At 38.8% G+C, this 70,673-nt stretch overlaps 8 protein-coding genes across 8 annotated transcripts; 4 read left to right on the top strand and 4 right to left on the bottom strand.

Annotated features, from left to right (window-relative positions):
• The first annotated feature begins 25,342 nt into the window (after positions 1–25,342).
• Positions 25,343–25,838, top strand: LOC108004626 (uncharacterized). Its single transcript, XM_017067565.4, has 2 exons — positions 25,343–25,486; positions 25,557–25,838. The coding sequence occupies exons 1-2, from the start codon at positions 25,439–25,441 to the stop codon at positions 25,689–25,691; spliced, it is 183 nt and encodes a 60-aa protein (XP_016923054.1). The 5' UTR covers positions 25,343–25,438; the 3' UTR covers positions 25,692–25,838.
• A 1,085-nt stretch (positions 25,839–26,923) lies between these two features.
• On the top strand, positions 26,924–27,303 carry LOC108004617 (uncharacterized). The gene has a single exon (XM_017067557.4). It carries the CDS (start codon positions 26,969–26,971, stop codon positions 27,176–27,178), a length of 210 nt encoding a protein of 69 aa, XP_016923046.1. The 5' UTR covers positions 26,924–26,968; the 3' UTR covers positions 27,179–27,303.
• Positions 27,304–30,763: 3,460 nt separating this feature from the next.
• Positions 30,764–34,878, bottom strand: rumpel. The gene is made up of 5 exons (XM_017090622.4): positions 34,332–34,878; positions 32,925–33,084; positions 32,796–32,861; positions 31,523–32,613; positions 30,764–31,124 (listed from the first exon to the last, which is right to left on the bottom strand). The coding sequence occupies exons 1-5, from the start codon at positions 34,568–34,570 to the stop codon at positions 30,875–30,877; spliced, it is 1,806 nt and encodes a 601-aa protein (XP_016946111.2). The 5' UTR covers positions 34,571–34,878; the 3' UTR covers positions 30,764–30,874.
• A 790-nt stretch (positions 34,879–35,668) lies between these two features.
• Positions 35,669–36,279, bottom strand: LOC108021802 (uncharacterized). Its single transcript, XM_017090604.4, has 2 exons — positions 36,105–36,279; positions 35,669–36,047 (listed from the first exon to the last, which is right to left on the bottom strand). Exons 1-2 carry the CDS (start codon positions 36,268–36,270, stop codon positions 35,989–35,991), a joined length of 225 nt encoding a protein of 74 aa, XP_016946093.2. The 5' UTR covers positions 36,271–36,279; the 3' UTR covers positions 35,669–35,988.
• A 4,006-nt stretch (positions 36,280–40,285) lies between these two features.
• Positions 40,286–40,859, bottom strand: LOC108004620 (collagen, type I, alpha 1b). Its single transcript, XM_017067560.4, has 2 exons — positions 40,739–40,859; positions 40,286–40,672 (listed from the first exon to the last, which is right to left on the bottom strand). The coding sequence occupies exons 1-2, from the start codon at positions 40,808–40,810 to the stop codon at positions 40,400–40,402; spliced, it is 345 nt and encodes a 114-aa protein (XP_016923049.2). The 5' UTR covers positions 40,811–40,859; the 3' UTR covers positions 40,286–40,399.
• Positions 40,860–42,695: 1,836 nt separating this feature from the next.
• LOC108004616 (uncharacterized) lies at positions 42,696–43,440 on the top strand. The gene is made up of 2 exons (XM_017067555.4): positions 42,696–42,863; positions 43,064–43,440. Exons 1-2 carry the CDS (start codon positions 42,804–42,806, stop codon positions 43,265–43,267), a joined length of 264 nt encoding a protein of 87 aa, XP_016923044.1. The 5' UTR covers positions 42,696–42,803; the 3' UTR covers positions 43,268–43,440.
• A 3,786-nt stretch (positions 43,441–47,226) lies between these two features.
• LOC108004625 (uncharacterized) lies at positions 47,227–48,207 on the bottom strand. The gene is made up of 2 exons (XM_017067564.4): positions 47,917–48,207; positions 47,227–47,589 (listed from the first exon to the last, which is right to left on the bottom strand). Exons 1-2 carry the CDS (start codon positions 48,106–48,108, stop codon positions 47,398–47,400), a joined length of 384 nt encoding a protein of 127 aa, XP_016923053.2. The 5' UTR covers positions 48,109–48,207; the 3' UTR covers positions 47,227–47,397.
• Positions 48,208–51,740: 3,533 nt separating this feature from the next.
• LOC108004600 (protein phosphatase PTC7 homolog) lies at positions 51,741–53,331 on the top strand. Its single transcript, XM_017067540.4, has one exon. It carries the CDS (start codon positions 51,846–51,848, stop codon positions 52,983–52,985), a length of 1,140 nt encoding a protein of 379 aa, XP_016923029.2. The 5' UTR covers positions 51,741–51,845; the 3' UTR covers positions 52,986–53,331.
• Positions 53,332–70,673: the final 17,342 nt, after the last annotated feature.

Here is a 70,673-nt window from a genome sequence, read left to right as displayed (position 1 = left end):
TTTTCAGTTTGCCATGTTGTCGAGCTGCTGGGGGTGGGTGGGCGCCCTTTTTTGGGTGGCTTTTGACTGCCCGTTGCGCATATTGAATTTATTTAATTAAGGGTTCCTTGCAGCACACACTCACACACACTCGTTCAGTACCCACATCCTCTTTTTACCAACCTCACTCTCGTGTGGCAAAAACATCTCCTGCTCGATGACTTCATTTTTTGGTAAAGTATGCTATGGCTTCTACTATTTTTCTCGTTCCACTGCGCTTCTTGTGTATTTCACAATAATTTGCACGAGTGGACAGTCAAACCCTCACTTGGTATTACTAACCCCCTCTATCTCACTTAACCCATTGAGTGTGTTTTTACTTTCTTAAAAAATTGTATATATTTTAATTAAAGATTTTAAATGGTTATTCAAAAATATCTTAAATTTTTGGATTGCTTTATTATTTTTAGCATATAATATTACCATGGGTTAAACCCATTTTCCGGGGAATACGTGTTCATAACTGTGCATTTTGGTCGGCTGTGTTGTTTTTGCCAGCTGGGAGATGAAATAACTCCAACCAAACTATACCAAAACTGAACTCGACTGTTTTTAGTCTCTAGTTTTTTGTGTGTTGGGGTGTTTTGGAGTGGGGTTTTTTTGGGGCAGTCAAGGGATATTTGTTGGCCCCTTTGAAGTGTCACAATTTCGCCAATTCATTTCCGGCTTGCTTATTTTAATTTGTTCTGATAACTATGAAATTAAACGCAAGTGGTTGATGCGGCTGCTTCAAGGAGTCGAAAAATGTCAAGTGACTGTGACTCAGGCACACTGCATCAAGTCACATAATTAATTTGGCATTCGAAAATGCAAGTGCAAACAAAAAGTCAAGAGGAATTTAAGCAACGAATTTTGAATTCTCTTCTCTTGAATTCATAGGTTCTAAAATAGATTATTGGCTAAGAATGCTTTAAATACAAAGCTGCTTGGAAGGGTTCGTATGTTTTTTAAAATGTTGCGGTTTTTAATCCATAGGGAGAGATACATATAAAATAAAATAAATTTCAAATATAAATTTTAGACTAAGTTGAAAAACTAGCTTGGAAAATGATAACCTAAAATGAGATCCAATCAATCTCATTGGTTTTTCCTGTATTAAATTATTCAATAAATTCAAAATGAAGACACATTTCGCTAATTACTTACAACACTATTGATTTTGGTGATTTTCTAGTGCTTTAAAAATTTTGAAATGTATTTATAATTCTGATGTATCTATAAATAACCCACCTTAAGTAAGGGTATTGCAAAGCTAGCCAAAACTGAATATTCAACTGAGGATGTGCCTATGATTTTGGTTCGCGAGAGGCGATAATTATGATAAACATCGGTCCGGTCAGTGGTGGACAATCGAGTGGCTGTTGTTGTTTGCCACACGCACACAAGTGGGTGAAAGTGTGTGAAAGTGGGTGGGGAAACGGGCAGTGGGTGGTGGGCCGAAGGCCACGCACTTTCGCTGCGATGCGCGGGCATGTCAAAAAGTTTGTTTTGACAAATGATGTCGCCATCGTTTGGTTTGGCCGCGTCCTTTTGGACCACTTTCCCCCAACCCCCCAACTTTTCCTCTCCTTTCTCATCCAGCAGTTGTATCCCTAGTCCATCCATTCCCGAACACAAAAGGAGTGCAATTTGGCCCTTGTCCAGTGTCCATATGTCCTTGTCCATATGTGTGCCAATCTCCCGCTGACGGGTTTCTAATGAACTTGGAGACGGGAAATTATGGGCCAATGGGAAAGGAGATCTATCTATTGGATATCTTCTTTTGGGTTCTATTAAAAGAAGTTAAGATTCGATAAGGTTTGTGCACAAAAGTTGGCACTGAAAAGGATTCAAAACACATTTAACTAACAGTTACAATTTTAGAACCACAAATCTGAATTTTCTTATAATATATATTAACTAATCTTTTTCATACAAACATGATATTTAAGATAGAAATAATAAAGGCTATACGTAATTTACAACTGCTTTTTAACCAAAGAACAAATAAATTAATACAAAAATAGGAAGTAAAAGCTTTGTAAAATAATAAAGAATGTTTACTTACTTTAATAATACTGCTTTATTTTCAAGCAGCTCAGCTAGACATAAACACATTTTGCATTCCAGCCTTCCCATAATAATGATTTATTCAAAAGTTAACAAAACAAAGATCCCCGAGTTCAAGAGTTATTTTGTTGTTTGGGGGCTTTCCTCTGGGATTGTTTCCCTTTTTCAGCGAGTCAACCACCGACATATGACGACACTGAGTGACCACCGAACCACTCGGGGATTTCCCCTTTCTCAGTTCTCTCGCGCTTTCTCCATTTCACTCGCTTTGAGTGGAAAGCTTTTTCGAACAAGGGGAAATTCGAAAACGCTCTCTGACTTCGGTGTTTTTTTCACTCAAAGAGGGGAAATCGCCAGAGAGAAAACAATACAAGTGTGAGTGAGTGGAAAAGAGTGGGGAAAATTGTGAGCTACAAATTGAGTGGCTTAATAAAATAAAAAAAGATATGTTGTTTATCTAAGCACTTTGGGAATTTATAAAACAGTATTTATAAATTATAGCCAAAATTCTATATTACTTTACTATTTCCAAAGATTTTTAAATTTTAAATGGAAGTATCATAGCTTTTATGTAGGATCAAATAAATAATTGTTTGGGTTTTATTTCTTAATAATAATGCTAAAATATATTTATAAAACCCAAATAAATAGATTAAATATATTAAACTATTTTTTTGGATTTTATAAATTCTTGGCTATATCCAAAAACCTGTTCTAAACAACTTATTTGGTAGATATGTACGCAATAAATAAATATTTTTGCCATTTTCAATTCATCTTAATTTTTTGTTATGATATAAAAACCCATTGATCTACCCATTGATTAATTGATTATATATTTTGGGTACATTTTCCTGTTATGGCTTTTTGTGCAATTCTTCTTATCCCCCAGCGAACTTTAACCCTCGACAAGTGGCGCTTATCGATGTGGCCAAAAGTGCGTATAAACCTGACAACCTGACCAAAGACTCGTGGCTTTGCCATTGTATGCAAATTAGGTGCAGATCCAAAAGACAAAGACAGCATCTGCGGTGGAGAAAGAGACGGGTAGAGGGGGCACGAGGAAGAGCAGCACTTGGTGCGTGCCCCAAACAAAAGTTGTAAACGATTATCAATTTGTCATAAATGGCAAATTATGTTTGTGGCCGCTGATAGATGTTGCCTGTACAGTGGAGACCCCTTGGAAGTGCACTAAGAGAATTATTGAAAAAGATATAGAATTCTTTAAAGGAAATTTTAGATATTAAGCAAGAGAACAAGCAAATATCATATCATAAAATATAAATAAAAAAAATATCATTACCCAAGATAATAAAAAAATATGATATTGTAAATGTTGTAAAATCATTTGGCTAATTACTTCTTTTTTGATGTAATGGCTTTATTATTAATAATTTATTTACCCATTTAATAATTAATTTTTACAATGTTTTTTCCAAACAAATCTTCTGCCATTTTGAGAATCTTTAAAAATATCGATTTTTCTTGCTACCAGTACAAAAGATCTATCTATACCTTTAAATAATATAATTTCTCTCTGTGCATGCGAGATCCCAAGACACCAGACCAAAAATGCCGCATCGCACATTTGCGATAGGCAAAATGAAAAGCCGAACGAAACAAAAGAAAAACAAAGGTTGAGAGTGGAGTACAGCTTGGCGAAAAGCCCAAAAATGGGTCATCTTGGGGGAAAACTAGTAGGAAATTCATGGTGGGGAGGGGGGCAGAAAGGGGTTAGCCACTGAAAACGGGGAAGGGTAATCATCGCTTGTAGATGATAATCGCATTTGATTTAAATACAACTTTGGTTAATTTATGTTGTCCACTGTCAACGCTCCGTTTTACTTCCTGTCGCCCTGCAATCTCCTCTAAATTCCTTATATGGATCGAAGGCCTCCACTTATTCAGGGGTTATTCAGAGGTTAGTTTAGAAGAAGGAAATGCAGCTTGCATCGCCGAATCGGTGGACAGGTGGATGCATCGATGCATCAAATTAGATATACAAATGGTCAACCCTAATAGCCAATTATCGGCAGGGAAATGCTATAATAAATATAATAATCACATTATATTGGCTGAAAAATTATAGTTTTTGGGATCATGTTAAGATGATTTCTCCTTACTTATTTTACCCCAAGAAATGTCAGTTTCTTAGGAAAATCAGATGATATAGGAAAGAGTTCTTCCGATGCATATCGAATTCTGGCAACTCATCGCAAGTACAAAACTCCTTGCGTGGCCCGGGGCTAAAAACCGAATCGAAATCCCGGCCCAGACACTCCCACGCCAATTGAAAAGAAACCAGATGCAATCGTGTTCACGTTAATTAAGCAATGCCATCGCTAAGAGCCAAGAACCGAAAGGCCTAGACAGCTACAAATTTGTGTTAGTTTGGGATTTCCTATAGAGGGGGGAGGGTATTTATTATAGGGTGTGGGCGAGGTCTGGAGAAACTGAGCGCCAAATCAACAGCCGCAAATATGTCGAAAACAATAAATTGCAAAGGAACTTAGAGACAAACAAACATTCAAGCACATCCAGACTCCAAATCCCTGCATACTTTCGGGCGCACTCAGATGAAAGGGTCGCCTGTCTGATTTTGAAGCGGATGTGGCTGCGGATAAGGATATGGATGGGGATGCGGATGCGGATCTTTTGGGACAGCCAAATATTTGCCGCGACGCGCACTTTATTATTATCCTTTTATTATCAATGAAAACACACAGGCACATGTGTAGACGAAATGAAAGGAAGACAGCCACATGTGCGGGATACTAAAATAAACAAAAAACTAGCCGTCCTCTGCAAAAGTCGCTGATGATAATTATCCTTTGTGCGGCTCTCTGAAAATTATCCATTTATTATAAATATAATAACATCAAGTTGCTAATACTCTTTTAAAATAAATGAGTTTTAGAGAAAACTTTTCGGGAACTGATGATCTAGGAATAATATTTAAATGAAACAGCTTCTAATTTAAGATTTATAAGAGAAATATCTTAGCAACTTTACAGGTATAATGTATAAAACATTGTAATATGCTTGAATTTTATAATATAATAATATATGGTCGCGAAAGAACTTTAAAAATGATTATCAAAAAGCGTATAAAATTATTTTGACCAAGGTTTCCCCTACTTAAGATTTTAAACAGAAATAGTTTTCATTTATAATCTTTAACAAATTGTAATATGCCTCTATTTTATAATATAATCATCTATGGATCCCGAAAATACTTAAAAAATGATTATTAGAGAGGGTATAGAATTAGTCGTCCCGAGTTTTCCCCTCCTCATCAGTTAGCTCTTCAATTAATCGCACCTTTTCCGCACACAGACGCTGGAAAATTCCCCACCAAAATCAAAACTGAGGCAAACTACTCTAAAAAACCCCCAAACTCAGCTCAAACACACATATACAAACAGTTGATTTCATAGGCAAATTTATTTATTGAAGCATAATTTTCTATTTGTTGTTTTGCGGGCAGAGAGACCCCCAAAAAAGGGTTAAGGGGTGCGGATGGGGCACACTGCCCGGATAGGGTTAAAAACTATCAAATGCATTTGACAGCTGCTTTTAATTTTTGCCAGCAAAATTACGCGTCTTCGTCTTCAGTTATTTGTTTTGTGGATTTCAATGGGTTGCCCTGATAATTGCCAAACGGATTGGATTGAATGGAAGAGGAGGGGTACTTGTTTTGGGTGTGGGATTGATTGCTTTAAAGTTTTGCGATTTTCATTTCGATTTCGGAGCTGCGATTGCGGTGTAATCATTTAAATGAATAAATGGGGGGCTTTTGGAGTAATACGTTGCAAAGTGAACAAATAAAAGTATTTAAGGTGTTGTGTTGGTCGTAATTTAAAAAGGGTCTACCAAAATAGGTGTAGCATAATAAATAAAATAAATCATAATTCAAAATTACAAATTGTTAATAAATTTAAAACTAAGAGAAGAGAATAAGAAGATCCTTTTACAATTTAAGATAACAATTTCATATAAACTTTTGTGATAATATAATTTGATTAAAGTATTATAAATTGTCAGCATATTTACCTTTTTATGTTTAGATAAACTTAATTCATTTTTTTAAAAACCAAGAAGTATATTTTTTATAATGTAGGGTTCATTTGTAATATAATATTTTGTTTAAAGCATTATAGAATGGCAGTCTATAAATCTTGTGTTGTTTATTTTTTCTGAAAACTTGCTCGATGAATGAAGGCCCTTTTTGCGTTTAAGTGGTATTTACTGTACGTGGGAAAAAAAGGCATCCAGCGGAATGCACTTGGGCGTTTGTCAAGTGCCACTCACTTATAGACAGTCACCATTTCCAGCAGCTGCTCTAAGGCCGTGTAATCCCATTCGGCATTACATTTGTGGTTGGGGAAAGCTGTGCTGCGGAGGAAAAGCCCTGGAAAATGGGTTGCTGGAGGTGCAGGTGCACAGTGAGCCTAAAAGTATGCAGTCCACGTTTGACAGACAGACGTTCCTCACAGAGGAGATACAAAAATTCAGCGTTTGACAAAAAAGCGCAGCGAAATGGCGAAATGGCACCGCAAGGCTGCACACGTAGAACGCAGCTCATTGTCGGCCAGGTTTTGCCTCGTTCCTGACCGGAAAACAAAAAGAAGTAACGTTAAATAAAATAAAATAAAATAAAAAGAGGGATGGGTATAAAATACCTGCGAGTGGCAAAAAGGTGTCCTGCACAAGGACATGGGGCTAATGTTATTTTTATATTACCCAGCCGGGCTCCGGCTACTTAACCCAACCAAAGTGAGCCGGCCCTTTGTTTTTGGCCATGCATGTGTTTAATTTTAATGAAATTAACGCGTGTAATGGCAGCCACGCCCCCCGTCACTTTTCGGGCCCGCCCGCCCACTACAACTGTCCTAATCTGTCTGTCTCTCCTCGCTTTTGATGTATGTCATTTTTTCGCTCCAGAGTCTGGGGGCACAAACGTGTTAAATGTTAATTAAAAAGCACCAGCAGAACATACAAAAAAAAAGGGACCACCAAATTTAAGGGTTGGGGGGCTTGGAAAAAAGAAGGGGCCCAAGAACGAAGGGCTTAGAAGATTTTGGCCAAGACACGCGGCTTAGTGCAAGTTGTGCATCCCTTTATTTTAGCTCTTTTTTGAAATTTTTTTGTTTGTTCCCCTGGCCAAATCCTTTGGCAAATAAACATAAACACTCCTAATTAAGAGATGGCTTGTAAACTGGGCAAGTCTTGGGCTAATTGGCCGCTGTTCTTTTTGCCAGACGGCCGGCAAACAAAGAAACAGGTTAACAAGGCTCACACGCAGCAGGAACCGCAGCTGAATCGCTTTCACCCTCTGCTCTCCTTTCGAAAAAATAAAAAAGCAAATATAAATGTCATCTTAAATATAATTTTCGCGTATTTTTCTAACCCCTCCTTGTCTCTGCCTGCTCTTTTTTTGTGCTTTTCGGCCTGGCCAAAAAGAAAAGATTTGCGAAGCGGTCGCACATGTGAATGCGAGTCCTTTTCGTCCTTTTGGCTCCTGGCTCCTCGGTTGGCAGCCTGCAGTTGCATAATTTTTGGGCGCACTGCATCTGTCGGAAGTTGTCACTTAGCCTCCGCGATTCGGGGACTTTTGGGTTCGGCTAGAACGACTTTCATTGCAGGGTAATCAGAATCACTAAGGCAAAGAAAAGCATAGGAAATGTTTTTAAAATAAGTTCGGTTAAAAAATTACCCAAGGAGATATTAAACATTATGTAGTGTAAAAAAAAACTTCGGCTATCAGAGCGAATTCTTCGGATTTCCGTGCCTTACACATATTATTGCATACTTTTAGGTGTCTATTTTATTATTTGAAAACCGTAGTGATTTCTGAAATAAAACCAGCTTTAAAATGTATAATTAGTAAAAATAGATCTTACTTTTTCCATTTAAAGTATATGATTTGCATTAGTTACACAGAGTTTAACAGAAATTTTTAGGTTAATTAATAGAAAAAATATTTTTTTCATAGAAAATAACGAAAAGAATAATTAATAAAAGTATCTTTATATATACAGACATTAAATATTTATTTAAATTTAACAATAGTTACTTTTGAAAATTAAAAATATTTAAATGTAAGGCCATAAAAGTATCTAACTATATAATTTAAACAAAGAAATCTTTGAGATCGCAAGGACACCACTTGCACCCTATGCACACACTCTCGGCCGCTTTACCAACCCCACCATTTTCCCCTCCCTCCATTTTCCCGAGGAAAAGCGAGCGGTGAAGTGGCAAAGGGAACTTGCCACATTGCGCGTTTGTTGGCGGCCGCAGATAAACGCATAAATGACGAGCTGAAATCTTCTTTATGTTCTGGAGTGTGTGTGTGTTTCTTTTTTCGCCCAACCAAAGCATTTCTTTAACCTGCTCCCCCATCTTCGTCTTAAATGTTAAAAAGCATTTTTTGTTAAGCCTTTACCCCCGAAAAAAAGCAAAAAAACCGTCGCCTGACCTGAGTTACTTTGTGTAAATGTGTGCGGGCGTTGGAAAAATTATAAGAATTTTCACTCAAGTTGGTTACTTCATCTCTTCCATTTGTGTGGCGGATTTTTTCCACATTTGCCACAAGATCTGCATGTTTCTCTTTGCCTCTTTTAGCCTTTTTTTTAGCTTTGTGCTGCGTATTTATTTTGCTAAGAATGTGTAAATTTCTACTTTATGCAGGAGCTGCGGCCGCGACTTCTTAGCATATTTGTAGATACCCAAAAAGAAAAAACAGATTGCACAAAAAACTGGGAGAAAAATTCCTTTGATAAAGTGTTAATGCTAACCAACCAGTTTAAGACACTTTAATGACAAATGAGGATTAAACAAATAAATCATACAAACAAGAAAATGCAAAAAAGTAAAGACTTTATTTTTAATTTTAATTTTTAAAAAATAGAAAATCCTCAGAGGAAATTATAGGGGAAAAAATATATTTATAAAGAGTGGGTATAATTAAAAAGTATAACCAAATGTTGTTAAGAAAGCTTAATGAAATGGCTAAAGTTCAATATTGAATCACCTTATGTACTATTAATTAATTCGTATTACATGAAAATACCTTAGTAAAAACTAAAGTTATTCGACAAGTTAAAGCCACGTGACAGACTTGTGTATTCCCTATTTTTCCTTGTTTTTTTTCCTTCATGTGGAGGGGAAATCCCCATTAATCGCATTGGTGTTTATTTAGCTTGTAATTACATTCATTTATTTACTTATTGACTGTGTCTGCGGCTCCGCTCCTGGCCGCCCCCCTCGAATAACTAACAATATTCCAGGGAAATGGGGAAATGGGCCCCCGCCTCTGACCTTCGGTAAGCCACAAGGCGAACTGCCGGCCAACCCCCATTAAAAGCCAATATCTTTGAGCCCGGCCAGCCTTGGCCAAATAAGAAAAAATGTCTTTGAATGACTGACAATCAATTTCGCTTGGCTGCAGAATCCTCAGCGGAGGCAAAGGACGCAGGACGAAGGACGATGGCTCGTGTCGCCTTAACGAACGTTGAAAATTACTTTGACATAAGTTAATTAATCTTTGGCGCGCAAAGTTCGTGTTTGAAATATTGCACAGTCTTCGCTCTGCGGAGGCAACCGAACACACACAAAACAAAAGGACTCGACCGATGATAACCAGAAGAACAGGACCTTCATGCCCATTCCAATTCTGAAATTCGGAAGCAACTGGCAGATGGCAGGTCGACTGTCTGAATGAAATATTTGTCAATGAGTATTGCTAATTTACAAGTTTGATTTGTTCGGCGTGCATGAACAGCCAGCCAGCCACTTCCTTTTTCCGCAGGACTTCTCCTTGACATTCGCTCACCGCCTCGCTTTTTGGGCCCTGAGAAATGGCCCGGGCATTCTTCTGGCCAGCCGTACATAAATAAAATCCATTCGACGTCCTGGAGATCCAGCAGGAAAACGCTTTCCGGACAATCCGACTTAGGTGTTTTCCTTTTGGCTCCGGAAAATTCCGCCGTTCGACTGGCCGGGCAAATGAGGAAATTCCGAATGGATTCCGCCTGTGATTGAGTGATTTAGACCGATGTTAGTTTGTGTTTTAGTTGGCTTACATTCGAGGGGAAGTTTGGTGATACCAAGGCAATTTCAATGAAAATATTATTAGCTCATTAAAAACATTAGGCATTGAAGATAGATATACTTTTTAGATTTAGTTATTGGTTATTTCGATATCCCCAAGACAGCTTAAAAAAAGAGTTGTAAATTGTAGTTTGTATTATATTTATATTTGTAATATAGTTGAATCATTTACTTAAATAGAAAAATATATATTCTTTTATTTTATTTTTAGACTATTTCGATATCCCCAAGACAGCTTAAATATGTTTATATTTTTAATATGGTTGTTAAACTAACTTAAATAGAAATATGTTTTTATTTTTATATCTATATTATTTCGAAACCTTCAAGGCAGCTTAAAAAAGAGTTCTATACTTATAATTTGCATCATATTTATATCTATATTTGTAATAATGCTGTGTCTTAAATTATTTAAAAGGAATATTAACACTAAAATAAATGGTGAATATAAAATACGTATGTTTTTGAGTTACTTTGTGCCAAATATTTTATATATCTTTGCATTTGCCTACACTAAACCTACTAAATATAATCCCTGCCCCTTCCTTTCTATTCCTTTTCCATTCGTAGTCGGTCGAGTCAATGAGCCTTGCCACATGTGTAATTCTTGGAAAATCCTTGCCACATCCTCAGTCGCCTCTCTCAATGGATCACCAATGTCCTTTTCCCTTCCCGTGCCCCCAGTTTCCCCGCCGGCAATCCCATTTGTGCCATCTCCGATGTCCAAGAGTCCTCGGCAGTCATTTCTCATACAATTGCCACTGTCATTTCGTAGCAACTTGTAATGGACTTTAATCAATTAATTTGAAAACGCTTTTCATTTGGCAATCGGGCGGCCAAGTCGGGGGGTACAAATCGTAGAGACAATGGCAAAAGTAAAGTGTCTGCCTGCTGGCTGGCCACTTTCTTCTGCAGAAAGGACGGAAATACATGGCAAGCCGATGCCAAAAATGTGGATGGGCAAGAAAAAGAATAAATAAACAACCGAACCCGGTGGTTCAGGGCCAAAAAGAAGGGGGGCAGGAGTTTTTGGGGGCGACTCAAAAGGACTCCAAAGGCAGGACAACAAACGCACTTAAAACACAATGATGCTCATTGTGTCTGACAGGCAGACGAACGGACCCATGCTGCAGCTCCCTCTTCACTCCCCGAAAACCCCGAGACCCCGAAACCCCCAAGCCCCCAAACCCCCGATCCAGATGCTATAGCTATTGCTATATAGGCGATGCTGATCCACCTAAGAAGACGACAACGACGATGTGGCGTCGTCTGGTTTGCGGCTCCTGCTTCGGCCAGGCACTCGGAAAAACAAAAGTAATAAAAATAACAATAATAAAAAATACAGCCAGTTAAAATAACAATGATTTTAATTTAGTTACATTTTTTATTATAATTAATATAATTTCTTTCAGTTAGCAAAATAGGAAAACAGCAAAAGGTGTGATATAAGAGTCAGAAACATGTATATTTATTTTTTCCCAATCGTTTTTGATAGCGAAAATATTTTTCACATATTATAAAATATTTAAACAAAGTGTATATCATATTATTTTTGGAAAATGTTTTATGTGTCTGGGAATAAGGTCTATCAATATATTTTGACTTTTCTTAAACTAATTTACGGAGGTTTTCAGGTTTGTAATGTATGAACCTTTGAAGCCCAAAAACTTTAGTTATATAAATACAATTTTTAAAACCATATAAGATATTAAGAACAATTAATATAATTGAAGATAGGATAAGCTATGATTGGTTTAGGGAAAGTTCCTTTTTTTTCGAAATTTTATAATATATACTTACATATTCAAGTCGAGATTTTTTAATAATTCGCATGGTTACAGATTAGATAAGGTTAGATAGCTTTAAGGGAAGTGCATATTGTTTAGGTTCTTTAGTATTCATTTCTTCAAGTGTGATATGGATGGACTTTGGGGTCTGAGAAGGTGACACTTGCTCCTCCCAGCCGCCATTCGAGCACTTTGATTACGCATTGGCTTTGTCCCGGCTCAGACTTTCCCGGAGACTCTTTCCTTTTGGATTTTCCGCTTTTTCCGCCCTTTCCATACCATTTCCCTGGCATTCCGTTCCTATTCCGTTGTCATTTTGGCACTTCAGTTTGATTTCGTTGCGTTTCGTATTTCTTTGGGTTTTTCTTCACTGGAGTCTGAGTTGGAGTTTGGGGATTTCAGGTTTGCCTTTTTGTGTCGCCGGCTGTTTTGTCGCCTGGCCATTGTCCTGGCCTTTGTTGTCCTGTTTTTGGTCACGCACTTTTCCAAAGTCAAGTGGAGGCGGGAAAATGGCCAACAGGGGAGTTGGAAAATGCTGGGAAAGAGGCCACTTGAGCGGCTCATTTTGTACTTCATTGAAGACAAATTAGTGTCGATGAAGATGAAGCCTGGTTTGGATGGAGTTCAAGGTTTTTTGAGATGGATGGGTGTGGTGGTTATTGCATATAAAATTAATGTATTCAAATTAATTAAGATGAAGATGGGAGTACGAGTTCTTGTGGAAAATACTAATATAAGATATTTTTAGAGATTTGGTTAGTATTATTCTACATTATACCTTTTTTTTATTCCTAATCAACTTTCTTTTTGTATGATCTTTTCCAACTTCTTTATCGGTTAACGCATAGAAATTTATGTTTAAATCTCCATCTCTTTCTGGCTTATTTCCGCTTCCGTTTCGCTTTGACTTTTACTCCTTCTTCGGGGGAGTCCCCCCACCCATTTCGCCCGTGTCAACCAATTTCCAGTCACAATGACACTGAAAAGCGACATCGGCAGTGGACTCTGCAAATGGCAAGAAATCAACGTCAGTGGATGGGTGGAAAAATAGGTGGGCGGAGGAGAATCATCTGGTAGAGAGTGCCCGGGAAGAATTGCACGGGGGAGAAGAAACCAAACGAAAGGCAGCTGAAAAAGAATTAAATCAAGAACTCATTAAGGCGCCGGATGCAATCACACTTTGCGCCATTCAGCGCGCCACTCTATCTCCCACTATACCCGTCTCTTTCGCCCGCCGCCCGCCACTATATGGCCCTCTCTTTCGCCGCCCGGCATACCGGCATACACCCATCTCTTTCACACATCGAGCTGCAGAGTTGTCGCCGTTTGCCGTCTCCGTTTGCCGCAAAAGTGCGCACAATTATTCATTAACTTTGCACCGGAAAAGCAGAGAAATTAAAAACTGCCAACGCCAGGATAAATAGGGACAAAGTGCAGAAATTAAAAATATGAGAAATACTACGGCAGACAGGGACGGCAACAGCGGGTGCCAGTGCGAGTGCGAGGGAGAGGGAGGCACACACTGAGTTGGGCTTAAAAAAAATGAGTTGGTTAAGTAAGAAGTCCGTCGAAAAGGGGCTGGTGGGCAGCGGTGGGGGCGGAGGGGGCGGGGCAGCCGAGCAGGTCACAACTAATAAAACAAAAGTCAAAAGTCCTTAAGCGCAATGAAGAAGCTAAAAATGCAACGCGGCAGCGTCAGCTTAAACTACAAAAAAATATATGAAAAAGGAGAAGAGAGCGGAGGAGGCTAAGGGATGCAGTACACTGGAAAAAAAAAAGCAAAGGGCTTAGGTATTATGATGAAATGGAAGAAAACCCTCACGACACATCGACTGCATGCAACAACGCCTAGTGAAATAACGCCCATGTCTAGTATAATTCCCCTTCTTTCTACCTTTGCTAACGATCCTGATTACTTTTTGGAAAATTTATTTTTTGACCAAATTTTCATGTTTTATAAGGGGGTACCTCAAGTTTTTTTGGGATTCAGATTTTGGTCAAAAATACACATTTCTTAGTGGTTTTTCAGGCGTAGTTTAGCCAAATCAAAACGTACAGCTAAAAGACCGACTGTTTTGGGCAGCCTGCTTTAAATGCTAACGATCCACATTATTTTAAGGAAAATTTATTTTTTGAACAATTTTCGGTTTTTTTTATGAGGTTGATCCTGTTTTTTAGCGAAAAATGGCAAAAATTAAAACATACCAGGTTTGAATGCCAATGGATTGCAAGTTAATCTACAAGTCCAACGAGGGCTGAAAAGAGGATTTCGTTTATGGTTATTTATCCATTTTTTATTCAATCAAAAGACAATCTACTGTGTGTTTTTGTTCGGTGCATTTGTGGGGTGGCGTTTCTAGCCGGATGGCGGAAAAGGGTTAAGGCTGATGAGCCTGACTTGCACTCGCCCTCCCCCCCTTCCAAATCCCCCCTCCCCCCTTCCTCCCACGGTTCTCCAGTAGCCAGTAATGAGGCGCCCAACGCTGCGGGCAACCATAAAAATCTCAGGACCCGAAACCACCCAGCCCCCATATTTTTTCTGCAGAAAAACCCCCCGCACTTTTGGTGGCCATTTGGCTGCCGTGAAGCATTTGGCGCAGTGGCGCCTGAAAGCATGCAGCACTTATTGTTTTATTCGCTGCAAGGGGGTGGTAGGGGGTTAAGGGTTGCGGGTTGGTGGTTGGGGGTTGGGGGTTTTGGGGTGTAGGGTCTTCTAGAGACTGCTGGCCCAGCATATCCGCTCCACGTCACTTGTGATAATTGCGTGCAACCGGTCGCGCCTTGTGATTGTGACATCGCCTACCTCCCCCCCTCCCCTCACTCAGCCCCCCCCCTCCCTCTTCTAAGAAACTCAAAAAATCTGGCCACGCCCCCCGCCGCCTTTCAGCCCACACATTTGAAGCCCCTTTGTGCATATCAGGCAACCGGATCAGGCAGTAGAAAAAGCCAACGTCACACAGAGAACAAAAAAAATATAAGTAAAAAAGAAAATAAATAATAAAAATAGGAAAACCAAAAAAAAAAGAAATGTAGAAAAAGAAGCTGGAAAAAATAAGAAAAATGAGGCTGGCTGGGCAAAAAAAAGAGATGGAAAGCAAATGCGAAATAAAAATTCATAATTACGTTTACGCCGGTAATTAAAAATTATTGTAATACACACGCAATGCCCAGCAGTTGGTGGACACTTTGGTCTGGCCACGCCCACTGCCCCAACGCCCCAACGACCCCCTTCCAAAAACCACCGCCGCCGCCTGTCATGTGAACGGAATGGTTCGCTGAGCAAATCAGGGCCACATTCGCAGTTGGAGAAAATCCAAGCAGGAAGCTGGAAAACGGCGGAGTGAAAAAAACTACTAGTGGAAATTGTGGGCGGTGGGGGAAAAACTACTGGGGAAAATATTGCAAAAGTAGTGGGAGAGTGCGTCTGCCCGATGACGATGGCGGTAATTACAAGATAAAAACTATTTAAGTGGTTGGCCAACGGAATTCGGAGGAAGTTAAAAGGCCCAACTAATGTCTTATGTCAAGGGGTAAAAATAACAAGGCTAGCAAACAGCAATTTAAAATAAAATAAAAAAAAGATGGAAAAGTCGTACTGAAATATACAAAATACCTAACTATAATATTTGGTATTTTCATTTGATTAGTATTTTTTTAATTGGAACGTTTTAAAAAACAAAGATCAACAAATAAAGGTTTTTAGACCCTTCAAAAATCATGTAGGAATTTTATTTAATATCATTAAAGACTTTTCTTCCAATCCCTCTTTAATTCCCTTTGATTTCTCTCAATAAAGCCATTAAAAATTTTTGGTTAAACAAATTAATTAAATCATATTTGTAATTGATGGCGCACAAGCGATTGCACAATATGTCGAATGTCGAATGCCCATTTGAGCAGCATCAAAGTGAAACCTCAAAAGGCGCCTCTCACCTCCAAAATAAAGCAGAATCCCCCCACCAATACGCCTCTTTTGATACCCTGCAGCGGCACTTAAATTACGCACACATCGTTAAACGCGCGTTTGCAAATTGAACAATATTTGAAAAATTACACCAAAAAAAATCAGGGGCGGGGGGGTTAGGTGGAAAAATGCCAGGGCCATGAAGTGCAAAGGAAAAATTTCAAAATGCTGTATTCCCGCTTCCTTTTATTTTTATTAATGTTGCGCCAGCCGCCGATGGCAAAAGCCGCGCACAGCTCGTTAGCAACTTAAGTCGAGCTGTTTGACGACGCCGATATGGAGCTGAATATGAAGCTATATGGCCAAAATTGGGGGCGGGGCAGGGGGCGGTTAGACGTCAAACAAAAGGCAAACGTCAATGCGCCGCCGAATTGGCAACATATTTGCGAACAGCCGCGAGTCGAAAGCGCGAAGCTCCCCTCTCCTCATCAGAAACCCCTCCTGATTTTCCTTTTTTTTCAGAAAACCCCGCGGCATATGCGAAAAAAATAAGAAGAGCTCAGCGAGCTGAGCAGAGTGTGCTGATTTTCGAAAAATAGTGGACTTTCTGATACCCTTTTTTAATAAATTGGATAACTATAATAGAAAATGTACTTTAAAAATTTGACAACCAATACTATATATAAAGCTTTTTATAAAACAATATATTTATAACAATCTTTAAATATTAAGTCTTAAAAACAGAAATAATATAACAAAAAAATTAAATTGTTATGAACATAATTTAAAATAGTGTATGGTTTTGCAACTTATGTTGATCATTTCCTTTTTATTTTTTTTAAGAATAAATAATAATAATAGGAAAAAAACATTGACATAACTATTAAAATTTGAATCTAAAAATTTAAACGAACTGCAATTTATTTTTGCACAATTTGTAATGAATCCCGTACTGAAAAATATATACATTTTGGTTTTTAATATTAAAGTTATTTGTACTCTACTCATAATATTTCAAATTATTTTTCTTAAATTTATAAGGAGAGGAAACGTAAGCATAATACCCCGAAACCTCCTTGCAGGGTATATTTTTGCCAGCTTAAAAAAAAGAAGGAAAATAAGGCGAGCGAAAGCCGCGACATTGACGACGGCACGCCAAAGCCAAGGCTAAAGCAGAAGCTACGGTTCACCCGCAGCACCGCCCAGCCACCCAGCCACCCACCACCCACTTGCCGCCCCCTGGCCAACCACCCGCTTTTTGGCCAACAAAATGCGGATCGCGGGCCGCTCTGCGTGTTTGATTACCACGCGCGGTTACACGCAAAACAACGCAATTTTCGGCATGCATGCCGCCGCAGCACCACCCAAGCAACCACCCACTCAGCCACCCAGCCACCCACCCACTCCCAAGACAAGGTCGAAGGTCGGGGGTGGTGGATTGGGCACCGTTCGATCCGGGGGTCGCGCTCGCTTACAAGAAAAATCGCACAAAATCCCACTTGACAGGCGTAGTTAGCGGGCATCATGCAAATATCAGTCATGTTGCCAACAACTGCCGAGGGTTGCTACCAAAGTTGCTGCTGGGAGATAAAATCCACAGGGAAAAAAATATATATAAACATGACTTAGGATTGTGAAAATAAATAAATATATATTTTTTAAGGTTTCTTATGTTTTTGGAATGTCTACGATGTACTGTAATACCATTTTCGCATTATTTCTTTAAGCAACTTTAAAAAAATCGCTAAAATAATTATCCCTGACAGTAAAAAAGTTACTTATAAAATAACATATGACTAGGAGTTTTTAAAATAAATCTAGATATATTTAGAGGCTTCTTTTGATTGTTCATTGCTTAAAATAACACCATGTTCACAATGTCAATACTACTTTTATAAAACCAAAAAAAAATATATATCCTAAACAATAATAAAGTTTTTTTTTAGAAAAGCTGTAAATTTACAGATGGTCTTAAAAGTTAAAATAATATTTTTTAAAATGATTGATTTTTTTAGAATGGAAAACAGTATATTTAAAATGATAAATAAATTTTAAAATATTTTGTCAAAAGTTTACAAACTCAACAATGTAACCTTTCTATCATGGCTTTTATAATATCGTATACCTTCTAGTAATTTTCTGAGCTACCCCTCGTCGCCTTTGGAAACTGCTTGTGATATATTGAACATCGGCGGGCGAGGAACAAGGACCCAAAAGGACAGGCGACGGGCGACGGGCGACTTTCGCCCCCTTGGCCCGACTGCGGTTAATGGCTTATTTAAAATTGCGGCGCTGGGCGCTGCTTTTTTGAGAAATTGGCAAACCGCTGGCGAAATTGATACGCGGCAATCAGTGCGCGGAAAAAGTGGGCGGGGGATTGGGAGTGGCACTGGCACCGCGGCTTTAAATCATAATCAGTAAAATGGAAAAAATATAAATAATGAAAATTACGCCGGAGACGAGCCAACGAGCAGCCAAATTGAAAGTAGAGCTCTGAGGGTTGCCAAAATTGCGAGTAGAAAAATAGATGGGCAGGCGGGGAAAAAGGAAAATTTGCATAACCCAAAATCAGCGGGGGGATGAGATTTCCGAGTTGTTTTGAATCAACAGGATGAACCAAAAAAAAAAGAAAGTAAAACTCAAATGAAATTAATCTAATAAGGCAACTTTGTGCGGCGGGGAGGGCAACTTTGTTGCCTTGACTTTCAGCTTTTTTGTTGGGCCAAGTCAATTTTACAAACCATTGATGCAGAAGATCAAACTTCCGCACAAATGTTGTTAATGAAATATTAATGCGAAAAGGATATGCAATTGACAATTGTCTTTACCCTCGCCTTTTCCCACTGGCATTTCCCATTTCCCCCAGATTTTCTTGTACTTAGTCTCCGGCTTAAAACACAAAGCCGCTCATTTGCATAGGACCCTTGTGGGTGGACAGTTGGCTGCCTCTAAATTAAATTACAATTCCAGAACTGCCGCAGATAATGTGAAAAAATCACAGCCATTAATCATGACATCCTCCTGCAAAACTGCAGCCTCAATTGACATTTTCCATTTGCCGGCTGAGGAAACGTCTTATGCAAATTATGTCGACCACCCCATTGGGCTGCAGTCAAAAGCATTGATAAATCATAACCACAAAACGCTGAGGCGCAGATTTATTTTCGAAGCGTAGAGGAAAGCCAGGGAAATGCTCAACAGTTTTCCTGGAAAATGGTTACGAAAAGGTGGGGCAAAAGATGTTAGATATTAATCGGGGTGTAAAGAAACTAAAAATAGTATTATATTGCAATTCAATCTATTTATTTGAGAATACACTTGCAAAGGTGTCCAAAAGTATGCAACAATGAAATTTAAATTTCAAAATGCTAAAGACTTTCTCTATATTTTACAGCATTCTTTAAGGGATTTTTAACTGTGATATTAATCTGTTATATAGATATTTTAAACAGTACACTTTCACAATCAAAACTCTTTTATTTGAGAATGCAACTGTTAAGGTGCCTAAAAGTAGGCAACAATAATTTAAAATGCGGTAATCCAAAGGATTTGTTCTTTGTTTTACAGCATACTTTTGGGCACCAACCAAGTGGTATTTAACTTAAATTTTCTTTTCCATAATATGTATATTTTCCTCCAGTGCGTATGATAAAATATCCCATTCAAGGGTCTTAAAAGAAGAGAGCATTATGCAAAGTGCTCGACAAGTGTGAATGCGTTGTGGTCACCGGACAAGAGCTTTGAATAATCCCTGCCCAACCAGGCTATATATATATCCACATACTATGTACAGGACAGACTTTCCCTATCACTCGATCGCAAAACAGTTTTGTGATTTTCCCGACACAACCGACTGAAAACTGGAAACCACACACTCGTGCGGTGGAAAAGCGGGGGAATGGCATCGATTGCGAGTGTGAGCTAAGCAAACTGTCAATATTTGATGTATGTTAACACCCAGGAGCAGGATAACAAGTGGCGGGATTCGGGGGGCACAGGCCATGTGTCAACATGGATGGATAGATGGATGGATGGATGGATGGATGGATGGGTGGTTGGATGGATGGATGGTTGGATGAGTTTTGGCATATTTTTGCATGTGCACCATTTGGCAGCTGAATGCCAAAATGCCAGCCACAAACATGCGCGCCAGTGGAGCCGCAAAATTGAACTGGAAGGGGGCTCAAATAAGGACTCCTCTCGATGCCGCAGCACCCTGGATCCTGAATCCAGAATTCTGAATCCTGCCAGACGTCTGTCATGTTGTCTGGCTGCCGCAGGAGGCCACATTGCACTGCTATTCAATATGTCAAAATCGTGTCGATAACGTTCAAACATGCCAAAAGTTCGGTGGGGGCCCACAGGGGTTAAGGGGTTAAAAGGCAGAATGTGGCAGGCTGACGATGCCGCCATTTGTGGCTGCAAAATGCGGTTGACGCCTGCCAAAAAGGAAGCCAGGAGCCAGGACATTCGGTCCTCGGCAAGGACACTGGAACAGGATGTGCGAAAATTAGCAGGCTTCAATTGCACTTGCCCAAATGTTTATACAGTCGCGGTGCCATTAACAGCATTAATTTAATAAACTATTTTGCAAACCAGAGGAAATGTTGTAATCAGTTTTTTTTGGAAATTGTTTTAAAATATTTTAACCCTTCTGATTACCCCATATTTTTATTTGGTTTATAATTTTTTTGTTTAACCGTTTTCATATTTATTGACGATGGGCAAATTATTTTTCTAGTAGTTTTCCAATTTTAAAGTGATATACCTCTTATAATAGGAAATTTAATTACCTAATAATGTGCATTAATATTTAAATTTGGTTAAGATTTAAGCATATATATTTAACATTTAAGTAAAATAACTCATTTTAAAAATGAAAAAAAATGTCACATTCAACGAGCTTCGTTTTTCTTTAAATAACCCAAGGCCCATCTAATTTAAAGAGCTCTGAATGCGGTACACCCCAACCTCCCAGGCAATGGGCCTAAATTCCAGGCCAAGAGGGGGAGACTTAATTAATCAATTTCAAATCAATTACCACAAATTTGTTACCAATATGCAAAGACATGAATCACGAGCGCCCCAGACTTCCGGCAAGATAAGGACACATCTCTCAGACGCAGCCTAATGGGTTAAGAGTGCCAGGGGTGTAGGGAGGGGGGATGCTGGTCTGGGCATAAACAAATCTTAGCTGTCAAAAGTGCTCAAAGCCATTGTGCTAATCTCAGAGTTTTGGGTTTTGGGGCAGACAGAGAGGATATGGCCAAAGGCAATTGCAACAATGCAATTGCAATTGCAATTGCAGCAGAGGAGAAACAACGACAACTCTAACGGCATTCAATAAATCACTAAACACTTGAATGACGCTGCCAATGCAACTTGCAACACATTGCACACAGGCAGCAGCAGCAGCAGCAGCAACACCAAATGCACAGCAGCAACATGAAGGGGGTTAAACGGAAACGGATGCCAGGATCCAAAAGGCAAGGCAGGCCTCATAATTCAAAATTGAAATTGCAACAATCAATTGCAACAACATGCAACAAATCGTTTGTAGCCTGGTAGCCTAATCACTGCACGTCCATTCGGGGGGGTTTGTTGGGGCAACAAGGGGTTAAGCCCACCCCCACCCGCCTTCGACTAACCCACTCTTCTGGCTGACATATAAATCTCAGTTGGAGGCGCAGTTGGCAAAGACGATGGCCAGAAATGGCAGAGAAAGTGCGGAAGGACATGTGCCACTGGTGGGTTAAGTGGGCAACAGGAGGACAAAGTTCAATTGTTCGAGTCTGCAGGTCTTCTGCTGATAGGGAACTTCGGGGCCTCGAGCTTTGCGCCCAGGAAGATGGAGACGATGCGATGATGATGAAGGAGCTTCGCTTGGTTTCATTCGATTCGGCTAGCTGGAATCTCTAAAATACCCTTCACTTCTAGGGGATGAGGCTACCAATATTATTAATTAATTTTATTAATTGAATATTAATTAGGGGGTTAATATGGAATACTAGAAAAGGGGTTTAAGATATAGTTTGGATAAGAGGGCGCCAGCAGAAGTAGAGCATAAAATGGCGTGTTGTATACTGTGTATGTGGTGGCAGAGTTTTTAAATTTAGATTTTAGCTTACCTCAGCTAGGTTTCTGCTAGGTTTCGGTTTGGATGGGCCAATTAAAATGAATGAATATGTGGTGACCTTTTCTGAATTTACATATCACAAGGTGCTCTTCCTTAAACTCACTCCACCAGCGTAACAAGTAAAATAAAATAAAGTGTGAGAACTGGAGCTGTACTGGAATTTATTTACTTTATTTTTTACACAACTAAAATATACCAAAAGCCCTCTGGTAAAAGTCCTTTGCCTTGCAATTAGCACCGATTTACATGACAAAGTGCAAAGAATTTTGGATTCGGCAGAGAGTGGGAGAGAGAAAGTCGCAGGTGCTTTCCCAATGAGCCGTAGGGTATAATTAGTGCTGCTCTCGGCTGCTAATCTGTGATTTTCCAAATTGTTTCACAAGTGTCATAAATCAATGAAATACCAATAAGTCGTCGTCGTTGTCGTTGTCCTGCTGCTCTTCCTGCTGTTTTGCTCCCACTGCCGTTTGCAATTGTTCGAAAATGCAAATTTCGCAAAAGGATATGCCCATGCATAAATGCTGTGCCGCCAGAGGGGGGGTTCAAAGGGGCGAAGGGGATCCAAAGGGGCCAAAGGGGCCCAAGGAAGGACTCTCAGGACCCCCGGCAACGACAGCAGCCAGAAGCCAGACACGAAGCAAACATATTTCATGCAGTCTCAATTGGAATTCTAAATCAATCAGATTGAGACGACGCCGGCTCCACTCAGCTAACAGCTAACCAGTTCAGTTCAGTGCCGTTGGGCACCGTTTGTGCACTGCGAGAAAAAGGGGGAGTATATGATAAACAGATTTTCCTATACAAATTTATATTCTAGGGGTTTTTAGTGACCAGAATTCAAGAATTTTCTATCTTGGGTAAAGTTTTATTTGAATATTTAAAAACAGCGAAACTAAATGGATCGTAGATAATCAGTATAATCTTCAGACCCATTTGTACAATTTTTATTAATATTTAAGCGTTTTCACAACAAAATAAATGTTAATTCATTTTAAAGAGATGAGAAGATCAATAAACTAACAGCTTCTGATGACTTAAATTAATACGTACTACTTAATCAAAAACATTTTCTTAAGAGAGTATAATAAAGGATCTTAAAAAAAATATATCTAACTATGTTTATACGTTTATATTAAATATTTTAAAATACTTATTTATATTTATTTATATTTATTTATATTTATATATATTTATATTTATATTTACTAAGCGAATTATACTTTGGTAGTTATCATCTTATTTCATACTTGAATTTTTACCTCAACTATTTCGCCAAGTGTGTGAAATTCGTAGGACTCTGTGCATTAAGTAAGACACAAATCATAATCGTATGCGTGGTCGGGAGCGGGGGAATTCCGGGCGAAGGAGTGGTTATATCTAGGTGCCAGCTGGGCAAGGATCTGTGGCTCGTCCTCATTTCTCGTTTCTCGCTCCTCGTCCTGTTAGGAAATGCAAAATTTCAAATATGAATTGAACTGATATATTAATGGCCACTTGAGTTGCACTCTCCTCAGATCCTGGGGACGTTTGTCAGCCAAAAGTAACTGCAGTTTCCTGGGGGAAATTTCAAGGATGGCTGAGGTGGGTGGTGCTATAAGGTACAACCTGCTCGCTCGGTGTTGGCATTTATAAATCAAAATTTTGGGCCAACAACCTGCAAACAAACGCACACACACACACGTACGCACCGAAGGACATTTTGCATCCTTGTATCTTTGTATCTGTGCTTGTGTAATTGCCAGGACCTGGACTGCATCCTGTTTGGGGGATGGGGTTTTGGGGCCATTTCAGGGGGGTGCCACAATTGCAGCAACTTATCTCTCGCCTGCCCATATAAATAATGACAAGCACGACGACAAATAATAACCAAACGCACACAGGACATGCCGCAGGACAATAGGCCGGGGAGAAAAATAGGGTCGAGGTAAGGACGACGACCACTGTCTGTGAGTGAGTGTGCATAATATGAAAATTTATGTGCGGAAAGGATTGAAAATAAATTTATGAATTATATTGGTTAGAAAATTGCATCTACTCAAGGATATCCTTAATGTCTCCAGGATATGCATGCGTTCAGCCTGCCTTGCCCATTGTTTTTGGGGCTATCTGTTACATTCAACAATGTCCTGATTCAATTTATTGTTTGTTTGTTTGATTTGCATTCTCTGACCGGAGACACTCGCCAGATTTGTGCCTGTGTATATCACCCATAGGAATATATACAATATATCTATGGAGTCCTGCGTCCTTTATGCCATTTGATCAGCGATAACAGCTGCAATTTGCGCCGAAAGTGCTTTTCGAATCATCATTGGCAAAAATAAGAAGAATCCTAAAAAAAAGATACACGCAGCCAGGCTTATCGTAAAAACCCAATGAAAGTGGGCCACCAACTTCGGTTTGGGGACTTTTATGATTCCTTCCCCTGCTTTTTTCCGGCATTAGGTAGTTTATGACTGGGTTTGGCTTTGATACACTAAAGAAAAATATTTATATACTTATTTTTAGACTTCTATGTTAATATAAAATGGAACCAAATCAAACGGTTATTGTTAAAGCAAAGCATATTCATTTAAATAATAAATACATATCATTAAAATCGGGAGTGATAGATTATTGACTTGAGAAAAATAATATGTTCAGGATCTTAGGTTCTTTCAATTACAAATAGATTCCAGATATATTATTATAAAATTTGATGAATTGATCTATTTTTTTCTCCGTGTTACAAATATGTCAAAGTTCAGTCACACGATTCGATGGGGGATTTTGCGCAAGGTAAAAGGAACTGGTCATAAAACTTTCCCGACACGTTTATGCCTATCTGGATTGTAGAATCTGAAATCTCAATGCCAATCCAAATATATATCCACATCCTGTGGCAGTTCATCAAATGCCTGACGACAAGTCACGAGTGCTGCAATCTTGAGTGGCTTATGGCATTATTTATTAGTCGGGGGTGGTTGATATATATGCTCTTAAAGGGACATCTATTTATTGGAACGTGTCCTCAGCAAGCAAACAGAAAAAAGAATGCCAATGATTGGTTTGAAAGTAAACCCAAATTATTTAAAAATTAAATTGTACAAGACAGACAGAAATAGAAACAAATTACAATAGTTATTAATGGGTAACCTCGACCTAGACGCAAATAAACACACACAAACTGCAACCAAAACACAGTTCTCTAATCGAAAAAGAGAGAGCTTCAGTGCACAAGATAATTGCGGTCCAGTTGAAATAATATTATTACAAAATCAACACCTGAATTAGTCATTTAATGTGACGAACCAATTACAGTAGTAATTACAGAGGTACACCCCATATGGATTTGTTCAAAGTCAGGTAAACAAGCGAGAGCCATAAAAGCGAGCTTTTCGAGGCCAATGTCAACCATTCCACATCAAGATGCGTTTCTATCTGCTGTTCTTTTTGGCCCTGAGCTGCTGTCTGCTGGTAAGTGAAAATTCTAATAAATTTTAGATAATGAACAGATTTTTAAAAATATTTAAATGTATTTTTTTAGCAATCATCCATGGCTGCAATTAATTTGGTGCGTGGACTGGAGTCCGCCGGTCATCATCGCAACACCACTGGTTCACCACCACCGCGTGGTGCTCCTCCTCCACCCCGCAACACCACCGCCAGCCCTTCGGGATAAATGGACAGCATAACTCTGTATATAAATCCGGACTGAACCCATTGACGAACCTTCAAAACGAACTCTATTGTGAACCCTATCTCTATGTAGTACTTCAGCATTAAAATAAAAAAAACATTCCAGCAAAAAAGAAAACGAACTTTTAATTATCCAAGAAATAGGTATAAATATCTATAATAAATAAATTATGGAGAGGTACATTAAAATGCTCTTTGTATATTAGTTTCATTTCAACATATATTTTATTCGATTCAGTTGAGGGGCCAAGAAAGTTATGCTGAAGGAATATTTAAAAAAAATTAGTTTTTTAGGAATAGATGTAAGTTAAATAGAGAATCTGGAGATGGATTTTTTCGTTGATGATTTAATAAATACATAAATAATAAAGCTAAACAAAAATAATTTCAAAGAAAATTAATACTAACATATTTTTAATTTTATTATATGGCAAATTAATGTTAAAAGTGTACTACGAGTTTTTAGTCTGTGTATTATTCGCTAAAGGTGTCACACAATGATAAAAATTTTGATTAGATTTAAATAGTTAAGTATATTATATTATTAATATTTAATGCTATCATTTAGTTAAAACTCTAGGCTAACAGAAGGTTGATTTTAGGAATGAAGATTCTTATAAAGCTAAGATATATACCTAATGGTAGGTTAGTTGTTGATTATTATTATTATTTTAATAATTTTTTGTATTATTTTACTAATAACTAAATAATTGTTCTGGCCTTCATTTGGTTTTCAGTTGAATATCTTTTGATACCAAAATAATTTGTCATCCCGGAATTAAACAAAATGAAAGGTGAAAATAGCCTATTAAAGCACATAAAAGAGCTCAATTAAAATATTTTGATCAAAATTCCAGCTCCTAAGTTTTGTAAAATTTAATGGACTTACTATCTGAAATCTTATAGCTTTTGTTCGATTTCAATGTATGAATTTCAAACTTCTAAACCGAGTTACCCGGACTTCCCGCCACACAGCGATTACAATCGGCATTAATGCGACAAAAGTTCAGCGACAATAAATGAAATTAGGGCTATCTGATGTTGGGAAATACATAGGCTACAGTATATATCGGATCGGCCAGATCGCACGACCCATGAGGCTGCAATTTGCGATCGCATTTGTTGATACAGCATATTCAATTGTCCGTCGTCATTGCGGCCAATTGAATGGAGCTGCAAGAAGAGCAAACTATAAAAATGTATGGAGCCCCCATGGAACTCGATCAGTTGTTCGGGGGAGTTCTGTAGCCGAGGATCACGATGAGGCAGTCCATAGCGTACATAGTCGCCCTGCTGATTGCCCTGGAGTGCTTAACCCCTGGCGACACGGCACCCATCGGTGAGCATCCGGATCATGCCGGTTGCATACGGATAACGATCATCAAGCGACCTTTGACCACCACAACGACGACAACCACAACCACCACGACCACCACAACCAGAGCCCCAACTACAGTGGCCACTGGTTAGGAGCGGAAGTTTCCAAGTTAACTACAAATTTTGTTGACATTAAATAACTACCTATGCCAACATTATTTCAAGTAACTAGCAGTTAAAGTGTACTTAACCTATAGTTAAGTACAGTATAAAAGAAAGTATCTATGATTAGCTTCTTTTCCTTAACTACTGATAAATTTTGTTGACCATCAATAACTACCTATACCAATATTCATTCAAGTAACTAGCAGTTAATGTGTACTTAACCTATAGTTTAGTACAAGATAAAAGAAAGTATTTATGATTACCTTTTTTTCCTTAACTACCTATGATATGACTAACAATTAATAAAACTTAAAATTCTAACAGTATACATATTACATATTCTTAACCTATGGTTAAGTAACTGGTTAATTATAATTAATTCCTATCCCAAAGTATTAAAAAGTCAGACAAATGGGACTCAAATACCAAAAAATATATAATCTTTTGTTAAATATTAAAGATGCGCACTTTTAACAATAATCTTTGGTTCTTAGAAGACCATCTTCACCGTATATATGCTCTATGTACCCTTTTGTAATCACTGTAAACCATTTTCAAAAGGAAAAGGCATCCGAAATCATTGCATACTTTGAGGCAGGCACTCAAATTGTAATTTCAGCCACGCCCACTCCCCAAGGTGATGTAAAATGGGCTAAAAAGGCTGTGAAAGGCCACCGCACAATGCACAAACGAAGCTGCCGAATATAATTAAATATTTTATCGCATAAAAGTGCCAAAAATGAAACGACAACAAGAAAATGAGCAGCCGGCATGCGTTTTTCCATCTGGCTCCTCTGACCATTGTGTTTTTGTGTACACAGAAGAAAATTACCAGATATATGAGAGGGATTTTCAATTACTTGGAAGGAGATCTTATAATATGGAACTAATAAAGTATATATATTTGTATTTTTTATATATTTCACAGAGCCTTACACCACAGCCAGAAAAACCACCAAGCTCTCTTTTTAAAAATATATCTTGCAGACATATTAGAGATATACTTCTTGGATCTGCAATTAAATAGTTCCCTTTTTTTCAGTGATCTTCTTTATATATATGTGTGTGGTGCACAGGTAGAGGCCACCCCCTGCTGCCTTCTAAACTGCCCCTTTTAACCCCTTTCAGCGCTCTTCTAATTCTGTAAGCTGACATTGTTTTGGCAGGAAAAGATTGGGGGAAAGCCGAGTAAAAGGAAGGGGTTCTAGCAGAACACATGTTCCCCGCAAACAATAAACCCGCAGCTCAGCGCCCCTCTTTTTCGACCACTGCATTTCTTGGGTCTCTTTTAGATGAAATCTTTTGGTCAACAACAACATCAGTGGGCCATTGTTCTCGCCTTCCATTTTGTAGTGGCTGCTTTTTTCGACAATTTCCATATGAATTTTAATTATAATTTTTCTATGCTCATTTTCATGAAAACAATCAAAAATGACTTTTGTGCCTGGCCCCCCCACCACAAAAATAAAAGAGGTGAGTTAAGGGGTTAAGGGTTTTGGGGGTTGGCCCCTTGCAAATTGTCACTGGCATTTATATGGCCAGCAGGCATCTGAAAATTGTGAAAATTAGGAAACAGGAACTACATACGCGAAGGCTTTGTTGTGCGGAAATCTCAGAGGTGGAAACGTATTGTTTAAGATACTCTAACTGATAATGATTTTTGAAATGTTGTTTAAAAACTTATTAATTTAATCATGCAAGTTTGTACTCAAAAGTAATTGTGAGGAACTTAAACCGATAATCTTTATAAATGCCTTAATTCATATGATATCATATCATATGCCAAATATAAAAAAAGAATAATACCCACAATTTTATAAAATAAATTTTTTAAAAGTCAACTGATCAATAAAAACCATGTAATATAACAAGTATTAAATATTTTCCCATACTATATTTTTAAAATATTTTTACCTAACGTTCAATATAACCTCTATGGCTTTGTATAGGACAAAAGGGTATTGAGTGGCAGAATGGGCTGGGGAGTGAGCAAATTATATTCGAGCATAAAAAGTAACACAAAAGCAACACGGCGACATAAACAAGTTAACTGAGCGGGGAGTTGTTGGCTTTTGTAGTTGGCAGTTTGGCACGTTAGCGCTGCCAGCTTCCGTTTCCTGCCGTGGCCAAAAAACAATCCACCCATATGACAACTGTCGCTGCTCCCCTGCCCCTTGGCCCCTGACCCCTAGCCCCCTTAGCCCCCTAGCCCCTTAACCCCCAAGCCCCTTAACCCTTAACCCTCAACCCCTGTCACTGGCCATGCATACAGCATAGTTTTTGAATATGCCGCGAGGTGGCGCACCTGTGCCATCTCCGCTTTTGTCCAGATTTTCAAAAAACGGATAAAGAGAAAAACTAAAAACCCACACAGTCCGGAAACTGTCATTATGCATTCTGATGACATTTTCGCCGCTGTCTCTCTTTTGTGCAAAATTATTTTTGCAGTCGGCTAATTAAGAGACACAAATCCATGGGAGTGGGTAACAAGTTTTTACCTGCACAGTCATAGCTATACCATATATATACCTATATGTACCCCTAACAGATGTCGTCTTCATCATCGATAAAAGTTTGGGGCAAGTATATGAAAGAGTTGCACACTCTGACTGAGGCAAAAACTAATTTCGCAAACATTTGTCAGCTCATTAACAATTCAATTTGCTGCATAAACGACCTAAACATACAAATAAGGTTTGGTGGGGGGTTGGGGGTTCGGTGACCCCGGCAGAATAGTTGGGCCCACTCGGATGCAGACTGACCTGACCACACATGAAAAGCAGTAAATATTCAATTAACGGCACAGGGTAAAACTAATGTGAAAACGGAACCCTTTGGGTTAGCCACACCCCCTGTGCTTTTTCGGCCACCCCCCCAACCGCCCACTTGACCTTAGCCAGACAGAGTTCACAGCCCAATCACTTGTGCCTGGCACTTGAAAGCGGAACCCTCACTCGAAACAGGGGCTTTCTAGTTCTGATCCTTTTTTCTTATATTTTTACACTTCTGCTGGGGGCATGGTTATCAAAGGGTAGGTCTTATAAAATATTTAAATTATAGGTAATACTCCTTTAATTCAATTGTACCTTGTCAAAGGATGGTTAAATTATTTTAACTTTTCTAGTCTTTGTTTTTAACTTAAATATTGAATCAATAGATTGTCTTAATAATTTTAATTATAATCAGGAATTTAAACATATATTTTCATTTAATCCATGAAACCTCGGATCATTTTAGTTTTATTTTAATATTTGTTTCTGATTACCATCAAAGGGAAAGTCTTATAATCTATAACATTTTCAACTTCCCACAATTTACTGAGAGTATATAAATCGTCGGTTACAGAACCCATATTTTCTTACCCGTAGTTATTTTTTTTGTGATGTTCCTTCTATTTGGGCAACCGGCGCTTTGATTTGTTGGGTCGGGTTATATGTGCCCATCCCCGCCCCTTTCTGCTCGCGCCCCTTTTTCGAGTCCTGGGCCATAACTGCGGGCATTTTTCTAATTACAGAGAAAGCAGCGCAGGAAACTGCTTTGAACCCATTTCGGAGAGGACAACAGGAGCCCAAATAATTATGAATTGTGTTTTATTTTAAATATTTGCTAAGCTACCGAAAGGAACATTGCCAGGATGATGCCGGTCAGCCTTCTCCATCTCCACGAACCGCCATATAAACCCCTTCACGTTTTCGTCTCCTGTTTGTTGACGGCCTTCTGGCCAGGATCTGGAATCTCTGATCGGCGATGACGACGTCGCTCCAACCAGCGCCTCACGAACGGTGTGAGCAGACGGGTGTCCACTCCATCCAAATCCGATTCCCGGAGCAGGAGACTGGTGACCAGCGCCACTACAATGGTCACCAGGGCTCCGAAGAGTGTGAAATAGAGATACGAGATGCGGTACAGCTGGAAGGGAGCACTCGGACTGGAACTGCAGAGAAACATACCAAAATATAGCAACAATAGGTATATCGGGAGAAAAAAACGCGAATTCTACAGCATTACGTTATATCTATGTTAAAAAAGCATAAAAGTCATTGTTTTAGGGTCTTGACAATTTTCAAAAGTATTTACAACTGTTTTAATAAAGAGAGAACTTAGAATGAAATCAAAAAGGTCATGTGAATTCATTAGAATTATGTGAAAGAACTTATATACGTCTAAAAACCAAGTAACGCGAATTCTTTAGAATTTTGCAAAAGATCTGTTATGCGTATTTTGAACATCATTTAACTTATTTTAAAAATTTTGCTGTGTAGAAACACACTTTGTTTCAACATTAGGTATACAGAAATTCGGAAGCCCTACTTTAGATTAACCATTGCTCACCTGATGTTACCATCTAGAGCCAGACTGGCGAACTCCCGCGGCTCTCCGGCAAACGTGTAATTGCAGCCCATCGTGGAATATGGCTTCCTCTTGTAGACAAGATCCCCGGTGACCAGATCCCGCTGGGCACTCACACACATCCAGGCCATCACAATCAAAGAGCTGAATCCTCCGAGCAGAGCTCCCTTAGAATTAACCCATGGCAACATAACGCCGGCGGTGAAGATTCCCAAAAGTGGTCCATTTGCCACCGATGAAAGGGTGATGGTCAGCTGCAAAACGGCACCTAATTTCTCCACGGCAAAAACCAGAGCCACGAAAATAAAGCCAAATACAACGACCACACTTCGCATCACAAAAGCGGTTTGTCCCTCGCTCAGTGGACTCTTCCTAAAGGTCTTCACAAAATCCTCCAGGACCACGGCCGATAGGGAGTTCAGTCCCGTCGATAAAGAAGATAGTGCTGCACTGAAAACTCCGGCTACAAAAACACCAGGTAATCCCGGATAGTCGCCCAAAGTTTCCATCACCAAAAGCGGCAAGAGCTGATCATTTCTCTGGGCCAATTTGGTTTCCAAGGGATCACACTGGGCATAGGTGGCATAAATCAAAAGACCCGTATAGCCACAGATCATCAGGAAGGCCAGAACGCCGGCTATGAAAGTCCATATGGCAATCCGTGCATCTCGAAGCGTTGGCAGCGACAAGTATCTCTGTATCATATTCTGACTAATTGCATTCGACTTGAGCCAATGGGCTACACCGCCCAAAACCAGGGAATAGAACGTATATCGCTCACTCAGGTCCCCACTGAAATTGGGTCTCTCCAGTCGAGCCGTCTCCTGGGCCTTTTGCCACACAACTCCGGGTCCTCCGATATCCATGGTTCCCTTGATCAAAACCAGGGCCATCGCCCCAAACATGATCAAAGTTTGGATGACGTCCGTCCAAACCACCGCCTTCAGACCTCCAATGCAGGTATAAAAGATGCAAACCACACAAACAATGGGGGTTACTATATGGATATTGACTCCGGTGGCCTGGTTGAAGGCTATAGCCGGCACATAGATCACTATTGGAAGCCAAAGGAGCTGGAAAAATAAAATAGATATGTTATAAGTTCCAGTTTATCTAATCTTATCTATTTTTTATAGAATTTTGCATCTTTATAAATATAAATAAGTTTTCTGTTCAAGTATGTTTATAAGAACTACCTAAATGGTTGGTTTTTATCATCATGCTTAAACATTTAATAAATTCCAAATGAACTTACCGAAGCCACTATGAACATGACGGATCCAAAAAGTCTCAAGCTTCTGTTGTATCGCTGTTCCAAATACTAAAAAGAATAATTAAATTAAAATATATTTGTCATATAGTAAACATCTTAATATAAACCCACCTTATATGTGGATATCAAATTGAGTTCGTGGAAGACTGGCAGGAAGAAGTAATACATGCAAAAGCCCATGAGAACCAAAGATCCCATGATGTACATGTACTGAGCACCATAAAGATAAACCTCCGTGGGAGTTCCCAAAAGCGTAATACCAGATATAAAGCTGGAAAAGAAATTGGAAATATAAAATATTTGCACCTAGTCGTGATTATATTGATATTGCTTTTAAAAATAACCGTAAGTCCCCCATTAAGTGGAATTTCTTCCTGTGTATAATCGCCTTGACCTTCGCCAAAAGTCTCACACCGATCATCCATCATCTGTGGGAGATCAAAGTGCGTTTTATACAATTCAATTAGCACCAATGTCGTCGTAATTCTCTGGTGTCCAAGTCAAGTTTCGCCATATATTCTTATTGGGTTTGGGGATTTAGAGATCGTGGATCGCGGATTTGGGGAACGGGGAAGTGGACTCGTAGTCGTAGTCGCCAATTGAGCGACGCCAATTTGAATGCCCTGCATATGCGGGTAGCTCGAATTGCCCGCGAACGTGGAAGCCAATTATTAATTATGAAGCATTTTGATTTGGTGCGTTGATAGGAGAGAGCTGTGCAAGTATGCTAAAAATAAGCGACCGACTATAACGAGTCGAAACTGGAGCAAACTGCGACCTACACTATGTCCGCATTTTTTTAATGGCTGGTTGGATCCAGAGACGAGCTCTCAAGTCGAGGAACTTTGATTAATTCCATCTTATCTCTGTCCCATAAAGTAGTTAACAGTGAGAAGAAAGGGGTTTCCCATCTGGATGATAATATATACTAAACAAGTGGCTAAATTTGAAAGAAATTGTTTCTAATTCGGTTTAAGTAGCGCTTCAAGTGTGTTATGAATAGCTATATAAAGTTTTTTTTAGTATAACTTCCTTGACGAATATATTTTTGGGTAAAAGAACTGTGTACTAAGTAGATCTGTTGAATTTATGCATATTTTTTTAATAAGTTTAATGAGGATTATAAAAAAAAAGGTTTTTATAAATTTGTTTGGAGAACTGATAAGACTTTAGGTGTTAGAAAATACATTAAGATATAGTTTACATAAAATATTAGTTTTTTTATAGGTTTACAGTTTTAAGAGCTTATAAAAATGGAAAATGGTTTTTGTGTTTAAAAAATATAAAATTTTATAAGGCTGTTAAGCCTTCTTTTTTTAGGTTGCCAGAACTTGATTTTGTAAAATCCAGTTAACCGAAATTGAAGCCATTACTGCCCAAAAGTGTGCTATGCTAGCATAATATATTCTAAATAGATTTTCAATTTGGCATCCCAGTTTTTTCTTGCTTTACAAAATAATTGCTAATCACGTTATAATTATTTACATATTACCTATATTTTTCATAGCTTTTTCTCACCTGGATATCAGTGACATGGTGATGGGGAAGATCTTCATCTGCCTGCCGCCCACCAAATAGGAGGCAGCACTACTGGCCGCCTCCTCGGAACCATGGGCCTTCTGTTTCCTGGACTCCCTTCGCAGCTGAAGGCAAAAATATATCCCGATTACGGCGCAAATGGCCAACATCAGGCAGAAGACCACATAGTCCAGCCATCCGAAGCTCTGCAGACTAGACCTCAGCTCCTCCACGTGCATTTTACCGGCACTTTTCCGCTTTTCCACTCAACTCACAAGCACCAAACAAAAAAAAATAATGGAGAAAATTGGAGGAAAGTAAGAAAAGCGCACCGATCGCACCGCTCGGAGGCACGCATCAGAGGTGACTGGTGGGTTTCGGTTCGGATTTCAGATTTCAGATCTCAGATGGAAGTGCAATTGTGCTGTTGCCACACAGCAAAGCCACCACCACCGCCGACTATTATTGTTTTATATTTTTATTAATGATATTATGACACACAGGCACTCTCGACTGCCGGCTTTCGGCGAGATCGTCGTCACTTTTCGCGTGGCGGCTGCGATGGCGACTAAAACTTTTGCCTGGACCTGGAGCAACACAGCTGACTGGCCAGCCAACCAGCTGATTTAAAAAAAAAGTAAAAATAAGCAACACCCCACCTCGAAAGACCCACAAGTCCCACAACCACCCACTCGGCTAATTGAGTCGGTGGTTGTGTAGCAAATTGAGTCGCCAGCGGGGCACTTAAGCCAACGCGTTGTCTTTGCCTTGCGGAACTCACAGATCGAGGGATTCTGAGAGCAAATTGGTTACACATAAACAATAGATTTTTAAAAAAATAATAAGCAATAATGGTGGGAAATGTCATGGGAGTAATCCACATTATCAGCACTTTTTTGTTCATTATTAGAGAAATCGTTGCAATTCTTATATATAAAATAACATTATAGATAGGAGATTGATTATAAAAATAATAAACAATAATGGTGGAAAATGTCATTGGAGTAATCCCCATTTTCAGCACTTTTTTGTTTATGGTTAGAAAAATCGTTGAAAATCTTAAGGGAATGTAAAATAACATTATAGATAGGGTCAATAAAATAATATATCATTCAAAGGGAATGTCAATAAAAGATTCTTAAGATTTTCTGAAATGTTCCTTAAATGTTTTTTTATTTTCCCTGTGGTGTATTTGCCTTTCCTAGGATTCTCTGATATTTTTTTAGATCCGCTAGATATTTTTTACATTTCCCATATATTTACTTAAGCTTTTTTTCATGTGTAGGAGGAATGGGGTGCGACTGTGTAAATTAACTTGATTAGATTTAGCCGGCAATTTGTGACCGCCCCTCCTGCGTCGCACTCCAATTTCCTATAAAAAACGATCGGCACTTGGATTGCGGTCTGGGATTTGCTTATGTAAACTGCGGGTGTCAAACGAGGCAAAGACAAAATAAGATTTTGATATGTGAAAAAGAATTTCTACCTAAAAATATCTGTGAAACAATTGACTATATAGAAGACAATGGGTAGTTAATACGTTAATCTTGTGCTTCAAATTTTATTACCAAAAAAAAAAAACAAAAATATAAATAAATAAACTGCAGAACTGCTAAACACGATTTAGTAGACCGAGCCAATTGGAAATATCCAAAACCTAAGCCTGAAGATCTTCAGGCCAAACATTATTGGCATTTCTATCGCCAGCATTGAAACCTGAAATGAAAATAAACATAAAGGATTTATAGATCATATGGATACTTATAAACCTACCTGGTGAAGCTCCACTCATGGCCAGAATAGAACTGGTCAGCTCCTTTATGGTTCGCTCCATTTCCCCGAATTTGGCCAAATCATCGGCCGAGGGAGCAGCCCAACTTTTCTGGCCCATAAATAGGACCAAAGTCAGGGCCAGAAAGAAACAAATTGTGTATTTCATGGCTTAAATGTTAACCAACTGTGCTGCGAATTTCAGTGAATTTTCCGTATTTATAGATGCTCTGTTATCAAGATCTTTTCATGGTCTATTACAAAATTTAACTATTTTGCTATGCTTCAATACTTGTCAAATGACCTATGACTTGAAAGTCTGAATAAGATTTAATCTCGACGTAATATGTAGAACATTATTTGTGACTAACTCTGATATATAAATATGTATACCATATGTAGATTTCTAAAAAGTTAAAAAAAATTGGTATGTCTAAAAATGAAATTCAGATTTTAATCAAAAATGCTTATTTTCTTTGCGGTTTTTCAAACGTAGTTTAGCCAAATCAAGGCGTACAGCCAAAGGACCGACTGTTTTGAGCAGCTTGCTACAAATGCTATTGATCCCCATCATTTTAAGGAACATTTATTTTTTGACCAATTTTCGAATTTTTTATGATCATGTTTTTTTGCGGAAAATGGCAAAAATTAAAAATTTTCAGGTTTGAATGCCAATGTATTGGAAATTAAACAACGAGTTAATCAAGGTATGACATTCCGCATTCTGACCTTTATTTGCATTATGGCAGCCAAAACACTGACTTTTCATGGTTAAAAAATGGCATTCAGATATTTGTCAAAAGTACTGAATTTCCTTGCGGTTTTTCAATCTTAGCTTAGCCAAATTAAGGCGTACAGCTACAAGTCCGACTGTTTAACAGATTGTTCATGAAATTGATATATTAAAATAAGAGATTCTTTATGGGGCATGCTAGTTATTAGGCGTCTTTCCACGGTTCAAGTAATATTATATATATTTCGAAAAATGTTTTTCAGCTGAAAAATCCAATGGAAAATGCAGATGCCGGGAGCTTCAGCTTTCAGTTTTCAGCTTCAGCTGTGGCAAAAAGCGTCTGCACTTTAGGGGCAATCGAAGCATAAAATGAGCAGCAAGTGCCACTACACACACAGCTGGAGACACACTCACACAAATGCACCGGAACACACACTCACACACAGGCGAATCAGAATCAAAAATTGTATGCGTTTTGCACCTTGAAAATGCGTTGCAGTTGGTACTCAGTGAATTTTATTCACACCCTTCGCCAAATGAATACTGAAAATACTCAGAATGCGCTACATTTTCATAGTTGGTTTTATTGCCATTTAAAATATTTGAAAAAGGGGTTTTTAACGAAAAATCTTAAGGTGTTTTAGGCTTTCTATATATTATAATTTTAGGATCATATTAAAATTGTGGAAAATTTCAGAACAGCAAACTAGTGTCGAGTAATAAAAATAACTCATTTAGTTTTCTAGAGACCATCTAATCTTTTGGGTCCCATATTTTAATATTTCCTCATGTACCAAATTTTGAAATGCAATAGTGGAGTTTATAATTTGAAAGAAGTATTTATATTATTTTTGGCCATGTTTTTAATTATTTTATAATTTTTATAAAGCGCCAATTCAATTCGCCCATAACTCTGGGATTTCTATGCGTGGGTGTATATATCTTTTTTTTGTGATTTCACTGGCTGATTTTTCTCTAGCATTTCTTGTTTATTTTATATGTATTTTTTGCGCTGCAGCGTCAACGGCAAATTAATTAATTCCAGTGGAGCGATTTTTCAAGAAAAAGCCCTTTTCCAACACACATCCATACATATGTGTTTATATATCCGTATCCGTCCCCCACTTTTGGTGGGCCACTCAAAACCGTTTCGCAGGTGTTGTAATATTATTTGGAATTATGTTGGAATTTCTTGTTTTCTTTGGGCCCCCGTGTGCGAGTGTTTTTTTTTTTATTTTTTTACGTCCCTGCTGCTCGGGAAATGCCATGAAAATTATTTGCTTTTTAATTTTGTTTCAAGTTGCATATGTCTCTCTGCACGTGTGTGGGTGGGTGTGTATGTGTGTTTGGTTCGTTGTTTATAGCTAACTTTACAGTTGAGAAAGCATTTGTTAAGTGGTTTTAATTAGTTGCCCCGACTTTCCCCACACCGCATAATTCCTAAGCCTCCTTTGGCCATGTTTGTGATGATATATCGTGCTGCCGAATTCCCACTGAAGTGTGCAATATGATATACTAAAAATAAATATATAATACTTAGTATTAAGTGACCTTCCTTTTAAATATTTTTAAGAAAATATAAATTAATGTTTTTAAAGGAAAATGCAACGAAAGAAAAAATTTCATAACAAAAGATACAAGAAATCAACTAAAATATTTTACAGATGAGATGAGTATTAAGGTAATAGAACTACATAGTATTAACCCAATTACAGTCGAAACTATTCTTTAAAAAATCCTAAGTCATAATTAGCATCTGTTATGGCCTCGAACCCCATTATATGAGGCTTCCTTATAGCACTGAATTAACCCAATCAATTTTCGTGGATATTAACTCACCTGAACGCAACTAAGGCTGCAGCAATTAGATATGGAAACACACCCTGTCGCAGTGACACTCTACATATGCAAATGTCCACCCCAGAAAGGCCCCCCCCCCCTACGCGAACCCATCCCCCTTTTTAGCGAGCCACTGTCATTCACACTTCGGTCGTCATCAGTGGGAAAGGCATGTAATGGGTGCTGCCATTTACAATATTTATCAAGTGCGCGAAACACACCCAAAAACCGGGATAGCGATTACCTGGTGGAACTGAAAATGGAAAGTGGAGTGTAGAACTGGGGAACTGGGAGCAGGACTCATATATTATGGGCTTTGGCATCGTCATCGGGCCTATGCGTGGCCCCTAATTACATCGCATTGTCATAACAAAATTGAGCGCATTTGACACGCAATTGCCCCACAGTTGGATGTGCGCTGAGAGAAAAATATCACTGAGCTTAGTGGAAAAATTAAATAATTCCAAAATCAGTTGTTTAAAAATAAACAAATTTTTATCATAAAATTTAACTCTACGAATATAGCTTTTATAGTGATTTTTATTTTATAACCATTGCCTATATATTTTTTATTGATTACACAAGTTATTGTATAAATAAATGTCCCTAACCTCTTTAATGTTTATATTTTTTTCCGATAATAAAAAGCGATTCAATAAGTAATCCTACTTATAAGATCATTGAAATAGGTATCATATGTTGCACTTATTAAAAAAATGTTACTGAATAAGTTTCTATATGATTAATAAATATATATCAAATTTTTTCCTTATTCCTGTGACATTTTCTCTCCGTTTCCTCCACGATGACATGTGAGAAATGCCACCGAGGTCGGCAGTCAGGAGTCAGGGGTCAAAAGTCGGAGGGACTGTTGCATCAGCCCAACTAGATAAGAATTAATTGTTCAATGGCACGCATTGCACTAAATATTTGAATATATACACCCGTTAGTTGGCTCTTCCCGTTAATCGGATAAAATTCATAATTATTGTTATTACTGTCATTTTTCTAATGACCCGCCTGCGCACCCAAATTGCGTGTACTTTTCTATTAAGATGAGCTATCAAACGCACTTTTCCGACTGCGCTTGACTTGTTTGTTTTAGCTTTTTTAGTTTTGGCCAGGAATCCCGATTTGGTGGGCTAATGTAACCATAACCATCCCTTGGATCTTCGATGGCCACGCAACGCACGCGTAAATTATGTAATTAAAATTCCGCACCTTAATTCGGGCAATTTATTACACGAGCTTTTGACTAATTGGATAACGATCTTTAACTATGTCCACTAAATACGGGGCACTGTATGTGTATTATGGAGGTCGGAAAAGTGGAGGGCGCTGATGTGCTTATGAGTTCATAAGCGATTGCATTCGCCGATAGAGCTCGCAATTAATTGAATTTTTACTGAAAGTCGCTTTGAAGGTGTGTGGAATCCAGCCGGGTGATTAACTATATGGAAATTTTGGCCACAAAGGGTGAGTAGGTAATTTGGAAAGGTTTTCACTATTCACTTACCTAATAAATCACTAAATTAATTATGGTGCTAGCTATTCTGTGGCCCATAAAAATATATATCTTCTTAGGAACTTATAAAAAAGTTAACAATGCACATTTTGCAATATTATATTCGGGAATTGTTTATTAAGGGAATTGACATGCCACCAAAAAATTTAGGATAAAGTTCACAATAATATTTATAAAGCCAGGAAACCTTTGATATTCAGATTAATCGAATAATTCGGATGGTACTATAAAAACTCGGGCACTACCTTCAGGAGGAGGAGTTGCATTGGTGGCGTTTCCAGGAGCTCCATTGGTGGAGTTTCCAGGTCCTGCAGTTCCATTGCCTGGACCTCCTGGTCCACCTGGTCCTCCTGGTCCACCTGGTCCTCCCGGTCCACCTGGCCCTGATCCCTCCGAGCCATTACCCTTGTCATGACACAAAAAGAATTCAGGAAAATATTTGCAGAAGGTGACTGTCGGCGGTTGAAGGAAATGCTGAAAGATGCCCAAAATAATTAATTCACTTTTATAAATAATTCCCAAGACCATTCGAGAACTTACAGCTGCTGTTGTAACTTGCGAGCTGCAGAAGAAAGCCAAAAATAGGCCAAGAACGGCTAGGGAAATCTTCATTTTGTCTTGGAAGTAATGCGACTGATTTTGAAAGTTCAGAACTGCGATATTTATAGGGGAAGTACTTACCTTCGCTCTCTGCCGATAAGAACTTTAGCTGAAGTCGTGTCCCAATAATAGAAAATCGTGAGATTTGAAACACTTATCTTAATTAACTTTTTTTCTTGCTTACTAAGCTCATGCTCGAAATAAATTTGCCTCCAAATGGTTTAAGATAATTAATAGTACAATTTGTTTTAATAAAGATTAATCCACCACTCGTGTGAGAAGTAAAGGAAAATGTGGAACTTAAAATGTTTGAAACAACAGATTTGTTCTGCAAACCCCTTCACAATTAAATCCTGGATCTGCAGCTGTTTTCTAGTAGTCAAAGTCAATTATTATTGACTTTTATGTATTTTATTAATTATGTTCTTTAAAGTTATAGCAATATATTCATATGTACCAATTTCATATATCCATAAAGTTTAAAAAAATCTGTAAAGTCTTCAAGTGTTTCCCTTTTCTGTTTAAAAGGCTACCTTGTCCAACAAAAATTGTTTTTGAAATTCGTTTTACATTGGTGTACCATATTTTTAATTTAAGGCATTTTTCGGAAAAAAACATGAAATTCCCAAATTGGTCAAAAAATTAATTTTCCTTGAAGTGATGCAAATCGTTAGCATAGGAAGCAAGATGTCCACAACAGTCGGTCTTTTAGCTGTACGCCTTGATTTGGCTAAACTACGACTGAAAAACCACTACAAAATGTGTATCTTGGACCAAAATCTGAATCCCAAAAATAACTGATGTACCCCCTTATAAAAATTGTGAAAATGGGTCAAAAAATAAATGTTCCTTAAATTGATGGGGATCGATAACATCGATCGATCGATAGCAAGCTGCTCAAAGCAGTCGGTCTTTTAACTGTACGCCTTGATTTGGCAAAACTACGGCTGAAAAACCCCAAAAATAAGAGTATTTTTGAACAAAATCTGAATGATGCTAACCCTTAGAAAAAATGCGAAAAAGGTTCAAAAAATAATTGTCCCTTAAATTAATTGGCTTCGAACAGTCGGTTGGCAAAACAGTCGGTCTTTTAGCTGTACGCCTAGATTTGGCTAACATCTGAATGCCATTTATCGGCCATAAAAATTCAGTGTTTTGGCTGCCATAATGCAAATAAAAGTGAGAATGGTGAATGTCATACCTTAATGATCTCGTTGTTTAACTTCCAATACATTGGCAACGAAATCAGTATAAGTTTAGGTACATATTTTTCGTCCGCATTATAAACTAAAATGAGAGGTTCCCTAGGTTCAGGACCTTTGTTATGTTGAAGTTGTTAAATCTATTATTATTTTTTTTTGTTTGCAAATGTTTCTTTAATGTTGATTTGATTTTTAATGTGGTGCTGCCATATTTTCGCGATTATCGGTGACCAGTGGTCATAATTCACAACCAAACACGACAACTGACACTTTTTGTGCCCATACATCACACACAAATTGCTTACTGTTTTTTATTTGGTTTTTTGTTTTGGTTTTTTTCATTCACGTTCTGGTCAATAATTCGCACAGCCATTGATGGAAATTAAAACACAAATCAAACGGCGGCAGCGGTAGCTGTTCGGCATAAAAAAGCAATTTCCATCATTAAAGCGGGCAATTGAATGAGTCAACAGAGCCGACAGGTGAATCGGAAAGGTGAGAAGTGGGCGGAGGGTATGACGCCGTGGGCTAAAAATAAAACCCTATATACTATATACCATATATACCATACTGCTCTGCAGTACAGTAGTAGTATAGTAGTATTAGGCAGGGTCAACGGAGCTTTTTCGGTATGCGGCACACGTGGGTCCCCGATTATAATGCCTTTCAGCCGATTTACTCGGCTCAATTCGCTGGTGTTTTTACGGTTTCAGTTCGTATTCGCCGCTCAACGTAAAATGTTGTGAGGCATTTTAACCCCAACAAAATATCGCTGTATTTCTACCGATTTCCCGATTCTGGTCATGGTTTTTCTTCTCAAACTATTGGCCCTTTTGGCTGTGGTCGCCATTTCTATTCATATGGTAAGTGGAAAATCAATAGAGAGATCTGGATTTCTTGTTAAAAAGAATATGAACTAGTTATGAATATATCAAAAACTTTTGTATTCATAATTTATTATTTAGTAAAAATTTAGAAAAAATATATTTGAATATTATTCGATATTAAACAAAAATTAGAAACTGTTTGAACTAGATTTTAAGAAACCATTTCTTTTACGCAGACCCTTGCGCTGGAGTTCATGGATGAAGGAAACGATGAGGGTCATCATTTCGATGAGGAATCCTCTGCAGAGGTGCCTGGTGTTTTAACAGGTTATACCAGAGATACGATCGCACATTTCAATCCCCGAAAAGCCGATGTTGGATTTCGACAATTATGGGAACGTGTTCCCCTTGAAAAAGTCGATGTGATTAAGAGGAGATAGAGAAACATACTCATAGCTACGATTACTCACTCAAAGTCATGACCAAATAAAGGAAAACTTAACACTTAACGTAAATATTTCATATTTATTATATTTGAAATTATACTTTATTTATGCGCTTAAAGAAAATATCTTCGATATGAATTTTTGTAATAAAGTGTAGAATGTTGTAACTAATCAAACATACTTAGGGTGTAGAAAAATCTTAAAAATAGAGGTTTATGAAATAAAGGCAATATTAAATAAATAGTTATGAAGTTATATTAAACAAGTAGAATGAAAACTGCACTGTCAACTGGTTAAGAAATTTTATGAGAAACCATAAATGTGGTATGAGAACAATTCCCTTGGAGGTTTTTTGGGTCAAACCTTTTTGCCTTCGGCCCAGCGGCTAAACCAACCTCCCGCCAATAACCCACCCCACTTTGTGGTTTCCCGCCCCATCAAAAACCAAAGCAACCTTCAGCCCAAGTAGTTCTTAGAAAAGTAATAAAAAAAAAAACGTGGAAAAAAGCGGCCCTCCTAGGGTAAAACTTTTTTATTTGCATTTTGTTTTAAGCAATGGAAGGAGACAGAGAAAAAAGTGAGACCAACTCTGTTTCTGTTTCGGGTGTTTTTTATCCACTTTTTTTTTGCTTTTGCTGGTTGTTTCTTCTTTGTTTTGTAGAAAAATGCACAAGTTTTATGGTAGCATAAAAGTTTTTGTGGGGAAAACTTTGCACTTGTCTTGCCGAAAGGGTTTTACAATGATGCGCTATATGCGACACGCCCCCCTCGAACTGTCCAAGTGGGCGTGTCGAGCACTTAATATTTCAGGCATATCATTAGGCGAACACAATATTCCCGAAAACTGATTTTGGGGTGCTCTATAAACTTTTTGTTTTTTTCTTTTCGGCCGAAATGTGACACTCAGTCAGTCTGTTAAACATGGCGGTTACTTAACCCCAGAAAGCAACTTTCGGCTGACCACTCTGAATGACTAGCATGCATTATCATTAAAATAAATTATTAGAGTCCAGTGTGGCCACAAACTAAAACGCATTTTGCACGTTTTGTGTGCGAGAATTTTTTACACGATTTTTACAACTTTTTTTGCGGTTGCGCTAAGTACACAAAAGCATTCTGACTGCAAAGAGGGGAGAAGTGAGGCTAGGGATGGCTATAGTGTATGGTGTATGGGGTGGTTAAAGATAAAAAGTCAAGTTGAATGCGTTTAGAGTTAGGATGTAGCATTTAGTTAACCCACAAGACGCACACAAGAAATAACTTTGCATACTTTTAGGCAACATGTAAAATACTAATGCAGCAAACGGGCCTTTCCACCATCACCATCAAAAGACAATGAAAACGGGGTGGAAAGTGGAAAGTGCGCTGGAAGCCACGTAATTTCTCAAGTAACCTAACCACGTAAAGCATAAAATATTTGCCTTTGAGTCGGGGGCAAAAGTATGTCCAAGAAGTTGCCCAGTTGCCGCAAAAACAAGTTGCAAGCCGCTCATTTGAATACCCGGCTACGAACTCGGACATGCAAACAACTTTGACCACGCATTTGTTGGAGGCTGGAGATGCAAGTCGTAAACAGGATTTTAGGGTGACCGAACGTCTTGATACCCTATTTTGAAAGATCTAAATATCGGCTTTCACAGGTCACCAAAACAAAGCAGGAAAAGTTGATACCCCTCCAGGTTTTATGTCATCATAGTTCTACTGGTTAGGACCCGCATTTATGTACTACCCTCGTAAGTATCAACATAGTTATAATAGTTTTGATCATCAGCTTGTATTGGAAATATTGCTATTAAACACTTCAATAGTCTTAGATATAATAAGATGTAAGATATAAATTAAGCAAAACATGAATCTGAAATAAATAAAATAAAAAGAAGACCGTAGTTACGATATTTTGGTATTAGGAAATAACATTTTGGTAGATCTTTAGCTATTCTTTCTATCAAAGAAGCAAAGGTCCTGCCAAAGTCGGTATACCCCCTTACAAAATCGTTAAAAATAGGCAAAAGGAGCTGGACGTAGGTGACGATGCCAAGTCAGGGACACAAGAGCAGCATCCTCGGCAGGAGTCAGCCAGTTGACTGGCCACATGCTTCATGCTGCCAGGCACATGCAATTTGTAAGCCAAAGCGCATAATTTACAACGGGGAGAGCCCCGTCTTCGGGGTCTTGAGACACAACTAGGAACTCAAACTCAAACCCAGACCCAGACCCAGACCTAAACCCAAAACCGAAAGACCATATCCACTGCCCCGTTTGCCGTCTTGGCCAATGAAGTGCCGGTTGCGGCCAGTTCATCTTGGGTCCCCGAAGGAGAATCATTCGAAGTTTTGACCCAAGGAGGCGGCTAGCACCGATTGTGGTTGCCCTCAAGAAAAACAGTGCTTAAGTTGGCAAAGGAGCTGTGATTAATAGACCAAAATAAAATAAATATTTGCTTAGTTTATCTCAAAGAGATTTATTGATTTGGTTTCAATGCGGAATCAGTCCTTAGTGCAATATAATTACAAAAATCTGGATGGTATTTCTCAACAAGATGCTTAAAAAGATAATGGTTTATTGTTGCATACTAATGAACACCTTTTTTAAAATAGGGTTTAATTATATCTTCATTGTCAATGAATGTGCTGACACTTATGTTTATTTTTTAAAAACTATCTGGAAATGTAAGCCCCGGACTCGCACTCATTTGCATGCCAGTGAATTGTCCCCCTGTCAGAGGACTACTTACCGGGGGGCCTATCTACCGACTTAGTTCTTGAGTTTATTCTTTTTCGGGGATTCTGCGACCCTCGTGTTTCGGCGCAGCGAGCTCTCGAGGAGAAGTGGAGGCCAGGATTCGCGTGGGCTTAAGTGTCCTGGCCGAAAGGAGTGGCGAGTCAAGTGGCCATGGTCATAAAAAGACGGGCCCGGCGGTGGTGGAAGTACGAGTAAGCGGTGTCCGCAAGAAAATAACTTGTAGCAAATTAAGTTTGTTAGTAATTAGAACACCACTAAGGACACCTGAGCGCCGGTTGAATTTATACCCGTGCCCGGGCCAAAAGGCAGGACAACACACAACAATTAAACTTGCCGCCTCTAATTCCACCTCCTTTTTCGGTTGCCGAGTCGAGTCCTTCGTCCTGTCTCAGGTAAAAGGTAAAGTAACAAAAGTTCCACCAAGTCCAAGCCTGCCTTGTCGAAAATTCCTCAACTCGAAAGTTGCCAACTTTGATGTACCAAGAAGAAGACTGGCAAAGGAGATGCATTTTTTGGGGCGGGGAGAACAACCGTCAAGTGCATGCCTGGACATCGGCCAGTTGCTCCATTCCGCTTAACCCATTGAGTGCCAGTAGTCGAAAATGCCATCAGTGATTTCACAGCCTTGTTAGAATAATAAGTCTATTTTTTTCAAAGAAATTTCTTCTTAACGTTATTTAAAATGCGACTGAAAGTATGCTGTTTGGTCGTTTTTGAGCTAGGTTTATGGGATATTTCAGCGTTCAATATGCCTAAAAGTATGCTATACCCATGCGAATTTTATATTTAAAAAATATTGTTGCATAATTTTAGACACTTTTTAGGCTTAAGACAAATTTTCAAATGATCTTAACTATAAGGAAATGCCTTAAATTCCATTGCCAATAACTTAGAAGAGAGATATGTCTATGGGTTAACCCTGTAAAGTCCACCCTCGCACACTCGACAAGAACTGTGGCCAAGTGGCAAAAGTTTGGCAGCTTAAGGAGCAGCAGAAAGCAGTTCAGTTGACCCAAGTACACAACGTTTCCCAAGCGAACAGGTACTTTGTGGCGTGCGTGGGACAGGAAAAAGGATCTGAAAAGTAGCAGGAGGACCTCTGAGGACAGGACATTAGCAGCAGGGTTTCACAGAAACAAGATAAATACTCATATGTATACCATACCACATACTTAAAAATGTTTACACATTTAGGATGATGCAAATACCACTCATTGCTTAATAATTTAATGTCTTGCTATCAAGGGAATATTTCAAATACAATTTTGTTAAGCTACACACATTTCGTTAGTCATGATGAATTAGACTTGAAAGAGCCCATTAAAGTTCCAGTCGATCGGTTGTCGTTTGAGAGTCTTTAGTTCCCTTCCCCGAATCGTTAATTATCTGGACCGATTTTTTCGCTCTAAAAGCACATGCTTGGCCTCGTTGATCTTAGCAGCCAGGTATGGTGAGCCATTGCGATCCGGATGATTGGCGAGGATGACCCGCCGGTGGGCCTCCCGCATGCGGCTCCATGGGGCACTCAGGCTAGTGCCCAGAATTTGAGATGCTTCGCGGGGCGTCATCCGCTCCTGAAGATTAAAATAATTATAATTGTTAAGCTATCTATAATATATTTACACTATTTAACAGGATAACCATTGATTTAAAGGTTTAATCCTGAAGAATTCGCAAAAAATAAGACACAGTTAAAAAATGGAGGGGTGTACCAGGGTGGGACGGTGATGAATTCGCGATATACCAGATTAAGCTAAAGAATTCGCGTTTACATTTGATGATCATCAAAGCAAGCGAAATTAGAATATAAGTTTAACTAAAGAGTTCGCGTTTATATTATTTTGAATGTTGATGGGTGTACCAAAGATCTATGGCTAAATGCTGAAGAATTCACGATTTACCTTAAATCCGCCGCTATAAAAGCGTCTGGTGCCGAGATCTCCAAAGGCTGATTTGCACAGCTGAGCAATCCGGTTGGATGCGTTGGGGAATCTGAAGACGGCAATACCGCAAGCGGCCACGCCCACTACTACGCCCATTCCTATTAAATGTAACGAGTTACTAACGGCCTGCGAGAATTTACCAGTTTGCATTTTGAATCTGTATAATCTTCGTCCGAATTAAAAAAAAAATAATATGAAATTGTTGAATGTGGAAAATTTAAGAAATGACACTAAAATCTACAGATACTTGGATACAAGAAAGCAAACACCGTAAATTCCCCAAAAAGCTTAAATTTAAACACATCCCTTTCAAGTAGACCAATCAAAATGGGCCCTTTAAGTTTTGAGAGGCAATCAATTTAAGCCTTCTTAAAGTTTCCATAACGCAGACAAAGGCTGGGAGCCCGGCCACACTTTCACTTTATTAACACCAAATTAATTTTGTCTCAAAACGAATACACACATAGAACATATACAAATATATATGGAATCCAAAACCCCCCCCCACAAGAGTTACACACATGAATACATTTCGTGCACAGTTGAGTGCAGCGATTGAATTTTAAACAAGAACGACAAATGCCGGCAATCAAGTCAAGTCAAGTCAAGGAGGAAAATGAACTTGGGAAGGAAACTCCAAGGCGACGGGTGCTATAATCAATATGCAGCAGTCAATAAGAAGGAGCAACAATTACACAGGACCTGAGACCTGAGAAATTTGGGAATTTTGGATGGGGTAGTTGGGGGGGGTTTACGGTTTTACCCCATAGTTTTGCAATGTGCGTCGGTTAAATGATGTGTAATCGTCTTATGTGCACTCGAATGCCTTTTGGCTTCTAATATGGCCGGGCATCAAGGACCCAGGACTGAAGGACCTCAACGCACACATACTCAAAGGACAACGGGAGCACTGAGGACAAAGGCCGGACCCGAGGACCCAAGATCCCCACAGTCCACACACACAAAAGAAAACTTTGCCATAGGCTGACCTCAAAATGCACAACGACACAAACTTTAATTTACAATCAATTCAGGCGTGAATAATAAACCACAAGAAACCAAACAGGGAGTTCTCCCCGAGACGAAGTGAAAGTGTTGCCCTTTGTCCTCTCGAAAATTTAGTTACAACACACAACACCAAAAGTTTGCCAAGTTTTCGAGGCAAACAAACAAAACTCTCGGGCATCTCGTACTCCTTAAAATTTACCCGAAAACCGCAACACTTCCGCTTTGCGAGCATCCTGTCCTTTGGACAGGAAATTCCTGCCAAGTGGTCCTCGGCTATCAATATTGTTTTCCTATTAAATTGATCATTGGTCAGTCAACAATTGCGGCGGGGTCCTTTGTCCTTTTGGCCACCACACGATTGTCTGGCCTTTTCCACTGACCAAAGAACAGAGGATAATACACTCTACCGTTGTCCATTTTTCAAAGATTTATATTTTTAAACAGTTTTTCTTTATCTGAATATTATTGGCAAGGCGAGTTTTTAAATTTGTTTACATTTAACTAGTTCTTAAGCCTCTTAAAAAACATTTTCATAACATTTTCCTTATTACATTTAACTACTTCTTAAGCCTCTTATAAAATACTTTCATTACATTTCCATCAATTTGTTTAAATACTTTTAAAATCACACAATACCTATGGCAATTAATTTGCGGTGAATTGTAAATTCCTGTGGCTCCTAAAATGGGGAACTGCAGGCCGAAAACCTTGGCTGCCAGATATTTGCGGTATCCATCCAATGTCAATCAATTGTGGATTCATCGAGGAAGTGGGGTCCTCAAGAGGGTAAACAAAAACAGATGCCTACTTACATCAGGAGAGGAGGACAGACATCAGGATATCAGGACATCGGGTGGAGCAGTCAATCAGTCAGTTCCTGGTTCGCTGATCTGTGAACTTGTGAGCCTGCCAGTCGTGTGATTCCTGTGATTCCTATGATTCCTCCGATATCTGGGCGTCCTGTGAGCTGCTCTATTTGCTTCAACACCCACTGCAAATTAAATTCATTAGTCAACTTCCGGCTGGGAAGTCTGGAAATGGGAACGGGATGTGTTGCCATGTGCTGGCTGCTGTCAATTCAGACGGATTTGAAGTCAACTCAATTTGAAATCAATAGTGTGTGAATAATCCTTTCACACCGACACCGACGCACATGGTTTGTGTGCATCTAATATGCCCCTTCCCAGGGGGAAACCCCTCATTTTTGGTCGGGGTAGGAATTGCATCTGGTGCCTGGGATTGTCTAGTCTGGATGGTTGGATAAATGGCTGGATGGCTGGCTGACTGACTGACTGACTGACTGAGTGACTAACTGACTAACTGGCTGCCTTTCTGCTGGGCACTTGAAAACGTTTTTGCATTGATTGCACTTCATATCAGCCATCCAATCCAGTCAGTGATTCGTTCATTCATTCATTCATTCACTCGTTCAAGCAGCCCGTTTATTCATGCCACTCGCATATGTTGCATCGTCATTTTTTGGGCGGAGAACTGCAAAGCCCGAACCCAAGTAGACATGGCAACCAAAAAAGGCAAGCCATTAAGCGATGACGACGATGAAAGTATTTAAGCAATTCAATGGCATTTCAAAAACACCACACGGTAAAAAAAATGTATCTGAAATTAAAGGTTATAAAAACTCAGTCAGTAAGAACTAGTTTCAGAAAATTAAAACTAATAATTAGACCTCGGATATTGCATATAATAAAAGTTAAAGCTTAAATGTGTTTGGATTTTATGGGAAAAATTATGGTTTTTATTAAAATTTTCTTTAAAACTATTGTTAATGATCAATGTACTTATAATATAATAAATATATAATGTGGATATACATCGGATATGTATAGTATTACATCGTGACATAGATATAGCATTTATAAAACCAATCCATGAATGAGCATTGATAGTAACATATAAAATATTAAGAGAATTGTGGCTTAAATTAAAATGTTTTGATGTTAGGATATAAAAAGTTTCCTTGTAAAAAATATTTTAACAACTATCACAGCAAAGTTATGTTACAATTTTACTCATTTTGAATGAACTATCATGAGGTATCTAAAGTTTAATCATTTTCGCAGCTAATTAATGTTGCTAATGTATTTTTTTCAGTGCACCACCACCTGCACCACCCACATGGCAGCTGCACCACTTCATCCCAGTCGAGTGGCAAGCAATGAGCTATGCTATGTGCAATTCAAGTGCCACATCTGCAACTGCAACTGGAAATGCAACTGCAATTGCAGCGACTGCCTTCCGATTCCGATTCACGGGGGAAGCCCCAAAAATTTCGGCTGGTTTGCCCAAGGGTTGGAGTTTGGGTGCTCCTGCAGATCGAGAGGCATTCCCATTTCCATTCCCATGTGGCACCACTTGCTATCTGTTTGTGTCCGTAATTGTGCATAATTGAGTTGAGGCCTCCATTTCCAAAAGGTTTTTTGTTGGCCGGGAAAATGGTATGAAGGGATAAGGAAAGGATGGTAAAGTACTCAGTAGGGGTTATCCAAAATTATAACAGACAGTTTAATTGGATTTAAATAGAGGTGTCTTGTATTCAAAATGATATTTACTTAAATTTATCTAGGTGCTTAAAAATGCAACAATTCATTTTAGAAGAACTCATTTTGAAAGGCGGAGTTTAGTTTTTTGTTGCATACTTGTAGACACCTTATTATGTAGCAACTCCCTGAAGGAAAACTATTTTGCCAGCAACATTTGATCTCAGAGAGTTGGCGTTGATTTAACCCATGTAATTTTGGATCAAAAAATGACACGCCTTTAAAATTCAGTTCTCGTTCGGCATTCGTTTGAATAGCACACAATCCATTTGACTTTTGAATAGAAAAACACAGCATTTTATTAGAAAGAAAGCGCTGGCGATGGATTTGGAATTCAGTGTTGAAATGGGCGGCACTCGTCGAACGATCCAGCGAACGTTGATCAGTTGCTGCGAACAACTGCTCGAGATAGCCCTGATTTTGACCTATGAAAGTGGTCAATTCTTGCGCCGTTTGTGGGGACGAAAACCCCTCGAGAATCCGCAGAGTGGTCAAGAAGCAAGTGGTGATGGTTGGATGTTCGGGAATCGTCAGTGTCGTAGCCAAAATCCCAGGATGTTTGTTCAAAAACCCGAAACAGCTCCCCATGAATCCTGGAATTCGGGTGGCGAGGGTGATTTCCTTCGGTGCGAGGATAAAAAGGACCGTCCACTTCCGCGACTTGTGAGCGTGGCCTGTGGTTTTGCCAAGGACCCAGCTGAATATCCGGAATATAATCGTGGGAAATTCGGGGAGGATGCCTGGTTCATGTCCTCCAATTCGCAGTCCTACACAATGGGCGTGGCCGATGGCGTGGGCGGTTGGCGAAATTATGGCATTGACCCCGGTGAATTCAGCATGTTCCTTATGCGATCCTGTGAACGATTTTCGCAGGCCAAGGATTATGTGCCGGAAAGACCGGACTTACTAATTGGACAAGGCTTTTGTGAACTCCTGGAGCAAAATAGGCGCATTGTGGGCAGCTGTACCGCCTGTATTTTGTCTCTAAATAGAGCGAATAGCACTCTGTATACCGCAAATATCGGAGACAGTGGTTTTATGGTGGTGCGATCTGGTGCGGTGGTCTGTAGATCCCTGGAACAGCAGCACCACTTCAACACCCCCTATCAATTGTCTTCTGCACCGCCGGGTCATGAGGATAATGTACTATCCGATGGTCCCGAAACGGCGGATTGTATCAAATTTCCTGTCGAACTGGGCGACGTAATCCTGCTGGCCACCGATGGGGTGTACGATAATGTCCCCGAAAGCTTTCTCGTCGAAGTTTTAACGGAAATGTCAGGCATTTCGGACCCAGTGCGTCTTCAAATGGCCGCCAATACGGTGGCCCTGATGGCCCGAACTTTGAGCTACAATCCGAATCACGATTCTCCGTTTAGCCAGAATGCCCGAAAACTCAACCTCGAGGCGTCGGGTGGAAAACCAGATGATGTTACGGTTCTTTTGGCCTCGGTTGTCTAGTGTCTGACCAACTGGAGAATCGGAAATGGCATAGAAGACTCAGGAAGACGGGGCTTGGCCACAAAGCTTTTGTAGAATCAAAGAGATGAGTGAAAGAACTGTTGGTCCCTTGCAGAATTTACTAACAAATGGGAAAGAGCATTTGTTAGTATCAGCTGTTTTGGAAAAGCTGGCCTTAAAAAAACCAGAGAATATTCACTGGCAACAGTTCTTCTCTTATCCCTTGATGCTACACCTTTTCTTCTCGTACGTCAACCGAACCACTTTTTTCATCACTCCTCATTTTTAACATTCTGTTCAAAACAATGCCATGTAGAAAACAAAAATATTTCCAAATTGTTTTAAGTGTAATTAAATCACAGTTTTGTTTAAGTCTATTAGTTATATTAAAATTCGACTTGGATTGGGGATTAATTAAGAAAATTTATATCATTATAATAGTTTAACCTTATTTACTATTTCATTTTCTTATTTATCTTTGTGGTCCATTCTTTGCAGTATTTTCTGTCATTTCTCTGAAAAACAAAGTGTTCAATAAACCCCAAACAAGTTGGGAAACAAAAATCTGTGGAAAATGTCAAGTGAGTGTCGTGGCCCTAATAAACTTAATCAAATTTTTACCATCTACGTGCACTCCTTGCACCGCCGTCCTTTTCGCTCCTTTTTGGTCCTGCCAATGTGTGACGTGACATACGATATTTGAGTTTGGAGTTTTGTGGCTTTTAACTTGATTTTTTTTCGAGCTCTTAGCCCCCGCTTTTGTGTCTGCCATCTATGAGGTGTTAATGCTTTGTAAAGTTTGCAGAAAAACCAAAAACAAAAAAAAGAGCAGAAAAAACAAAGAACTCAAAGGCAGGAACCAAAGTTGAAGAATTCCGAGTGAGAGTTTGTTGGGGGATAGGACACAAAAACCTTGCCATCAAACAATAAAAAATAACAGCAAAAAATAAAAGAGAAAAGAAATTCCCAACCACAAAGCATTTTTATGAGTTTCGTGTGTGTGTGTCCGTCTCGTTCTCATCCCTCTCATGCTGTCTCTTTCCATTTCTCCAGGACTCACTTAATGCTGCACTTTTTTATTCTAAGTGGCTTTTACTTAGTAAGGCCAAAAAACTTGGCACTAACTTTGTGGAAAACTGAGTATAAAGATGCAGCTAGTGACAAACGGGAATTGCAGATTATCCCAAGTTGGATTCTCAATTCGGATTTAACAATCCATTTATATGAAATTCAAATCAAAGGGTACCATAAATCTAAAATCCATTACTGATTTTTGATTTATTTTTACATAGATTTATTTATGGTTTTAGATCATTAAAAACCCGTATTATTTATACCCCATCACTTGCGATATCTTCAAGATACTTTAGTATCCTTTGGGTGTCCCGAAACTTTATCAACCCCAAAAATAAATGAAAAGTTTCTGCCCCAAAAGCCAAAGCAGATTTAAGGAGTCAAAGGAGATGGAGTTGAAATAGTTTTATTTCAATTAACAAGAGAAATTCGATGAGTTTATTTGTTGTGCGTGCTGGAAATGTGAAAATGTGGAAAAGTGGAAAACCCGCTCGGCGTTTTATGCGACACAAGATAAGAGCGATGGCGACGGCCAAGAATTTAATGCCCGTTTCGGTCGAGTGTGTGTGCGATAATGTTGACAGATAATAAACTGGGAAAATTACAAAATTACAATCAAACATGGCCACGGGATGGGCGATGGGCGATGGGAAAAGCAAATGAAAGGCAAGGGAAAAGCGTAACCCATACGAGTGGGGACATTTGCAAAAATGTTGTACTGAGAAGGGGTTCTCTTTTGGGAAGGACTTTATAGAGGGGGCTAAGGGAACCCTGGAAGAATAATGCTGCTAATGGCGGACCATTGTCGAGCGGAAATGCCGGGTGTCCTCGCTCTTCGGTTTTAACGGCCCCAGAATTTCGCACCCATTCTACGACGAACGTAAATTTGCCGCCACAAAACTATTCAATTGAAAGTTATTTACGTTTATTGTTTTATTCCAGCCTTTTTATATGGGTTGCAAAAAGATAGACAGGAAATGTCCCCTTAATTAATAAAATGTTTTTGAGAGCAATTTTAATCCATCTTTAATCTGTAAATGTAATCAAAAATATGTTGTAGGTATTTGGAAAATATAAATAAATATTTCTTAGATATATATTACATTGTTTTCCATCTTTAAGATATTGTATCTTTAATCCTAGACAATTAGGCATCGGTTTGATTTATGGCCGAATGCCATTAAGTGCTCTGCCAAGGCCATCGATTCGTCGAGCCTTCATCTCCATTTCCATTGCCCTTGCCCAGATCCCTCTCCAAAAATCCAAGTTACGAGTCTGGCCAAATCTATACTTCCGTTGTTAATCATTGGCATCACTTAATGGCCCCTTCCGACTTCCTTTCGGAGGAATGCAATCAGCTAGACAAGCGCATGGATCCAGTTCCATTTTCATTCCCCTTTCCCAACCCAATTCCACTCCCAGTGCTTTTCCCCACTCGAGTGCTTTTCCTTTTTGGGGGAAAACAGCGAACACGCCCTTCAATTACAAATCACGGGATATTCACGGGATATTCGCAGGACTCGCCTGCCCAGATAATCTGCTAAAGGACTTCCGACCGGTGCGTGGAAAAGCAAAGAAACGGGCAAAAATAGAGATATATACATATATACAATGCGGACTGGCACGGGACTCTGTTACTGAAATCGCAATGATATACGGCCGTGAAATCGAATCGCAACCGGACGGGGGACCACTGCACAAAAGGCTTTAAGCTCCAGTTCCAGGATCCCCGATTCCCGATCCTTGGGCTGCTCGACAAAATCAACAGACTATGGCCACGGCCCGCCAGACTAGAAGGATTCTCAGTTGGCGTCGCCATTGTGCATTCAAGGCACTGGAACAAATGTAATCCAAAATTTTAGATCTCTAAACATGAAATGGTGTTATATATCTTAATATAATCAATTATATTACAGAATTTTTAGATCTTACATCATAAAATGGTATTATATACCATAATATAGTGAAATATAATACAAAGTATTCCTTAATATAATAAAGTGTATCACAAAGTATTTAGATCTCAAATCATAATAGGGTATTAGTATTTATATCTTAAATCATGGTATGGTATTAGTTACTTATTCGAAAATGTGTTATAAGAAAAGTATTCTCTAATTTACATGGTAAAATCTTATAATAAAATGTATTCCTTCTTCATATTTAACTTTTTACCAATGAATATACTATTATTTTATGGAATTATTTTTAAAAATATATATACACCAATGTAGTTCCAAAAATACCTAATAGTTAAATCACTATTCCTATGTTATAATATATAAATACATTAAAAAAATCTGTTTGTTTTTTTGATTAGTTCTAAATTTGTATAGTTTATGATATAAAAAGTAAAGTTTCAATAAAATAGTATGGCTCCTATTTTTAAAAAAAGTGAAATATATAAAAATGTAAGAATAAACAGGAAACTCGCACTTTTTATAAATATAATAGTTAGTTTAGTTTAAGAAATATGTTTTAGAATTTAATAATAAATAGTAATCCTTACCATCTATACTTTTTCTGGCAGTGCTTAGATTTCTTGGCCGGCGTAGCCAGAAAGAATTTATTGCTCCTTGAGGCCGTGTAGCGTGTCCGAAGGACTCAGCGGGTTGCATGTTCCCTGGCCCACACTCCTTTTCCATTTTTGGAAGGTCCTGCGAACGGAGAGCTCTGCGTCCTTCGTCCTCCGTCCTTTGGCCGTTTAGGCGTTGGCATTGCGTTTTCGACGGCCGTGTTGAAATTGACAGCAAAATAATTGCTTGATTATTTATGAGACGCGACTGTCGGCCAGACAGACGGCAACTTTCAAAGCGTTTTTTCTAACGAAGGTAGGAAAAACGCAACAGGATCGTGTGATGGGATTGCTATATGTGCTGCAGGGGCATCCTTTAGGCCTGCATCTGATTCTTATCCAAATAGTTATTCAAGAAATTCAAATTGTGGTAATTAAAAATGGTCAAACACATGCTGGCCCAGGCACTTGACATATGGGGTAACCAAAGCGCCATAGCCATGGTCCAAAAACAGAAACAGCATCCGAATCCTCATCCGAATCCAAATCAGGAGCAGAAAACAGGACCGGAGGACCGGTGACGTGGCCTGGGCGAAAAGGAGCAGGAGCTTTGGCTTCGCCTGCGGCTGGCTGTTATTATTTTTGTCACTGACAAAGCAAATCACCAGAAACCAACAAAGGGTCCCTGGTCCACCTCCTTTCGTAACCCCACAATCCCCAATCTCTGACCGCCGAGACCCCGCAACCCCGGAGACCCCTTAACCCCTTAACCCCTCCTTGGCCCACAAAACCGGAGGCGTAACAAACGATGCCGCAGAAAAACCTCGTAGCCCCGGGCTCAGTTTCAGGCCCCTTAAAATCCTAGGACCCCTGTACAAGCACTTGCAAAAAAAATTGGTATCATCTTCTGGTAAATCGTACATAAATTTAAAATAAATAATAAAATAAAGTCTTATATTTAAAGACAATAAATGCATTAATTATTTACCTCTTTAATATAATAAACATTTAATATTCTAGTAGTAGAATCTAAATACATTTTTTCTTTACCTTTCTGTAAATGATTAAAATGTGATCGGATTATATCATATAAAATCATATGGTTTCATTTGTCTAACTTTTATGGTGATACATAAGTAAGTACAATTTTGGATCATAATGCAATTAGTATCATAATTATTTTGAACTTAATCCAATAATATTTGTATTCAAAAAACTTTCGGTAGACAAGGATTCCGAAATAGAAAGTTTAAGAAATAGTTTCACATATAATCCGAATCCAATTATCCGTTGTCATTTGATTAGATTAAGCTAACAGCTAAGTTGTTTGGAAACTAACAGATACTTTTAAAGAATTGTTTAACAATAATATTGCAGTTTAACATGGCATGTACAAGTTAGATATTACACCATTACTGAGTATTTTTAATTTTCTGTAACCTCTACCTTTTTTCATACGATACCCGAACTTTCTCGGAGTGAAACCTTCAGGGTCTGCCAACTGCGGGGCAATTTTCCTGTTGAATTATGAGGATATTTGTTTCGTCATGAAAGATTGGCCCCGCTACCGGTACCAGTACCAGTTTCCATTTCCTCTCACTCTAATCCCTTTGCCAGCCCAACGGGGCCAACTGTACATTTCTTTCTCTTCTCCGGCTTTCATCTTCTTTCGAGGAACGGGGGCTTTCCCACGTATCCACCCAAAAAACGGGGTAGCAGTTAGAGATGGGGCTGGGGTCGGGGTTTTCAATTTGCATTGCCTGGTGGACCCCAAGCCTGGTGGCCACAAAAACAGAGCTGGAGGAGAATCGTCAACTTTGCCTTCGTCGTGAGCTTACCAAATGCACTGCAAGTGAAATGCACTCTACTGACTTTTGGGGTCGGTTGGGTTCGTGAACCATAACCCAGAGAGGGGGGGGGGGGTTTTAGGTATGGGTATGGTCCACCAGCACACATGTAACACATGAGTCTTAGGCAGGACCCATGGCCTGGACGATTGCATCTACAATTCATAGAAATTTCAAACGATGCGTAAACGAAAACGGAAAATGCAACCCAGGCCAACGTCTGAGGAGGATGATTGTCCGTAGGAAAAGCGAGGGCTGGAGTGGTCAGGAGGAAAAGTAGGAGGAAAAGGCAGTAGGAAAAGTAGTAGTGCCCCCAGTATTTGGGGGTTGTGGTGTTTCGACTACGACTGGGCATCCATTGCAGCCAGTTGAGAGTAAACGAATTGTGGCCATGGTCAAAAATTGCGTTTACTGTTGCGTTTCTGAAATGCATGTGCAAAAAGACGGGCGGGGGCGGGCATGGGTTAAGGGTTGAGGGTTAAGGAGCAGGCATCCAAAATCCGACTTTGGTTGATGATGAGTGTCGTTATCGTTTTGCGGAGTTTTGTTTTGTTTGCTTTGGTTTGCCTTGGCTTGACCCTTAACCCACCAACCCACCCACTCAGCTGGCTCCGCCTTAACCCCCTGCTGGCCCCCTTGGTTCACTGGTAGGATATTCTAACTGCAAGTTGAATTTGCATTTCGATATGTGGCACTGGTCCAGTGGCAGTAGTAGCTACTACTACACAGCCCACAAAACAATCAAGAAAAGCAATTGGTGCACTCCGTTTTTCGGAGGGATGGCAATGGACCGGGGGCCTTAGGGGGTTAAGAGCGGACCTGAACAGAGCCGGAAAGGCATCGTCGTCGTCGTCAGTCGGACGATGATGTAGCTGCACGGATTGATTTACGTTCGAAAAGATTTCTCAACTGTGCAAAACTCAACTTGGGCCCCCTTTGCTTTTTCTATATGTTTTCTCAGGCTTTCCAGTTTTTCGACCAGTTTTCCTACCCCCCAAAAAGCGACGACTGAGATTTATCAAAAGGTAATTTATATATGTGGGTGTGTAATTTATATATGCAACTATGCAACTAGCCAGGGCCCCGAATCCGAATCCAAATCCAAATCCAAGCTGTTTGCCCTGCTGTCTGTTTGGCTTTTGGTAGCACTCACATCCCTTTTTGTGGACCCTTTGGTGCATTTTGCATTTTGTGTTTTGCATTTTATGTACGCAACATTTTTAAGAGTATTTCGTTGAGAATAAATCGCCTGCCCAAGCATGACATATGACCGAAAGGCTTTGAGTTGAAAGTCCAGGAGAAATGGAAGTAGTAGTGCTGGGGAAAGGGTGATGGGTTAAGTAAATACTTTTCAGATGGAATCTCTGGGAGATATCCCTGGGCACTCTGATTTCCAGGGGACAGGCTAAGAAATTGGATATCAATTGCGAGTCACCCAAAAACATGAAGGTGGGTATGCCTATTCTTTATATATATTAAGAACTCTTTTTAAATAAAATATACAGTCATCATATATAAGCTTTTATTGGTAAGAATACAAATATTTTAAAAAAATATTATCAATTACAATCTATTCTTTTTGAATTTATTAAATCTCATCATTTATTTTGGTACAACTATTTTAATAATTAATTTTAAAGTCTTAAAAACTGACTTTAAAAATCTTTAAAAATATAATCACTTGTTTATTAACTAATTTAAGCCCATTACACCATTACGCTTTTAAATCCACCAAGAAAAAAATACAATGGCAATTACAATAGCCTAAAAAAAGTATCAATTCATACTCGATATGCTTTTATTTCCCCGTCACCGCACCCAAACCCTCAAAATGCTCAAAGTAAATGCATAAATTCAATTTACCGAAAGCAAAAAAATTGCATAATTTAACGCTGACACTCCCTGAAATTCCCCAAAGGACAATGCCGCATATCTATGTGCATTTTGATGGCGGTGGTCAGTGGAAAGATGGGGATATTGTGTAAAAAATTGCAAATCGAATTGGGAGCCAAACGAGTTTTTCCATGGGTGGAGAGGTGGGAAAAAACACCGGGAAGGGGGGGGGGGGGGGGGGCTACATACCGAAACGTCAGGAGCACTACGACGACAGTTACACGCCTAAGCCCTCGACAGGGCCAAAAACGCAAGGACCAAGGTCCGAGGACCCTGCCGATGGTATAAACATTGTTGACATTTGCCAAACCTACTTTAATCACTTTTTAACCCCATTTGATACAGTGTCAACATGCATGGGGCGGCTCATAAAATGGACAAACCCCCGGCCCACAAAATATCCTTGCGATTTTCGCGACGTGGGGAAAAAGAGCAGCCAGAATGGCGAAAAAATGCCAATGACAAACGCAGAAAGAAACCAAAACCTACAAAAGCAAACAGCAATGGGCGAAAAAAGTGTGTCCAGCCAACAGGGGGTTAACCCATCGATGACCAGGGGTTGAAATATCTAAAAATTTTAAGATACTAAAAAATATTGTAGTCTATTAAATTTTACAAATAAGTTTAAAGAAACATTATGTTTTTAAAGTATACATTTTTTTAATCACTATTAAAATTTAAAAAGAATTTTATAACAGAAAAATCTATAGACTAGTTGTAAATAAAAAATAAATAGGATTCCCTTAAGATTAAATATTCCAAAAAAAATTTAAAATATTTGAATAAAGGCCCTTAGTTAAGCTTCGACCTGTACAGATTTTTCTCCACCGACTTTCAATGGGTTAAGCCCTGTTTGACAGGGGTTAAAGGGCAGCTCTGATGGCCATGCCATGACCCGTTGGCCCAGCTGCCAAAGCAATTGATTTACTGCACTTTGTTTGCCAAAAATTAATTGAGTTGATGACAAGTGCAATTGATTTATGCGGGACTCAAATGAGTGCGGACACAAATGGATGGATGGATGGATGGGACAGACACATAAAAGAGTCCCCAAAGGGCCGAAAAAGAGGGTTAACGGCCAAGGAGTTGGGGGTTAATGTAATGGGTTTCCATGCCCAGTTGCAGCACATGCGGGTTCCTTTTTCTGGATTGACACTATCCAACACTTCCGATAGCCCCCACCCGGGATATATATTACCCACATTCAGGGACAGGTGTTGGCTGCCAAAAATTCCCAAAATAAAAAAAGAAACTAAAAAAACTTTTGCTGAAAACTCTGGCAAAGATTTTCCAAAACAAAATGCAACAAAAAAAAAGAGGTAAACCTCTACCTGATCCTGGATTTTGGTTCGTGTTTTGTCACGGAAGCGTGCCGTGCACACATGTCCTCTGAAAACCCCGGCAAAACCGGGGACCAGGTTTTAGGCCCGAAAAATGCACGGGGAAATGGTGGAAAATTGGGAAAACGCCGAGGTGGGGAAGACGCAACGGAAATAAGCGCCGAGCGGATGCCAACAAACGAAGCAAATGATTCATTTCCGATGATGCGACAGCGACCTGCGTCCTGCGTCCTTGCCAGGCGGATCTGCCCCGCCCACTGGCCACCAAACACCACCCCTCACCCACCGCCCACCACCCCCTGCCCTTCGCCTGTCGTCTGCCCACCAAAAATTTGCATGAAATGTGAAATCAAACGGCTCGCGACTCGCTACAAATAAAATGAAACAGTTACAGAGGCCAGAAAGCAGAAGAACACTTCAGAAAAAATCCCTGGGAATCCAAAGATATTATAATTCCATTTATATAAGATATTACAATTCCATTATATTATCCCATTTAAACAAGCAATTAAGACCATATCATTCTTAATTTCAGATTGCTTAACTTTTGTACAATACTATTATAATTACTATCACAGATCTTATATCTATTTAAAGTAGATAATAATATATAAAACTGATACAAGCATGATTCATATTTTTATGTGAATAGTATATTATGAGTGATTTAAACACTTTGTCAAAAAATTTTTACTTTTTCAACAAATTAGGGAAAGTTTTCTCATGCTTATGCAAAACTAAAGTAATTTTTACTAGTTTTCCAGGATTAAAACCATCCTTTAGTTTAATCTTAAATTAAAATCTAGGAAAAGATTTGTTTTTATTTTTATATAAAACTTTAATAAAAACTGTTATTTTTTAATCGTAAAATAAATCTCAGAGAATATATTTTATTTGTTAAGTTTTATATACATCACATAGAATAACGACCACTTTATAAGTTGTAACTAAAAAAAAAAAAATTTTAAATAGTTTTTTAAATAAATATTTACAATTAATATCTCTGGTGCTGAAAATTAATATTTTGATAAATATTGAAGCAAAAATAATTTTCTCCAAGATTTAAAGTAAAGTGTAAAATGTGTTATTCTTGCTGTTATATTTAAAGATATTCCATTACCTATTATTTGTTTATTAAACCTAGTAAAGCACTATCTTTTATCTCTCGTATATTTTCTGCATTTCTGATCCTCACTTTTTTTAACAGTGTCAATAAAAGGGGGCGTGTCTGGGAGGGGGCAGTGGCTCACTAGCAGGCGTCGCTGGTGTCACGTTCTCATTCACGTGCAGGTTGACGGACGCCCGTTGCCATATTTTATGGGTCCCCCGTCTGGATCCGAATCCAAATCCGAGTCCGAGTCCGATTCCCAGTCCCAAAAGTTCAGTGGCGCAGTGTGTGTTATTGATATGCTAACGGTAAATGCGGCCCATTTTTGGGGGGGGTTTTGGAAAGGGGGAGTGGCCGGCCAAAAAGGAGTGGGTGGCATGGGGGTTTTCCGAGGACAACCTCTGCATTTGACGGCTGTGCGGAAGTGGTTAAAACCAAAGGGGCGGCAGTGACCAAAAAGGAGGCGGCAACATATGTCGCGGGCGACGTGTGAAATTTTTAGCCAAAAATATTCGCACTCCACACATACTGGCCATTTATTAAAAGGGCAGCCAAAAAACGGGCAAAAGGGCAACAACACAAAATTCAGCAAGGACAACATATTGGAAATCAAAATGTTGACAAGCAGCAGGGACAACATTTTTCAATTAAACCGATGACAAAACAAAACGCCCAAGTTGCAAAAGTGGGTGGATGAAATCTATAGACGATGCAGCTGCAGATGAGGGTGCAACCAAAATTCTGGGCTTAATATTGATTTTTTTAATCCATTTTTAAATAGATTAAGGTTTTTAATCAAATTACGACTAAATTAGAATTATCCTTTTTAAATGTTTGGCAGGTTATTACTTTTTTTAACTTATAATAGTATAAGAAACATGCGAATACCATGCAGAATTTATGTTTCTTCCGATTTGAAGAGACTAGGGTATTCCAATTCACCTAAGCAAATCAATTCATAGTTCCTCAAATTAAGTAATAATAAATTGGATTAGTATCCTTTAAGTGAATTTGGATTATATTATGTATTTATTATTATTTATATGATTATAAAATCAACTGAAAGTTCTTAGTTTCCAGTGGATAGCTCTTTATATATAGAAGAATAAATACAAATGTTGGTTTTAACTGTTCGACAGGGTATTTATTTTATTTAGCTATAATTTTATACAAAAAATTTGGGAGAGCTTAGGAATTTCCAATTCACCTTAGCAAATCAATTCAATTAATAAATTTGATAAGTGTCCCTCAAGTAGATTTTACTTTGAGTTGATTCTTAGTTTCTAGTATACAGATTTATATATATAGAAGATAAAATACAAATAACAAATAAAATATGGACTATTTCAGTGTCCAACATCAAACTGCATTCAATTAAGCGGCCAACTTTCCGCCTTCGATATCCAACTTCCTGCTAATTGTTTCAAATTATCAATTCAAATCACGTTAGGACTTCTACATCGCCCAGCGAAGAGCGGGAAAAAAATTATCATGCAGCACGCTTAAATGGCTTTTCAATTAGATTATGTCATTCAAGTGCCAGCGACGACGCTTTTTCCACTTTTCCCCAGTTTTCCACCCCACCCTGGGCCACATTAAACGTATCAATTTCCGTTAAGGAATTTTCTCCGAATATAACAAGGAGAAAAAACAAGGGAAACCCTCCCGAAAACAACGGCAAACAACTTGAGTTCATTAATTTTGTGCGAGGCGCAACAATTAGCACGAAACCGAATCGAGGGGGGATTGGTGTTTTTTCGGGAAATGGGGAGCATCACCCAAAAACCAAAAAAGAAATACAATATTAAACAATATGCTTGCCCAATCTCCAAACCCCCCCTCCTGTACCACAAAACGTGACGCTGCTAATTAAGTTGACGCATTTGCCGCCTCGCTGGCTCGGCTTTTCCCACTTTCCCGCTTTTCCTCGCCGTTTTGTGCCTCGCGGACTTTTTTGTCTAGTGGGCGGCGGTGTTTTCCCGCTTTTCCAAGGGGGGCGGCACCGTCTTGTGGTGAGCTTAAGAAATTTGCATGGTTGATTTGGTGTTCAACTTGAGAAAATGGACCCGGGGTGCCTGCTGAAAAGCAGATTTTCCAGGGGAAAGGGAAAAAGGGCGGGGACGCTAAGGAGCCCCAGGTCAAAAAAGCAGATGGTGGGAGCAACAGGTTACTATTTTGAAAGAGTAGGAAAAAGGGGTGTAATCAAAACGGAGAATAATAAAGCATTTTGAGGGTTCCTAAATAAAAACAAGATTCCATAAGATAACATTTTAGCACCTAATTTGGTTTGATTATTGCAAATAAAAAGCGATGTGTACTAAACATTAAAAAAAACACGAAACATAAAAATATATGTTTACTCATCATTCCGCTAAAAACACAGATCTTTTAGGGTGGAAAACTGAGATTCCGATTTTAGACAAAAATACTACATTTTATTGTGGTTTTTCAGTTGTAGTTTGGCCAAATCAAGTCGCACAGCCAAAAGACCGACTGTTTTGAGCAGCTTGCTACAAATGCTATCGATCCCTAACACTTTAAGGAACTTTAATCTTTTGACTCATTTTCGCATTTTTTATAAGGGGGTACATCAGTTATTTTTGGGACTAAGATTTTGATAAAAAATACACATTTTTTAGTGGTTTTTCAGTCGTAGTTTAGCCAAATCAAGGCGTACAACTAAGGGACCGACTGTTTTGAGCAGCTTGCTACAATTGCTATCGATCCCTAACACTTTAAGGAACTCTTATTTCTTGACCCATTTTTACATTTTTTATAGGGGGGTACATCAGTTATTTTTGGGATTCAGATTTTGGTCAAAAATACACATTTTATAGTGGTTTTTCAGTCGTAGTTTAGCCAAATCAAGGCGTACAGCCCAAAGACCGACTGTTTTGAGCAGCTTGCTACAAATGCTTTCGCTCCCTATCACTTTAAGGAAAATTTATTTTTTGACCAATGTTCGAATTTTTTATGAATAGAAAATTTTCTGGTTTGAATGCCAATGTATTGGAAATTAAACAACGAGTTCATCAAAGTATGTCATTTCGCATTCTGACCTTTATTTGCATTATGCCATTCAATTCACTGGCATTTTATGCAAACATTCTCTTTTTAGAAAAGGAAAAAACATTAAATCACTTGAGAAAATTATTGAAAATGCGAAACAAAAAGTTCTTGACTTTCGGATATTTCTCTTTAATAATTTTGAATTTTTCCGAACTTTTTTTCCTTTTTACAATTATTATTGTTGTGTAAGAGTCAAGTGGTGGCAGAGAGGAGTTTTTTCGATTGTTCTTCTCTGGCTGCCGATCGCCTTTTGTGGGCCGCACATCAAACGGAACTGGGCGTTGAACAGGGGTTAAGGTTGTGCTGTTGGGTGTTAAAAACTGGGGGCGGGTGGCGAGCACAAAGACATCGAGTCCACTTGTGGGCGTGTACGGGCAGAAGTGCTCAAGTGCACACGGGCTTTGATTTCTTTTCGCATATAATTAGTTTAGTCAAAAGTTGAAACCAACTGACGGCTGGCTGCCTTGTGTTTTTCCTGCTTTTCCTGGGTTTCCGCCCTTCCCGCCTCCCCAACGCTTAACCCTTACCTTGCCCGCTTTGCCAAGTCCAGAAATATGTTGCATTCAAACAGGCGCAGCCAAAGTCTCACCCGAGTTGCTGGGCAAAACTTATTTAGCACCCCGCCTCCTTTTTCGGAAACCCCCATCTTGTTTTTTCAACTGTCATTTTGACAGCTGCTTCAGCTTCTGATGTTACTTTTTACCTGTAACCTGCAAGCAGTGCAACTTCTTGTTCTTAACTTTATTTCTTCTTTTTTTCCGAGTGCCAAGCAAACTGAAGAGTCTGCAGTACGAAGAGCTGGCAAATCAGCTGTTCCCTATCCAAAAAATGTAAAAAAAACCCAGAGGCTTTTAGCTAGCCTGGGTGGTGGGACTTAAGGGTTAAGGATCATACATATGTACATGCAGCTGTCAAAGCCCAGCCACCAAACTTTCAGAACTTTTGAAGGAACTTGGAAAAATATTTAAATGGAATGGGTAGAACTAGATATACCCGTATGCCCATAAAGTGCCCCTATGTACCATTTTATTTTTTTTAATCCACAAATAAAAAGGCCTTTAACAAACACTTCAAAAATGACCAGCTACATGAGATCCAAACAACTTTTTAAACTTTCTGCTTGGTTTCCGAAACTTATAAATATTCTATAAATACCAATAAAAGTGCAGGATAAAGTTTAGCCAAAAAAAAGAAGAACGAAAGCCGCAAAAAACAAAAGCAGAAAAACTTAAAAATCTCATCGACAGCAAAGTGGAAAGCAACAACTTGGGGCGGAAGTGGCTCAACAATTTTCAACACGTTTTCCCCCACCAGCCAGGAAAATCATAAAATTTTAACGAACCTATTGAAAGTTTACACATTGCTGCTTGATTTCACTGGGCCAATGGGGCTAAGGCAAAGGTCCGGAAAGTGTGAAAAGCACCATCGAACGGCAAAGATTTTCACACTTAAACATTAAGGAAATTTATGAACAAACATACACACACGCAGGGACGCAACAGTGATGCCAGATTTGGCCACTTTCTTGGGGTCATTTGGATATTACTGCTGTTATAAGTGAAAATCGATCTATAAAAATATGAACTTATACATATATGGTTTTTTAAGAAACAGCAGATACCTTATTACTAACTGTTAAGAAAAAATGTCATATAAAAACCCGATTCTTTAGGATCTTTTTTCCCATCTTTCAATACAATTTTGCAAATATTATAAAAACAAATTTCGCTTTTAGAAAAAAAGGTTTAAATAATTTTTAGCTACGTAATGGTTCTCTTCAGATAGCATTTCATATCAAATAATCCAAGCGCGAATTCTTTAGCACATTTTTTCTTACCCTTCAATGCATCACTACAAATTTTATTAAAAAATGTTTAACTCCATTTTATCTAGATTATGGATCTTTTTATATTACTTTTGATATCAAATAAACTCAGCGCGAATTCTTTAGCATCATTGTTCTACCTTTTAAAATATCTATTATATGACTTAAGCCTTCAAAATAAGATATTGTGAACTCATTTTTAGCTAGCCTACGGTCCACTAATAATATTTATTCTGATGGTCAAAATGTGGCATCCCTGGGACGCACATGTTTCATGTCGGGGCGCCGAAAAGTGTGCTACAGGAAAATTAAACTTACCTATGTAAACAATCCCAAGAAAAGGTATCCTGTGGGTGTGAGTGTGTGTGTGTGGGAGTGTGTGTGTGTGTGGGAGTGTGTGGCTGAGGCGGAAGTTATGTTCAAACTTAATTTAAGGTTCAATAGCGTAACCAAAGAAAACCACACGAAACTTTGGCTGCAAAGACGACGACGACGATGAACGAGTTCCGTGTAACATAAAATCTTGTGGTTTATTAGATTTTAATAATTCACACGATTCGAGTGTGTGTGCGTGTGTGTGTTTTATGTGTGGAAGACACATGACAGCCCCACAAAATGGTGGGCAGAGAGGGGTTAAGGCCGAAAGAGAGAGAGTTACTGTGCATTTGAAGTCAACAAAAAACTAACTTTTATCTACCGCTCGTCTCAACTTTGTATCGCATCAGGCACCACCCGAAAATCACCCACCACCCACCACCCAGCACCACCCTCCACTCCCCCCGCCAAAAAAACACCCAAAGGTGTGTTTGTCTTAGCAGCAAAATAACAACAAAGACGACGACAAATTTGTGGCATATCAGCGGTGTGTCGTGTGGGTTGTTGTGTCCGTAAGATTTTCGGTTGGAGTGGCAGTAGTGTGTTAAGCCGGTGGTGCAAGTGCATACTTAAGAGTATGTGCAAAATGCCACTAAAGGGAATTGATTTGCCCAGAACTTGGCTAAAGATTGCATAATAAGTTGACAATGTTGGCCATTAGTTTGAGACTTGTTTGCTTCCATAAAAAACTTAAGTATTTAGAAGCATCTGAAATAGGGTAACTATAGAATTATAAACAAGTTTAAGCTAGCAAAGAAAACAACTTTATCAGCAGAATATTAGCTCAAAAGGTTAAATTTAGTTTAATTTTTAGGGCTTAATACATTTCAGTGTATATTATAAGATATACGATATATTACAAACTTTACAAGTTTTTTAATATTAGATAATACTTTTGATTTTTAAAAAGTATTGCGAATACTTTTTTGAGTATAGTTCAGCTTTGCTACTTTAAAATCAAGGGAATTTTTGTAAACTTATAGTATCTAGAAGAATTTTTTTTTGCAAGGCATTATAAGCTTGTAAATACATTAATAAGGAACTTTAAATCTTATTCCAATAAATCAAGTTTTCTTTATATTTTTCTAGGATTACTAAAGCGAAGACATGTGATTGTTCATCAACAACATTTCACCTGCTTAACCCCTAATCTAATCCACTCCCAGCACTCAACGACATGCACTTTTGCCCGTTGGTCCTTCCGTTTTTGGTGACCTTCTGGGTCGGCATTCCGAGTCCACCACCTCCACCTAAACCCCCCTCCACCCAATCGATGGATTAACCCTCTGAGGCCGCAGAGGATGGCATACGAGTTAACCCCATGCTATGCCATGCCTGGCATTCCTCGGCTTTATCTACCTGGCGAAAGTTGGCAACTTTGGCTGCTCCTCGCTTAGCCGGCATATCGCTCATGGGCCAAAAGAGCTTGTTGGCCCAAGTCAAGTGCCAGGACATCAACAACAAAAAAAAGAAGAAAGGGGGATTCAGGGGGTGAAATGCATGGCAGGAAGGACAGGAATCACAAGGAGCACAAGGAGCTGAAACAAGGTTTCCGCTTCCGGCGGACTCTATAAATTTTTGCCAGCTACCTGAGAGTATGCAAAAGATGATGATGCTACCAAGTAAAAAACAAAAAACATAAAAAAAGGAAGAGCAGGCCAGAATAAATCAGTGAAAAATGTGCAACTTATGATCAAGTGTTCCCACAAGAATTGCAAACTTTGCACAGGCCAAGCAAGATGCTTTCAGCTTTTTCTTTGTTGTCTCGGGAACTGAATGTCGAAGACATCATCGAAGTTATGTGCCCAGAAACAGAGCTTGCATAGTTGAGTTGACCTTTTTTTTTAGTTCCTGCTCTACAGTCCATAAATAGTTTATAAACTATGCTGAAACCAAAAGATGCAGCTTAAAAATGGGGGTTATGGAGTATGAAGTAAATCACTTGTAAGAGGATAATTGCATTTCACACCAATTAATTTCATTCAGAATGAAGGGACCAAAAAAAAAATACAAACCAAGTAGAAGCCAATGAAAAACAAACAGAAATCGAAAAACCGGGCAGCGACAGAATCAATTTGAATTTCAAATTAACATAAAATGGAGGAAGGAGATCGGGGTCACCACTCGAGAAGGACAGCCTAAGATTTGCGACTTTACAATGGGGGTTGTGTGTACAATGTACATATTATCCAAATGCAATGGCATCAAATGTCGTCTGCAATGTGGCCTCCCTTTTTTCCGCCTTGGCGAAATACAAATTGAATTTTCCATTTAAAGACAATGGGCTGGCAAATTTTTATGCACCACAGGATGGGGTAGAAATGCCATTGTCGTCATTTGTTATTTTGTCGAAAAATGAAAATATTATTCCCAGTGCGCAGAAAACTCCAGTTCCTCTTGGTGAGAGAACTTCTAACAACATAGACATCCCGCAGATATCATAAAAAGTTAGGATACATTATCAATTCCTGCGGTAGAATATTACCATAAGATACTACATTCTACTACTAAAAATCAGAAACAGTTTAAAAATTCTTTTATAAGTAAAATTATAATATTTTAGTTACTTAAACACTGGAAACCCCTTAAAATTTGAATGGAAGCCCTTTTCCCCTCCCTTAAATTTCCAATCAAAACCAGTC

The sequence above is a fragment of the Drosophila suzukii genome, chromosome X (assembly GCF_043229965.1).
Source record: "Drosophila suzukii chromosome X, CBGP_Dsuzu_IsoJpt1.0, whole genome shotgun sequence".
Taxonomy (NCBI): domain Eukaryota; kingdom Metazoa; phylum Arthropoda; class Insecta; order Diptera; family Drosophilidae; genus Drosophila; species Drosophila suzukii.
This window is presented reverse-complemented; position numbering and strand designations above follow the sequence as displayed.

Bases quoted from the DNA above. Each gene is read 5' to 3' on its own strand.
- LOC108004600 (XM_017067540.4), top strand. From the start codon at position 51,846: ATGGATTTGGAATTCAGTGTTGAAATGGGCGGCACTCGTCGAACGATC.
- LOC108004620 (XM_017067560.4), bottom strand. From the start codon at position 40,810: ATGAAGATTTCCCTAGCCGTTCTTGGCCTATTTTTGGCTTTCTTCTGC. The intron at 40,673-40,738 runs GTAAGTTCTCGA...GGCATCTTTCAG, and splicing joins CGCAAGTTACAACAGCAGCT to CATTTCCTTCAACCGCCGAC.
- LOC108004617 (XM_017067557.4), top strand. From the start codon at position 26,969: ATGAGGCAGTCCATAGCGTACATAGTCGCCCTGCTGATTGCCCTGGAG.
- LOC108004616 (XM_017067555.4), top strand. From the start codon at position 42,804: ATGGTTTTTCTTCTCAAACTATTGGCCCTTTTGGCTGTGGTCGCCATT. The intron at 42,864-43,063 runs GTAAGTGGAAAA...TCTTTTACGCAG, and splicing joins TCGCCATTTCTATTCATATG to ACCCTTGCGCTGGAGTTCAT.
- LOC108004625 (XM_017067564.4), bottom strand. From the start codon at position 48,108: ATGCAAACTGGTAAATTCTCGCAGGCCGTTAGTAACTCGTTACATTTA. The intron at 47,590-47,916 runs GTAAATCGTGAA...TTTAATCTTCAG, and splicing joins TTTATAGCGGCGGATTTAAG to GAGCGGATGACGCCCCGCGA.
- rumpel (XM_017090622.4), bottom strand. From the start codon at position 34,570: ATGCACGTGGAGGAGCTGAGGTCTAGTCTGCAGAGCTTCGGATGGCTG. The intron at 33,085-34,331 runs GTGAGAAAAAGC...TTTCTTTTCCAG, and splicing joins ACCATGTCACTGATATCCAG to CTTTATATCTGGTATTACGC. The intron at 32,614-32,795 runs GTAAGTTCATTT...TTATTTTTCCAG, and splicing joins TCATGTTCATAGTGGCTTCG to CTCCTTTGGCTTCCAATAGT.
- LOC108004626 (XM_017067565.4), top strand. From the start codon at position 25,439: ATGCGTTTCTATCTGCTGTTCTTTTTGGCCCTGAGCTGCTGTCTGCTG. The intron at 25,487-25,556 runs GTAAGTGAAAAT...GTATTTTTTTAG, and splicing joins CCCTGAGCTGCTGTCTGCTG to CAATCATCCATGGCTGCAAT.
- LOC108021802 (XM_017090604.4), bottom strand. From the start codon at position 36,270: ATGAAATACACAATTTGTTTCTTTCTGGCCCTGACTTTGGTCCTATTT. The intron at 36,048-36,104 runs GTAGGTTTATAA...TTTTCATTTCAG, and splicing joins CATGAGTGGAGCTTCACCAG to GTTTCAATGCTGGCGATAGA.